Source organism: Lygodium microphyllum, chromosome 13 (genome assembly GCF_053477565.2).
Source record: "Lygodium microphyllum isolate KBCC chromosome 13, Lygodium_microphyllum_v1.1.10, whole genome shotgun sequence".
NCBI lineage: Eukaryota > Viridiplantae > Streptophyta > Polypodiopsida > Schizaeales > Lygodiaceae > Lygodium > Lygodium microphyllum.
In genome coordinates, this window is record NC_141147.1 from 110,158,092 (window position 1) to 110,230,180 (window position 72,089).

Below are 72,089 nucleotides of genomic sequence, written 5' to 3' on the forward strand. Positions count from 1 at the left end.
CTATTTTGTGCTAAAGCAAACTCAAAAGCCAAAAGCTTGCTATTTTGTAATTTGGGCTATTATTTGAGCTTGAAGATGATTAATGCATAAAATACATGCTTTGTGCAGCGCTCACACAAGGCATGGGGGGAGATTGCACCCAATTGGTCTCTTGTTCATGTCGTGTATGCTTTTTACCTTGAGTTTTGTGCAAAAAGTAGAGTTCTTTTGTTCTTGGGGACCTTCCGGCATTCACTACATGAGCGTACAACATCCGATCTGCGCACCAGTGGTATCAGAGCGAAGCTGAGACCAAGAGCTTCCAATCACTACCCATCTTGTGCGAAGGCAAAGCTCCTGGAACGATCGAGCTCTATGGACAATCTTATTGTGAATGGTCGATACAGGTGGATTCCTGGTAGTCAAGAACCTCTATTTCCATCCTCAAATCGCGAAGGACCGGCCTGCAACAACGGAGGACCACTCCTACATCCTCTCATACAAGTCGTGGAGTTACAGAGATAAGTCTTCAAAATTTCATAATCTTCAAAGCTTAATACAAAGCTTATAAAGCTTAAAGAAGCTTTAAAGCTTCACAATTTCAAATCGGCGCATTAGAGGAGGTCCGCGAGATTTTCGGCGGCTGAAAAAACACCCCCCCCCTAAAATTCACCGTTTTGATCCAAATAAGCTACAAGTTAAATCACCCAAGCTTTCAATCACACAAGCCTCATAAGTTTTGCAAGTCCTCCAAGTTTAAATTCAAGTGCTGGTACTCTACAAACCCTGCAAGTCAAACAAGTCACTTGAAGTCAAAACTGACTTGTGCTCAAAACTCCTAGAAGGACTGTTCCTGTAAAAAACTCTGAACTGCAAAGTTGTTCATTGGAAGGTACTGTTCGCATAAGCAGGTTTGCTGAACCAGTTTCAGCACACGCAGAAGGATAAAACACAGATTTTTCAAATATTACAAATCCCGCAATATCCAAATACGAAGATTGTGAAAGCCACACACAAAAATATATAAGCCTTGTATACCCGATCTTGACCTACGCTCATCCCGCTAATTGGATTTTGAGAGTGTGAGGTCTTTTGAAGTTTTGTAGAATGACGGAACCACATATGGATGATTTAATGGCTGAAGGCGATCTACCTGAACCTACGATGGAGCAAAAATTGGATTTAATTATGATGCAGTTGGATAAAGAACGAAGAGCCCGGCAAGCCTTGTAAGTTCAGTTGCCCAATTTACAACGATCAACTATCGACAAAGATGGATCACAACCCGAAGATCTTATCCGACGAACCATTGATGCAACTCTCGAAGCTCAATCCATCCGCAAAGAAACAAAGATAAGTAAAAGAAATTTCAAATTCTGTACTTTCAATGGAACTCGAGATGGAAAGACTGTTCTTGCATTCATCAGTCAATTTGATGATTACTTTCATGAAGAAACATATGCAAAAAAAGATAAAATCAAGTGTGTCACTAATCATTTAGTGGATAGAGCATCTCGTTGGTGGACCATAGTTCGTAAGAGTATAGATTGTCCCACTACCCGGGAGAATTTCAAGAAGAAGTTTATGCAGAATTTCATTCCTCCACAATTTCATGAAAAAGCCATAAAGCAATGGGACCTTCTTCAGCAAAGAGATCGTGAACCTATTTCTCAATACACCGAACGCTTTTGGAATGCATTACTCCAGTTACGCATGCTTGAAGACATACCTGAAACGACACACAAGCGTAAGTATATGTCTGGATTACTTGGGCATTACTACGCTGAAGTTAATATGTTTAAGCCTGCAACTCTTGAAGATGCAATTTCTTTAGCTCATGATATTGAAGACAAACTCCGAGGAAGAGACAAGCGTCCACAGCAATTTCAAACCAATGGTAACTATGGATCTAAGCAATTCAACTCAAATTTTAGAAGATTTAATCAAGGATGTTTTCCTTCATCATCTTTCCATAAGTCTTGGGCAAAACCACCTGCTTTACCATCCAATACCAATCACAATCCTAAGCCAATTTCATAGCCATATCCTAATACTCCTAGACTTCCTACCATTGCAAACAATGTATCTAAAGTCAAACCTATAGTGAGTTACAAATGCCATCAACCTGGACATCTAGCAACCAATTGCCAATCGAAGAAGCCACATGTCTATATCAACTATCTTGGAGCAATGGAAGATGAAGAACATGAAGAAATGCCTGACTTTACGGAAGATGAGGATGACATTGTTACTCCTTCGGATACTTTACTAGGTATGTCAACTGCACATTCTTTATTGACAAGAAATGTTTAGTGCATGGAAAAGAAAATATTATTTTGCATGATGATGGTAGTACTAATGATTTTATTTTTGCAAAGTTAGTGAAAGAATTGAAGTTACAAACTATTCCTACCCATTATCGCATTAAAGCAGCATTCTTAGATACAAGGTATAATGAAACACAAGAGGTGCATGATTTAGAAATTCAAATTGGCGAATACACTGAAAGAAGGAATTTTCTAGTTGTACCATTACAGTCCAGTGATATTATTTTAGGTATGCCTTGGCATCATCAGCATAACCCTAATATAGATTATTCCACACATTCAATTAATATTCAATTTCAAAGAAAACATATTACATTGTATGGTATGCATGCATCTAATGCTTTTCCACTGCTTTCGCATACTCAAGCTAAACGTGCATTACGCAAAAGTAGTAAATTTTATCTCATTTGGGTGAATGAACTGCAAGTTAAAGAAAAACATATGCATCCTAGGTATAAAGAATTTTCTTGCACATTTTAAAGACTGTTTTGCAAAAGATCTACCTCTTGGTTTACCTCCTTCACATCCAGAAGACTACAAAATAGATTTGATTTCTGGTACACAACCACCTTGTAAAGCACCTTATAGGCATAACCAGATAGAGCAAAAAGAAATTCAAAATCAAGTTCAAGAATTACTAAATAGAGGATTGATTAGACCTAGTAGTTCTCCATTTGGTGCACTTGTTCTGTTGGTAAAGAATAATAATAATACTTATCATATGTGCATTGACTATCATGCTTTAAATAAGATCACTGTAAAGAATAGATATCCAATTCCTAGAGTCGATGACCTTATGGATAAACTGCAAGGTTCTGCCATATTTAGTAAAATAGACCTTAAATCTGGTTATCATCAGGTAAGATTAGATAGGTCTGACATATTCAAGACTGCATTTAGAACACAATTTGGTCATTATGAATTTTTAGTGATGTCTTTTGGATTGACTAATGCACCTGCTACATTTAGTAGAATGATGAATCGTATATTTTTGAAATATTAGCATTGTGTTATAGTATTCTTTGATGATATCTTGGTATTCAGTAAAAATGAGAAAGAATATTATAAACATATGTCCTTGGTTTTCAAGTTATTGAAAGATAATCAATTGTATGCTAATCCAGAAAAGAGTGAGTTCTTTTAAACAAAAATTGAATATCTAGGTCATATTGTGTCATCACAAGGTATTAAGGTTGACCCTAAGAAAATAAAAGCAATATTAAACTGGCCTATACCTAAAAATGTGCATGAGTTATGATCTTTCCTAGGTCTTGCTAGTTTCTATAGGAAGTTTGTGCGTAATTTTTCATTACTTGCTTTGCCTTTGACTAAACTTTTGAAAAAAGGTATTGTTTATCATTGGTCTGATAATCAACAAAAATCTTTTGACTTACTAAAACATGCATTAACCCATGCTCCTGTTTTACAACTACCTGATTTTAATAGACCATTCTTTTTACTAGTCACTGGTGCTAGGAGATTTGGAATAGGAGCCGTACTTATGCAAGACAATCATCCCATAGCCTATTCTAGTTGTAAACTGAAACCCTCCGAACTTAAATATTCCACATATGATAAAGAATTATTAGCTGTAGTACAAGCTTTAAGACAATGAAAATACTATTTAATGGGTTCTGAATTTATGATTAAGGCTGATCAACAAAGTATTAGACATTTACTTAGCCAACCCCAAATATCTGACCGATATATCAAATGGGTAGCCTATATTCAGAGTTTTCATCCCATCATTCAATATCAACCAGGTAAAGAAAATGTAGTGGCCGATGCACTAAGTAGAAGACCTTCCATTCATAATATTTCTGTTATATCATTTGATTCTTTAACTCTTATGAAAGATATTTATCATCAGGACATTACTTTTTATGCTGATTGGAATAAATTAGTTAGAAATAACTGGATTCCTATTGATTCACTATCTTATAATGATGAATTCAGGTTTTATGAAAAGAGATTATGTGTTACAGTTTCATTCAGATCTTTTGTTTTAAATGAGATTCATTGTCCTCCATATCAAGGTCATAGAGGTATCATATCTACTTTACGTACATTAACTGAAGATTTTTATTGGCCACATATGGACACTGATGTATCTAACTTTGTTTCTGAATGTTTGATTTGTCAATGATTTAAGAGACATCATGGTAAACAATATGGATTACTTATGCCTTTATCTATTCCATCGAGACCATGGGAACAAATTTCTATGGATTTATTACTGGGTTACCTAATACTAAAGCTAACCATGATATGATTTGGACTGTAGTAGAAAGGTTTAGTAAACAAGCATATTTCATTCCATGTAAGAAAACTTTAACAGCATCTCAGACAGCACAAATATTTTTGAAAACTGTTTTCACTAATCATGGATTACCAAAAGTTATTATTTCTGACCATGATTCTAGATTTTGTAATAACTTTTGGATTACTTTGTTTGCTAACCTAGGACAAAGATTGATTTCTCATCTGTATTTCATCCAGAAACTAATGGACAAACAGAAGCCACTAACAATACTATTTTAGATCTTTTATGTGCTTACACTATTTCTAAACCACAGACATGGAACACACATTTGCATTTATTACAGTTTGCATATAACAATACACCACACACAGGTACAAAGGAAGCACCATTTGAAGTGATTTATGGTTATAGATTGTCTATACCTATTGCATCTTTATCAAATAGAATTCAGAGTGCTGATGATATTACTAACATGCACGCTACTATTTTTGATGAGGTTAAAGACATGATTGCCAAAGCCCAGCAATCATATACAAAACAAGCCAATAAGAAAAGACAGACCATGAATTTCAAAGTTGACGACTATGTTTGGTTAAGAATAGAAAAACGTAGATTACAAAGTGTAGATAAACACCCAGTTGTGAAACTAGCACCTAGATTCTATGGACCATTTAAGATCATTCACAAAATCAATGACAATGCATTCAAGTTAGAACTACCACCACACTGGAAAATTCACAACACCTTTCACATTAGTTTATTACGACCCTTTAGAGGACAATTACCTGTACACCCTGTTTATGAAAACCCACATTTGTTAGATGAAGAGACTGAAATCCTTGAGCCTGAAGCTATCATAGATACTGACTTTATGACCACTAGAACTGGCCGTAGATATTCTAGATATTTGGTCAAGTTTAAAAACCATCCTGTTGAAGAGGCCCAATGGATGTATGCTAAAGACTTAAATGCTTTCCCCAATCTGTTAGCTCCACATTGAGCTAATAGCAATTGAGGACAATTGCTATCCCACCCCGGGGGTATGATGCCAGGAGGCATATTTCACGGTGGATTCCGTGCCATAGTGGATTCCGTGAGGTTTTACGGTGGATTCCATAAACTCTGTTGACCGGGGCTCATACACAAAGTGGATTCTCTGTGCGAGAAGTTGATGGGGACGCCTATTCTTTTCGGGCGTTTTATTAATTTAGTGTGTACATGGGTAATTCCATAGCAGGTGATTCCGCAAAATACATATTAAATTAATAAATGTTTATGAGTTTAGAGTGCGCACTCGTGATAAATTAAGGTTAGGATTGATTTCTAACCAGTTGATTTATTTATGTAGCTGAAGACTGCTAGGTATTCACTTTTGTTGGTTTAATTGTATTATTTTACTAACGATTGTGAATGCTTCAATTGATGTGTAGAGATAGCAGTAGTGTCGGAGGAAAGCATTGGAGGATAGCGTGTATTCGAGTTATCACTTATATTTTGATGGGCGCATACCTTAGGCATGGCGCCTATATTTTGTCGCGCCTATTTATTAAGGCGTTGGATATTTATTTATTATTTTGTATGCGCATGGACGCACGATTATGTTATTTGTACTTGGACATTGCATTGGGTACGCCTGACTCTTTGGGCACCACCCATTAGCTTTATTTCTATTTTGTGCTAAAGCAAACTCAAAAGCCAAAAGCTTGCTATTTTGTAATTGGGGCTATTATTTGAGCTTGAAGTTGATTAATACATAAAATATATGCTTTGTGGAGCGCTCACACAAGGCATGGGGGGAGATTGCACCCAATTGGTCTCTTGTTCATGTCGTGCATGCTTTTTACCTTGAGTTTTGTGCAAAAAGTAGAGTTCTTTTGCTCTTGGGGACCTTCCGGCATTCACTACGTGAGTGTACAGCATCCGATCTGTGCACCAACCACCATGTTTCTAGGATTAATAGAACTAGATAATGGCACTCCATGTTTTTTGTATGATACATGCATTGATTTTATGTTGAAATGTAGGCTATATATTTCAAAAATGGTTTGTTTTGGCTATGATGGTGCCTTTGCAATGATAGATTATCATACCAAATTATCTACTAGGTTGAAATGGTTAATACATTCATGACAAATATTCATTGCATTGCCCATAGGACAAGATTAATATAGTAAAATTTTTTGAAATTGCACAAAGCATTGATTTATGCATGGATTCAATTGCTTCTATTTTCTTAAAAAGTGCTTGTAGAACTAAAGCATTAGAGAATTTATAAGAAGAGTTCAATTGCACAATTTTACATTCAAGTCGTATTCACAAGGTAAGATGGCTTAATCAACAAATTGTTGTAAAAAAAGTGTGTAATTTGTATGAGGCAATATTAGCATATACTCAATCACAAGGAGCTTTTGAAGATTTCCTATGTAGGAAAACCCATGAAATGTAAGAAATTCTCTAGTATTTCCTAGGTACATCTAAATGCATTCCCTACATATAACTAGGGAATCACATTTCCCACATCTCATAATAGGAAATCTTATGCGTGCTTACATAAATTCCCTATATACAACTAGGGAATTCCATTTCCCACATCTTATACTAGGAAATTATAGTTTATATAGATAAGGAATTCTATTTCCCACATATCATGGTAGGGAATTATACACCACACAACTAGGGAACTCTATTTCCCACATCTTATACTAGAGAACTATAGATGACCATATCAAGATAGTACATTTTTATTACTTTTTTTTCTAGCACTATCCATGGGGAATGGTTACCATATAAATTAGGCTTTAAAGCAAGTAGTCGCTTAGTTTTATGCTAATTACATGAACCTCTTTAGTTCATTTCATAGGCACTTAGTATACATTACATCTCCAACCTTTTTACGACCTTTTGCAAAAATTTTATTCGTAAATTCTATTGATCAATGATTTAACATTTACCATCATTTGACCTAGCTTGATACCTATATACAATAGAAACCAATTTGAATTCACTTTTGCACAATGTATAATGTTATAAAAGATGTATACACTTACTAAGTTTATCTTAATGGGATACTTCAACACAACTAGCCTCCAAAGAAAAATGTTAAATGTACTAAAACGTGCGGCATTCCATGTTGCAAAAATCAAACTTTTACATTCATCACTCACATGATCCATAAGTTCTTATTTCTTACCTCAGAACACATATTCCTTGAGAAACTAGCCTATCTGCCTTAGGTCTCTGATTTTTCTCACATTTTCTAAAGGGATACCTTGATATCCCAAAAGACTTAGCCTGAATCAAACTTGATCGTAGGTGAAGTGAGCAATATGTCCTTAGAAATTGACATGATTTGGGTTAATCAATCCATTTCCTATGACATCAAGGAGTACAAGCATTTAATTAGATGTAAAGGTACCCTATTAGTTCCTTGTGTTTCCGTGGGCTCTTCTAACATTTGATTCCCTTTCAAGGGATATGTTATGATAGTTTAGGGTTTTTGTTTACAAAAATGCATCCTCCTTAAAGGGGGCCAAATCATTGAGCCAAATAAACAATCAATGTCAGAAATCAGTCCTTGCCCCAATGTTTAGTATTTCAAGATATGGTTATTGATATTCATGTTTTCCATGGGTGGAATACCCTTTAAGGAGGATCTTTCACAAATGGTGAAATACACTTTTTTTTGCAAGGGATTTGTTCATGATTGGTTGGGTTTAGAGGGGACTAGTCTACTATCTTCATGGGTTAGCACGCTTCTCCCCTAAAGCAAGAGGGAGCATGCCCTCACACTGTCATAAGGCTATGCACTTAGTAAGAAGGCTATGCAAAGCATAAACAAGCTTAATGACAAAAAATAAAAACTAATTAAAAAATGATGGAGATCACATAAGAAATACCCAAAACAAGCTACCAAGAACACTTGCAAGGAGCTAGAGCCAAGAAGCACTACAAGAGAAAGGCCCTATAGATGCGCACTATACATGCGAAAAAGCGGGCGCGTGTATCAATGCGTCTATTTACGCTAGTATATAGAACGCGTCTATATATCCGCATTTATAAACACACCCATAGATGCGAAATTAAACGCACATATTTTTCATTTCTCATAAAGTCCCTAAATATGACCAAACCTCTTAACAGCTAGTATTTGTTTGAATACATTACCAACTTTACTTCTTTCTGAGTATTACAAATATACATCCAATCATTCAAAGCTAACTATATATGTGTGATTTTATGCCCTATATATAAATCCAATCATGCCCTATACAAATGTGATTGGATAGGGCATGATTCGATGTATATACGACATAATTACACCTGGATCATAAGGACATGATATACATGTATAGGCATACATGTATAGGACATGATATACATTACCAACTTTACTTCTTTCTGAGTATTACAAATATGCATTCAATCATTCAAAGCTAATTATATATATGTGATTTCATGCCCTATATACATCCAATCATGCCCTATACAAATGTGATTGGATAGGGCATGATGATTGGATGTATATATGACATAATTATTAGAGAAGTGATTGATACATGCACATGTTGCATCTATTGTGCACTTAACCTAGCCATGGCTAAAACTTATAGATCAAAGGTTGACTTGTGCATGTGTAATATATATATATATATATATATATATATAGAGAGAGAGAGAAAGAGAGAGAGAACTGATCAATACACTCACATGTCTCATTTGTTGTGCACTTAACCCAAGCATGCGTAAACTTATAGATCAAAGCTTAATCACTGATTCAAGGGAGTACCCTCACTTTTTAGGGTAGTCCCTTGATTCTCATTATTCTCGAGGAATATACATCACAATCAATACAATCAAAGAAAAAGAAAGACATGCATGCCAATTCATAGCATGAGTAGATTGATGTAAATCAGTTGGCTTGTGCATGTGCAAGCTATTCCAATCATGTCAAGGTGCACTTATAGCTCACATAGAGTTTTAGATAAGGTGGACCACATGTACTCAATGTGCACATGTCCTGTTTTCATCATCTTTAGCCAGTGTGTCCACTTGTTGGTGACTAAAATAGATCACTGTAAGGATGCTTTGCAATACCAACAAGCCAACTACAAATCTCTTATCTATGAAATATATAAGTAAATTAACTTGGTTAATTTGAGGTCAAGTTTTCCTTCCATGGACACTGTGGTTGGCTATCTACTTCAAGGTTATGGGAACTTGCAGAAGTCAATGGAGCATCCTAAAAATGACGATACTCTAATTACTATATCAAGTCACTTTATATACATATCTTTGATTGATTTATGGATAATATGCATTTCTCTATCTCTTTCATATACACCTTCATTGCATTATCTCTCTCTAGCTAAAAACCATTCGTGCTTTATCTACCTATTGATACTTGCATGCAATTGCAAGTGGGATGGTCTAGTAAGTCACCACATATGTGCCAATTGACTTGCCAATGTGTTATCTCTTATCCTCAAGCTTTGTTATATATGTCACCACATAGGTCAATTGATTTGCTAGTGTACCATCTCTTATCTCAAGATTTTCTATATATTTCACCAGTATTCTCAATCAAAAACATCATATCAAGCATATCTTGCATTAATCAAGCAGATTGGCCAACCCAACATAAATGAAATTGTATGAATAGCAATGTAGATCAAGATCTTAGCTTAAATCAATGACACATTTTTGCACAATATATACTATTAGAGTTTAACTACAATATATAATGCATGCAAATAAGAAAGAGGCTTGATTTGTTGGACCACTATGCACATACAATCTATATATGTCATATTCCCTAAATGCATGTATTGATACTTACAATATGGAGGCAAAAATTTGATATTGAAAGACAAGGAAAGTCATGTCATGTTGATCCAAAAACAACCAAAAGCTACCATCTAATCAGTTTAATTGTTACTGCGCATATGTCAGCGCGTGTAAATATAGGTATTATCTGCGCATATACACGCGCAATTACACACACTTACAGACGCGCTATGTAGAAATTTTTTAAAAAAAGTTGTGGCTTTCTTTTCAAACCTGTGCTTTCCTGCATTTTTTGCGTGTTTTCTGCAGTTCGAGCTCGACATCACTACTCATGTCTATCTATCACTTCATGAAGACAATGAGGGAAGGAAATAAGAGTAAAAAGAGGAGAGGAGGAAAGAAGAGCCAAAGAGTAAAGAATAAGAGCCAAACAACAAGGAAAAGAAGAAGATTCAAGCAACTTACCAAGGGAAGGGAGAAGGAGGACAAGGAGATTGCAACCTAGCCACCACCCATCGGAACAAGCAAAGAAGGTGAGTTCTTCTTCTCTCTCTCAATCTTGTTTGCTTTCTCTATCTGTTTGTCTCTCTCTCTCTCTTTACATGCTATAAACTGTCATCTATGGAGATTTTTTTGCACGTTTTTAAACCAAGTTTGAAAAAAATGGTCCGACTATGCGCGTCTCTCAGCGCGTCCAGATGACAGTGTAGATGCAAGTATAGACGCACAGAGAGATGCAGATATAGACGTAGCATGTAATATGTTTTATTAGCACAGGGTAATATGATTTTTCTTGTGTAGATATGGAATCCTGGATCTTCCAGCACTGATCCTGAGTTGGAACGCATGAACAACACCTTAGCAGAGTTTTCTAGAGGTGTTAATAGCTTTTTTGGAGGTTTTCCAAACAAGGAGCAATTCATAGGGGAGATGACAAATTAACTTGGTCGCCCTCCCACTGCAGAGGAGGTTTTCAGTGTGATGTTTGGGATACCAATCACATCTTTGCCTAGCACTGCTGCACAAATACCAAACCTTGGCACACCTCTGATAACAGGTACTCCACGCACTATGCATACACACAGATCAACTGATGCACAAGGATCAGCTAAAGTACATGGATCGGCCGAAGCACGTGCATCTGTAGAAGCACGTGCATCGAGTGAGGTAGAGGGTAGTGCCCGTCGAGGGAGGAGGGAGAGTCGTGCGGGAGGACAAGGAGGTTGAGGGCTTTGTGGGGGTTTCCTAGGAGGTGGCTCTCGATCACCCTCACCGGGAAATGAGAGAGGTGAGCCTCCACAAATGTACTACTCTATCACTGATGTTGGTGGTATCTTGCATGACTTTGAGGGGAGGGAAGTGATAGCCTACTTGAGGAGTGTCATGCATGCCATATACAAAGATTGCATGATTCCCTTCAAGCACCAAAAAAATGGTTTGTGGCAAGAGGTGCTGTGGGAGTACATAGAAGGTACCCTAATCCTGAGAATTCACAATTCCCAGATGATTGGGGATGGTCAAAGGTGAGTTTCAGTACAAAAATCTTCGAAATAATCTGTCTCTGTTTTTCCTAAGCATACAATTTGATGTTGATGGGAAAAAAAAAACAGAGAGCATGTGGCTTTGCAGCGTCTATTAGTGCGTCTAAATTGCAAGATAAATGCACGTCTATTCTCGTCAAAAACTTGCAGAGTAAACGCTTTTTTAGATGCATAGATACACGTGTGTATAGAGACACAATATGAATATATCCACTTTTTATAAATATGATTATATATGTATGTAGCGTGTCAATACGCGTGTCTATATGCGCGTCTATATGGGCGTGTAATTCTGACTATAAGCGCGCTTTTAGACACGAAATTGTAGACGCGGTAATAAACGCACCCGATATTTTTTATCATAGTTCAAATATTACGTCTACAAGCGCGTCTATGAAGCCTTTTTTTTGTAGTGAAGTGAAGCACCAACCAAGAGTGAGTAAATATCAAGTGCACATAATATGTGTGGTGCTAAAAAGGGTTGCCCTTATATATAGGCTACAACTAGGATGAGTCTTGAGAGGACAAGTCCTAAGAGAAATCCTACAAGAGAGACCCTAATAAAAATTTATAAAGCAATATACAAACTTTTAATATCTCCTCTTGATGCTCAATAAATGTTATGAGTGAACAAATGTTAAAATGATTAAAAGACTTCAACAAAATGATAGATTCATGGTTGTCCCAGTCCTGTGCATAGACTAGATGTGCATGAGGGATAGCCCAAAAAAGACTCCTCAAGTCAAAGCATGGGATGAAGAAACAACTCCCCACATATATGGTTGCTTACTAATGTCTAGGATAGTCCAAGTAAGAGTTTCGCAAAGTCCATGAAGGCCATCCTATTCTCATCACTCATACATAACATTTGAAAGAGCACTCAATGTAGAAGAAAAAGCCAATCCTAGCTACTAATCACATTGAGGACTAGACTTAGAAATCACCTCCCAAAATGTAGCAATGGATTCATTGAAGAAAGTGAAACAAAAGTACACCCAATAAGTACCATAGTCCTCAAGGTGAATGGTCTAATATTTCCTAAGAAGGCACTAGTTCCTCCTCTTGAAATACCACTTCATGAATCCTCCCATTGATCAGATAAAGTAGGAAGTTGCCACCATGAGGTTAGAGAAGAAGCTCTTAGGTGGGGGTGGCCACATTGGGCCACCTCACCTTGGATCCAAGGCTTTGTCTTAGTAGCTATAGGCGACCATTCTACATGTTGAGTTTTCTTCTAAGAACAATCTTTAGTGAGATTCCTTCTTGCCATGAACCCAATAGTGGTTCTTATTCTTCTTTCCTTGCTGCACTCAGAAGGCATTAGTGGTTGGTATCCCCTATAGCTTCCCTTGCACTTGCATTGATGAAGTTTTAAAGCACCAACTTTTGGAAATGATAATCAATCTTTACTACCTAGATCACTTTTACCAAGGCACTAACGCTAATGAGGTTTGGGCCATTTCATCACTTGTGTACATGAGGAGGTTGTAAAGTTGAGTTTGAAGAGTAAAAGCACAAAAAGATGAGCGAGCTGCCATGCATGAGATCTCTCTGAGCTCGACAAGCTTGCCCTGGCTCTTCATGATGCAGAGGTAGTCAAATTCGAGAGCTTCAACCTCAGCAGTGGCATCACCTCCCCCATATACATAGACCTCCGTGTCATTGTCTCCTTCCTTGCCCTGCTCACGTAGGTCGCACAGGCCAACTGGCCCACCATCTCATCCCTCTGCTTTGACGTCATCTACGGCGTCCCCCACACCGTGCTCCCCATTGCCACCGCCATGTCCCTTGCCTGGGCCGTTCCCATGGTCATGCGCCACAAGGAGGTCAAGGACTATGGCACACGCAAGGCCATCGAGGACATCTTCCACCCTGGCCAGGCAGTCCTTTTTCATCCTTGAGAACCTCGTCGCTACACCAGTATCTTTATCCTCAAGACTATCGCTCTGCTCACTGACGGATTGACAATAGGGGGACCATGCAAACCTACATGAGAATGGCGTGAAGCTTCATGCTGCGCTGGAGCTGACTCATATGGTGGAGGTACTCATGTAGCATGGGAAGATAATGGAAGATGTGGCTGCCTATGTGCGACAGTTTTTAGCAAAGAATCAGACGTCCTTGCCAAGCCTAGCAGAAGGGCAGGTTCCCCATCCTCCTAAGAGCAAGATGTCTTACAGCCAACGTACTCTTCTTGCATAGAATGAAATAGCAAAGAGACTTTTTGAGCTCATGGAGAAGAAGAAGAGCAACTTGTCATTGTAGATGTGAACACAGCAGAAGAGCTGTTGGCTACTGCTGAAAGGGTTTGTATAAGCTTTTTGTTTCAGTTAGAAAAACAGTGAGATCTGATGGTATAACTTAACCAATAACACAAGCAATCGATCAGTGTGAGCTTTTCTATACTTTACATTGATTTCAAGTTACATCATTGGAAAGCACAACAGATCAAGGAAAAACAAAATGTATTCCTTTTAATTGTTCCTTGAAACTTAAATACACAAACACTTCAAGTCCAGAGACCTTCTTGATGTAGTAATTTGCTCCACATGAGTACAATCATCTAGCCAAGGAGGAGTATTTCTTCAAGGAGCTATCTGATTGGACCTGAGAGTGTGATATAATTGAAGCCATCTTTACATGTCTCCGTTATATATATATATCTACCTACTGGATGCTTTCATGTACACGTTATGTGAGTTTATTATTGTTAAGGCCTTGGTTAGGAACAACACCACAATATTTGATCAAGGCGATTGCAGTACGAGTTATGAGAGACTCAGGTATTCACCATCACTTGCCAAATATGTAATCAGTAGGCCCACCTCTTAACTATGGGCACCAAACGACCACAGCTAGGCTGTGTGCAGTTAGTTGACAGTGCATCTATGTCTAGTAGGTGCATTTTTTGCATTTAGAAAAGATGACGTTGTTTGATAGGTTCGTCACTTTTCTAGATGCAAAAAATGCACCTACTATAGTGGTTGTACTTTTTGCATCTATGTCTAGTAGGCTACTCATTGGAGTGGTTGCCAACGTAGCTATTGGACAAACTCTAGAGTTAAAATCTTATTTCAAAGGGATATTGAAGAATGTGAAATTCTTCATAGTATAGTGTTGTTTGGTATTATAGAACACCAAGAAAGCATAGGTTCAAAGGCATGTTGAAGGGGGAGTCTCAAAGTATTGTGATCATCCATCATTCTTATGTGGATTACTAAACTTGTTTTCCTCTTTATGGTGTCCTAGGCTTGAGGTGTAAACATTGCTTGGCCTATTTCAGCTTGTGCAAGGATAGGATTTTGGTGCAATCTAGACAAACTTGTACTTAGAACTATTATATCCTTAACTTGGATCACAACTCAATTGTTATGTTTTGGATCTTTTAGATGCTAAATATTTTACATGCAAAGTCTATTTGGATTCTTGAGCAGAAAGTTCAAAATAATATCAATCTTGTTGTGAGAACATTCGGAGGATCGTAGGACATTCCACCAAGCTTGTTTGTATTAACTCCTATTTAATGACCTGTGCCTTGCAGGATAGAGAGTCCACCTCTGTGAAGGAGGTTTTGTAGTCAGCATTGGAAGAAGGCTATGGAGTAGGAGTTGGATGTTATTGAGTGGAATGGCACTTGGGACCTTGTGTCTAGGCATGTTCATGGGAAGGTGATTGGTGTTAAATGGGACTTTAAGACCAAATACCACAATGGTGGCACTTTGGATAAGCAAAAAGCACGGCTCATTGCAAAGGGCTTTGCATAGCGGCTAGGAGTGGATTTTTATAACATCTTTGCACCTATAGCTAGGATGGATACCATTAGGGTGGTTCATGCCTTAGCTAGTGATGGCCAATTTATCAACTTGATGTGAAGTCTACCCTTCTTAATGGTGATTTGAAGGAGGATGTCTATGTTGATCAATCTTTAGGCTTTTCCATCATAAGATGTATAGGTGTATAGGGCGAAGGCCCTTTACGGCCTCAAATGCAATCACAATTTATGAATAGCCATTCAATGATCCTTCAGTAGCTCCTACTATTGGCAAAGTTGTACTAGTAGGGTGTGACATATTTACAAAGAATTCATGGTATTGAATTGGCATGGCAGGATTGCTGGGTTTCATTCTCGGGGGGGTCACTCATGAATATATGTATATATAACGTGAGTTCAAAATAAGGGGTTTTTAAAATACCATTTTTATACATTTTTAACATACAAAAGGGTGTCATATAAAGGGGTTACTTACAGATTGAATAGAAAAGGGTTGTGTTTTATTAAACAAAAATTCACAGATTAGGATATTTATAAATAGGCCATAAACGCACATTATATAGAGAATATATATATAGTAAACCCCCCGAGGTTTCATTGTATTGGTGTTTTACTTTTCTTCTAAACTAGTATGACATAGGCATAAAGAGTGAGTACATATGGAGATTAAAAATTTGAAAAGGTTAATTATCTTGTGTGTAGGGTACATACCTTATTACATCTATGTTTGCATATGTTAGGTGTGTTTGTAGGCTGATGTGCAGTGCGTTTTACGGACTATGTGCAAACACAAGGAGCATTTGTAGTTACTAGCTTTTGTTTTATGCATGTGCATAAACATGCATTAGTTTATTCATTCTGTATCCTTATGTTCATGTTGATGGATTATGAAGAAGGTTTTATTTACATATTTGTTTGTTGTGTGGAAATTGTTAGGTACAATATTAATGAAAATGAACCAACAATTTTTTTAAATGTAACTTTGTTTGGATTTTTTTGTATTGTTTGGTTTTTTTATTATGGGGCCTTTTTGTGGTGAGAGAACTGAGGTCACTCTCATGGTCAACTAGGATCTACCAGTAAAAAAAAATGAATATCCCCGTGAGCTAGACTATGAACTGTACCTGCACAAAATTGGAAGGAGTGCTCAGTTTGGTAGAAAAGGTATTGCAACACATGTAGAGCTTGTAAGCAGCATGATTGCAGTTTCGCTTTTTACCAGCATGCAGTAGAAGGGCATTTATCTAGAGAGGTTTAGATTTTTTCCCATTCTAAGAGCATGGAGTGCTATTGGAGCTGTAATGTATGGCAAATCAATACATGATATGGTTCTCAAATGTGGACTTGAATCAGATGTTGAGGTTATGAATATTGTCATTGACATGTACACAAAGTGTGCAAGTCTGGTGGAGGCATGCAAAGTCTTCGACATGTTGTCATGTAGAGATGTAGTGTCATGGAATGCATTGATTGCAGGATATACTACAATTGTGGATAGCTCTTGTGCTCTCAAGCTTGACATGTTTAGCTTCTTGTCCATTCTAAGGGCATGAAATTTTGTTGGAGCTATGATGCATGGTAGATCAATACATGATATGGTGCTCAAATTTGGGCTTAAATTAGATGTTGAGTTTATGAATACTGTCATTGACATGTACACAAAGTGTGCAAGTCTGGTGGATGCATGCAAAGTCTTTGAAAAGTTGTCATGTAGAGATGTAGTGTCATGGAATGTATTGATTTCAAGATATGCTATAGTTGGGGATAGCTCTTGTGCTCTCAATCTTGTCAATGAAATGCAAAAAGAGGACAAAAAACCTCATATATTCTTTTTTGCAAGCATTCATAAAGCATGCACAAGCCTAGGAGCTTTGGAAACAAGTAGGTGGATACATGACCAAATTCAAACGAATGCATCAGAGGGATATTGAAAAAGACAAAGCTCTTTTTGTTTCACTTATAAAAGCATGTGAATATAATCAATATACTTGTCCATATTGAATCACTTCTTGGTTTGTCATTATTCATGGCCAAGTGAACTTTGAAATTTTACTTGTTGCATATTGTCATAGTTCTAGCTTTCTAAACAAAATGTGTAGAAGATATATTGTGATAAGGGTGGTTTCATTTGTATTCTTATTTTTTGTTGATGTCTTCTATGGTAGATAGGTTGTGCAACTACAAGAGAGAGGGTTTTTTGAATGGTAGCTTGTTTGAATTTGACTAGTCAATGATTAGTGTTGTCCTAGATGGCCAAGATTTGGCTCTATCAATGCATAATCTAGAGCTCCAAACTTCAAGCATGGCTACAAGAGTAGATGGCCTTGGAAGTGAACATACACACTTGACTCAAATTCATCAAGTCCTAATTGGTCTAGGTCTTCTGCTTCAAGAAGAGGGGCCCTCGTCTAGTATTTGTGCATTGAGATGTCGGTTCGTCTCAACATGCATATCCTATGTAACAAGTTGGATCCTTCACTCAACAACATTTAACTTTGTTGATGCCATGTATATATGAAACTTTGGAGAACAAAAATTGGGCAACAAGGAAGGCAGCATACTGAAACACTTACTCGCATTGGTTTCAATCTTGGCCTTGCATTAGTGTCTTTCATGTCAATCACCTTGAGTATCCTTGAATCTTGTCGATTTGACAAGGGTTGTTCTTTAACATTGTATTATTTGCTTTCGATGCTTTTTGTTGCATTCTTGAAAGACATGCTTTATCTATGAATATATATAATTTCAAATTATTTCCTTGCTTAGGTGAAACAAGTAAGAGACAGTGTGCATGATGCAATGCAACTATGGAAAAATCTTTCAAGGGGGGCAGATTGTGAATCTCCTTAATCACCAAAGAAAGCTGGATTTTTTTTTTTGAAATATATCTAGTTGTCTAGTTGTGCAACCTATTTGGAGGAGGTTGGGACTACAATAAAAAGGCATATCTAGTTGTCTAGTTGTGCTTCTCATGCTTTAAGTGGTGAGAAATTATCATTTCTTTTAGTGAATGAAGCTTCAAATTTGTCTTATTGGTCAAAAAGTGTAGGTTTAGAGGTGTTTAGAGTATTATAGTATGCCTGTTATAATAGCTATAGATAGATTTCTCTCTTGATCCATGGCATTCCCTATAATAGCTATAGATAGATTGCTCCAGCTCCTGTTGCCAATGCCATCCCTTATATCACAAGAAACTTTCAATCATTCCCTACTTAGGAAGAAAAAAGGGAATTCCCTATTAATTTCCTACTTAAGAACATACATAATTAGGGAATGTAAATGATCATAGGAAAAATGGAACATTTCCTAGTTAGAGAAAATTCCTACATAGAGAAAATTCCCTATATAGTTCCCTACATAGGAAAATTTGCCTACTTATGTGTATGTGAAGTGTTCTAGCCTACAATAGACACATGAAGAGTTTGATAAGTTGCCAAGTCAAAGCATTGTATCATAGGGCATAATGATCATTGGATATGCCTTGCATGGCCCCTTCAATATGGTCCTCAAACTCTATAATGAAATACTAAAGAAGGGTATTGATCTAGATAGGGTAATTCTTGTAGGTGTGATGAAAGTGTGTGCAATTACAAAAACAATAGGCCAAGGAAGGTTGGTACATGATCAAGCCTATCTTGGATCTCAAAAGCTCCAATTTTATGCGAACTTCAAAGCACACACAAAAAGGTATTTATGCTTCGCAACAAGTCTACCTCATAATGAAATTACAGCCCAGATCTGCTACCAAGTAGGTCTTGTGAAATGACACGAAAATCTGATGGATGATGTTCAAGAAGATAACTTTGCTATAGTGTTTGTGGCCATGGGAGTAAACATGGAAACTATTCATTTTTTGAAACATGACTTTGAAAAAAATGGCTTGATGGAGACATTCACTTTATTCTTGAATTTGGCAAATGATCCTACCATTGAGTGTATTATTACTCCTAGGATTTCCCTCACAACAGTTGAGTATCTAAGATATAATCTTGGCAAGAATGTACTTGTTATTCTCACAAACATGAGTTCTTATGTTGATGCTCTACGAGAGGTCTCTACAGCACGAGAGGAAGTTACTGGGTCGTCATGGATAACCTAGTTACATGTACATTGACTTGGTCACAATTTATGAGTGTATAGGAAGATTCCAAGCGAGAAAGAGATCCATTACAAAAATTCCCATTTTGATCCTGCCAAACAACGATATTACTTATCCAATTCCTAATTTTACTGGGTATATTAATGAGGGTCAAATTTACATTGATTGACAGCTTCATAATCGACAGATTTATCCTCCAATCAATGTTCCTCCATGTCTTTCATGATTGATGAAGAGTGCTATTGGGGAGGGGATGCAAAGAAAAGATCATGCGGATGTTTCAAATCAACTCTATGCCAGCTATGCAATTGGCACTATAAGGATATAGGGGCATAGCAATAGGTGTTTGTGACACAGATTAGCAGCATCACTTTTTGCATCACAAATAGCAATGCAAATAGCGATAGTACTATGAGAAAAAAAAAAACAAGCAAAACCCAAGCGCGACATTTTTTCATAAAGAGTTTGAGAGAGTGTGAAAGAGATCATGGCTTTGAGAGGGAGAGGAAGAGGAAGAGAGAAAGAGAGAGAATGAGAGCTTCTAACCGCCGCCAATGCTACCATCGCCATTCATGAAGAAGAGGAGAAAGTGCAGGAAGGAAGAAGAGGGGCCGTCGCGAAGAGGAGATGAAGAATCCATCCTTAGGCCTTTGCGGTGAGTACATTTCCTTCTCTTGGTTTGTGCTTGTTCTTTCTTCTTTTCTTTTGTTTGTGTTTTTTTTTAGAATGAGGTGCATTGAGGGAGAAAGAGAGAATAAACATGAAAGATAACAAAGAGAGAGAGAGAGAGGGAGGGAGGGAGAGAGGAGAATGAGTGGAAAAACACGAGGGGGTGGAGAGAAACAAAGAGAGGGAAAACAAAGAGAGAGAGAGAGAGAGAGAGAGAAACAGAAGGGGGAGAGAACATAAAACGAAGAGCACAAAGAGAGGTGGATAAATTTTGTTAGATTAGTTAGAAAACTAATGCTACTCTTCGAGGGAAGGGAGTCTTTAAATTGCCCAGGATTTTTATACAACAAAGTGGTCTTGGTTAGCCAAGAGAATTCCATTAAAAATCTAAAATGCTAAATTAGGTCAAGTTAGGAAAGAATGATCGAATTTCAACTATCCTAGTGTGTCATCCTAGATCCAAATCAATGTTATTTTAGGGGGCCTGAGTTGACACAATATCTTATTAATAAAGTGGTTGATGCATATTACTCCCCTCATTTTTCACTATCTTTAAACCAATGCAATATTCTACTTAAGTTTGAGAGATGATAGCAAAGTAGTTATTCTAAGCTAATATTAGATAACCATGGTAAGACACTATAGTCACAATTAAGACTTGCTTTAGGTTGATCCTTGTGGGATTGAGGTAAAACTTTTCCTATGTGATAGACTTAATTTGGATAAAAAGGAATCAATTTGTGCACACCTTAGATTGACTTTATGATCTTTCTACATTATAAAACATGTTGGATATGGAATGGTATGTATTGCTTTATAAATACTGATTATCTTCCCTATATTAGAACCAACACTAAGTAGATATAGTGGATAGAAAATCTAAAAATTATTTAATGTTTATTTTAAAGGAATCTATAGTTAACCATACTATTAATGTTTCTAATTTCCATGTATCTAAAGTTACGTATTGTAAACCAAGATGTTTCAGTTGACATTAATTTTATGGAGTTACAAGAGAAGAAATCCCTTCTCAAACAAATTAAAAAAGAAATAGAGACTGAGAACAAAAAGCAATTGTTTGTCGTAAGGTAGAGAAAATGGAAAACGATGATGGTTGTGATGTTCAAGATTGCGAGCATATCTTAATTAGCATGTCTCGTGTCCTTGCTCTCAATGCAAGCTAGCAATCAGACGAAAGCGTCACTTGTCTATAGAACATGTACGATGTTTTGGCAAGTTCTAATCGAAGATTATTGATCAAGTGATCTCAAACTTTGAGCAAACGGTAAGAAAAATGTGTATCAATTATGCCTTATATTTGCAAACTAATTGAATAACATATACAAAAACATGAAAATGTGGCCGTAAATTTATACAGGGAGGTGATGTCTCATCCCAAGGAGGATTGCACCTATTGTGGCTAGTTAGAAGAGTTCATGGACATAGAATGGATGGAGTGTCTGAGCCAATCCACCACTTGGAAAGCACGACCCAATCTATACCATGAATACCAGAGGAGATAGACAGCCTTTATGACTTTCCTACACAAACTTGGAGCTTGAGATGGAGGCAATGATTGATGCATTGATACCCGTGGATGCCGAGACATCTAATCTGCTAAGAGAGGAAGCATCCATACTATTATATGATGGATGCCGAGTATCTCGCCTGAAGAAATTGCTTGTACTCCTAAGTATGCAAGTAAAATAAGGGGGGAGCGATATGAGTGTGGCCGAGTTGTTCAAGTACCTTCAACATACGCTTCATTGATTTCTTTTCGGCACCATTATGAAAAATAGTTATGCTTTTACAAGGTGTTAGATGATTTCTTTTTAGTTTGCTAAAGTATCATATATTAACACTTGAAAATATCATGCATGAGTCTTGTAATGATTATTGCATCCATGCATGTGTCAATTATTGCTTGTTGTTTCGAGGAGAATATAAGACTATGGAGACATGTCCAAAGTGTGGTGCTCATAGTTATCGACAAGACTAGAAAGGGCAAACCATCCCTCAGAAAGTTCTTAGATATTTTTCACTTATCCCTTGTATATGCCACATGTTTCATATGTCAAGCATGGCATGGCAAGATTGACAATGTGGCATGCGTAGAATAAATCCTCAGATGAAGTCCAACGAATATCAATGGATTCACCCGCATGGAACATTGACTCTACTTTTCCAAGCTTTCTATGACGAGAGTCAAGGAATCTTTGGCTCGTGTCTTGCTCTAGATGGTGTGAACCCATTCGGTCTCCGCTCAACTTCTTATAGTGTGTGACATGTAGTCCTTGTTAACTACATCCCGCCATGGATTTCTATGAAGAAATGACACATGATCCTTAGATTGCTCGTTCCTGGCCACTACAAAGTCAGGAATATGGACATCTATCTTTGTCCATTCGTCATGAATGAGATGAAGATTTTGAGGGAGAAAGGGGTTGTCGTGGAAGATATGAGTAAGTGCAATGGTCGAAGGTCTACCAATATATGATCCATTCTCATGTAGACCATGTATGACTTTTCACGATTTGGGGAGTGCTCACATAAGTAGGCTTCCATTCTCATTGGTCATATCTATCATATCTCTTTCAAGTTTGTATTCAATAAATAGAGGTATTGGAACAAGTCTAGTTACCTTAGGTTATCATGCATGTCTATTGTGTGGGCCATAGTTAGACTCCCGAATGTCATGAACCATGAATAAGATGGCATATCAAAGACACACCTCTTTCATGCTGGAGAGTCATGAACTAAGGGAAGGTTTTCTTGAATGACCTTCAATATGAATAAATGCCCAAAGCTAGTACGAGTGGAAAATGATCCACATAGAGTCACATCCAAACGGAATGTGACAGTTCTCGGCTTTCTATGAGTTGTCGTATTGGACCCGCTTATAGATGAACCACTTGTTGGATCCAATGCATATTTTGAAGAATGTGGGTAGCTTAATATAGGACCACATTATAGGAAAGAGAGACATTGCAAAGGCATGAATGGATTTGAAGGAGGTTGGGAAGATGAAGGTGCTTTGGCCATAGTTGAGTGTGTTGATGGTCTCTTGTAACTATCTCGCACTCCTTGGGTTTTTTCCACTAAACAAGAGTGCATTGTGAACAAAATTATCAGGTCTATTCGAACTCCACCAGGTATCATGCATTCTCTCAAATATGCTTTTTCTAAAGGCGACCAACTATCAAGGCTAAAATCCCATGATTGGCATAAGATATGACAGGTTTGTACTTGCCTCCGATTGTAAGTGGTCTATATATTTTTCTATTTGGAGTCTAATCGGTGGTTGTAATGCTTTTTCATTTGTGATAATTTATACTATCGATTGTGATCGCAAGATGCCTCACTCCAGAAATACACGGGACAACTTATAGGTTGTCAAATTTAGTACTATGGATCTCATAGAAGGAGATCAAGATACCCTCTATTGAATCCGCAAGGTGGGGAGCAGTGGAGATGGTTTGTGTATTTGAGAAATACCTTCCCACAAGCATGTTCACAATATAAACCCACCTCTTGGTGCATCTTGTAGATGAAGTGGAGATTGCGGGACCTATCTATATGGAATGGATGTTCTTCTTACAGCACTTCATGAAAACCTTGAAAGGCTTTATGTGACAGTGAACTCGCCTAAAATGTAGCATAGCTGAAGATTGGTTAATGTTAGAGGTATTAGTACATATTTCACACTGGCTACCAACAGTGGATTCAGATACAACAATATGCTATGGTCACTCGTTGAAGGACAATGATAGATTAACCAGAGATGTGGTGGTTGGAAATGGGGTAGAAAAAAGGATGGATGCTACAATGGAGAAGAATGTGAATCATTTTTGTATGTTACACCATGCATTCATGGAGACATGGCTTGCTAGATATGAGCAAGCCAAGAAAGATCGAGAAAAAGTGTGATTGGAATTTTCACACAATACATGCCATTGAATGATTTGATATCTTGAGGGCATGGAGGAGATGTTGTGGTTTATGTCTATAGGATGGGCACATGGAGCTTTGATCGCACCCTCTTGCGAAGGGATGGAGGTCTTTACCGAGGAGTGGGAATACTCGAGGGGATGTGGTCCAAAGGTGACCACATATTCTATAAGATGTCATATCTAGATTTTATATATGACAACTAATCTAAGTGTTTCAATGTATACTACAAAATATAGAGTGCAATGCAGTCATGTGGGTAACATTTTCGTGTTGAGAGCATCGACAAATTGCACTCCACAACGGATTATGGTGCCGTGGCAAAGTTTGAGTAAGAGAGTCGATGGTAAGCCACAGATCCAAACACCATTATAGATGATGGAGAATTTTAAGAACTTGCAAAGTGTTATCTCAGTGGATTACCATAGCTTCTCCATGATTATATTCGATTTGCAATGGTTCAAAGTGGTACTAAAAGGAGCCAGGGCAATCATTTGACGAGGTCCACTTGGATTTCTCAAAATAGATTTAAAAAAAGATAGACTGATTTGCATGACATATTTGTCTTTCCAATCCATTGTGAACACATGCATGAACTATGTTTTAAAATTTTATTACGACACAGATATGTCACAAATGTTGAATCTCTCTTGTATGTGATTCTAATGAACATGTAATTTTCTATCCCAACCCTCAATAACCTTGATGGTGGTATATTGTGCCTTCAGCTCCCTGAAGTGTCACAGTGTCTGATGAAAGAAATGTTCCCAGCGTAGATAAGGATAGTATGTAGATGGAGGGGTTGATACTGCAAGGGGTGGATGTCGGCTTGGAGTGTGATGAAGAAAAGACAAGAGGCCAAGAATTCTTTGAGAACGAGGTGAACTCATCCTTTTGTGGTGACCTGTCTATCAACCTTCTAGTGTATTAAAAACCAGGATGCCTCCTTCTTCATCTCCTACTTTGGAGTGTTGTTCACAGCCTAAAAACAGCGATCGCGCATCACGCGATTTCGTCAATCTCTCTTTTTACATAGAATCCTCTCAAATTGGCTAAAAGCTACATGCTTTCTTTTGCATGCATCGTAATCTAGAATTTGTCTATAGTTTTATGGATTTTCACAAGAGATAATATCTAGAATATCGAAAATTGGCTAAAAACTTATCCAAAAAAATCTAATATTTTGAACCATGGATACTAACACTAATGTCTAAAGTGGCATTGGTAATCTAAAAGGAAGCCACACTCTAGATTTTTTTACATGATGTGCGTGTAGCAGCATGACATCCACCCTCTCCTAACCTGCACATCCTAACCTGCCATGTCAATGTCTTCATCTTCTGCCTCTTCCGCTTCCTCTATGTCTTCATGCTCTTGAATTATTTTCATGTCTTCTAGCTCATATGTTGAACTTTCTCTTCGTATAAAGAGCTTGATTCTTTTTTGATCTATGGGTATCTTCATGCTTGTTCCATCCAATTCAATCGATGAATATGTGGCATTGTCATGAACAACCTTTACCACATATGGACCAAATCAACGCTTTACCATCTTCCTAGAATCAGTGTATTGATTGTCTAGGCTGCTGTCATAGATAAGCACCCAATCATTTTCTTGAATTGCTCTTGGCCAAAGTCAATGTCGCTTATCAAATCTTCTTTTGTTATTTAGTCTTGCTGTCTTTAGCTTCTTAATAGTTGCTTGAACATCTTCGGGCCTTCTTTCTAGTTGACATATGCAAAAAGTCAGTAACTCTTCTCTACTAATGCCTTCCTCCCAAGATAGATGACTCCATGTGAGAATAGATTCTTCAATTGGCATAATTGGTTGTTGTCCATGCATAAGTTCAGCTGGCATATAGCCACTCACTATATTGTGAATAGTCCAGTCAGTCCATAATGCAAAAGGTAGCATTTTATGCCATTCTTTGATATTTTCTCTACAAGACTTTGCTAGAGCTTTGAGAATAGGTTGGTGCCCTCTCTTACTTTTCCCATTGCCTTCAGGGTTGTAGGGTGATGTTAAAGCCAACTTAATACCTAATTGAGCAAAGAAATTACGTGCCTCATTAGCATCCAACTCTCCTGTATGTGCAGTTACTTTACCCACACAAACATATCTACAAAACACTTCTTCAAGCAAAAAACGACAAACAACTTGAGTGGATTTGGTTGTTAAGTCTTTGCCCTAAACTTGATTGGTTAGATCCTCTGTTGCAAGCACTAAATATCTCATATCCCGTATTCTTATAGGCATGGTGACAAGATTAATAACCCATATATAATGTGTAGACAAGGGATAAGTCGGTTGTAACCCATCTCGATGCTTGACCATAGAATACATCTGATACACATAACATGTTTCAACAAAATGTGTTATGTCCCGATACATGTTTTGCCACCAATATTTTTCTTTGACTTTAATAAAGGTTCCCCATATGCCTCTATGTCATGTCCACAAGCTTTCATGAAATTCCTTCATTATCTGTTGTTGTAACCTTTTGTTATCTACAACTCGGACATGTGCTCCTTTCTTCTTCTTTGCACACTTCCATAGATGTCATTCTTTAAGAAAAAAACCATAAGCTTTCCTCTTGATATGATTGAACTTCTCATCACTCCAAGTCTCCTTCTTTATCATTGTGCTCAAATATTGGCCAATATTCAGCCAATCTTCCTCATAATCTTCTTCAAGAAAATGAACTAAAACTTGAGCAATGCAATGAGCATGCTGGCTTCTACTTGACCATTCTGTTGTCTTCAGCTTTGGACCAGTATATGTAGTAACTAAAAAAAATGTATTTTTAGCATAGCCATGGAATGAAATTCAGCAAGTATAGATTCTTCACCTTCATCCTCTTCCATCAGCTCTTATTCATTGTCATATCTTGCACGTGATCGCATGTGAACAAATGGATTCACGTTCCTAAAATATGATTTAATTTGGGGTTGAGAGACTTAATATATGCAATCCATCTTAGCATAGCAATGTCGGGTGTAGAGTGGTTGGCAATCATGCCCAAGAGTGGAAGACAATCAGTTTCTACCACTATGGAAGTACCTATAAAGTATTCATGATCACACTTTAATGCTGTTAAAACTCCCCACAATTCCCTTTTTACTTGTGCATACCTTTTTTGACGTTCATTGAGAACTTTTGCTCCAAAATGAATTGCATACCTATTTCCTTCAAGATCCTCTTGGCCAACAGCCCATCCTATCCCAATGGGACCTGTATCCATAGTAAGGATGATGGGTTGACCATTTGAATAATCAGCCCATTTGAGAGTGGGGGCTAAAATTAATAGCTTCTTTAATTTACACATAGTGGTTGTATGCTCATTACCCCAAGAGAATCTTTGGTCTTTTCTTAATAATTGATAAAGATTTTTGGCTACATGAGAAAAATTGGTATCCATATGAGATAGAATATGCATGCGCCAAGAAATCTTCTTACTTCTGAAGCATTAGTGCATTTTTCTTGCATTCTGCTGATGGCATCTATCTTGATTGGCGAAGGTTTGCGTCCATAGGGACCACATAGATGACCAACCACTAGGACTTCTTCTACTCCAAAAATTCCCTTAGCTCTAGAAAGGGTAAGATGTACCTCTTCTAGCCTTGTCAAAATCCTATAACAATCATGAATATGGTTAACTAAAAATGTCGTGGAACCATCTTTGTCAAGCTCCTCATTCTTTTCATTGACTTCACATCCCTTGATAGGTACATGATCAAGAAATAGAAGAGTAAGTTGTGGAATAAAGTCCCTTAAGACTTTGTGCATGGCATTCATTATATGGGCTACAGAGTTTGCTGCACCTTGTGGTAGAGTGCACATGCGGACAAATCCAAGAGGTGTCTTCATTGTGGTAATGTCTTGGCTTTCTAATGAAAGCTGAAATTGGTCATATCCTGAATATAGATTGCCCATAGAATTAATTTTTCTACTTGCAAAAGCTTCAGCAAATTTGTCAACAATTGGACCCGAACCAACATTTCAGATTGTGACATGATTAATAGGTTGTAGATCTTGAATTAATCATAAAGATCCATTTTTCTTGGCCACATTAAACCATCGGTTTGAGTAAGGTGCTGAAGAAGGTTCTAAAATCTTCATTTTGATCTTCTCATTTAGAAGTTCCAATAATTTGGGCAAATGCCCCCTTGGAATAGGAATGGGCTTGAGGTTCTAAGGCATATGTGGGACTGTAAAAATGACCATAGGAGCCACAATATTTGGATCCACACAGTCTATTTTACTTAGTTGAAATGCAAAAGCTTTTTTATGTTTCATTAGCGTTTACATAAAAGAGTGTTTTTCAACCGGCGAAAGGAAATAATTTTCACCTATTTTGAGCTTTTTTATACTTTCAGATGTGAACTTCTGACCAATGCTGAAAGGATCACGAAGACTTGGCTGATTTGATGCCCTATCAGCGAGCCCTTCACTTTCAAGAGGCAATGGGACTACCACAAGTTTAACTTTCTTATCCACCGTCTTGTATTTTGTCTCCATTTGCGTTTCAACCTTGTTGAGTAAACCCATGTCTTCCTGCTCAACAATTTCTTGAATTGTTTGATAAAAATCCAATATACAGGACTGATTTTCAGCTTGATTTTCAGCATGAGCAGCTGCATATATTTAAGCCAACGTGTCAGTACTAATCAATCTAAAAAAAAAGCCTGAAATATCTTCATTTTCAGCCATCATATAATAAGTTTTCAACTCCCTTTTTACATGACATAAATATTTTCTTTCAGCTTTAGTCATGGCTAGAAGAGACTTATAATAGCCCATACTATTGGCTATACATACATACAGATTTGCTTGAGACAGTTTCTGTAGCATAAGGAGGTTCAATATTTTTACATGACGCACTGCCATAGCCTCCTTTTACAGCAGTGTAGCCCAAAAACCCTTAAATTCTCAGGCATTAGGAGGCATAGGATAATCACGCAGTCGATCTCTGTTTCGATGATGGTTAACACACACAATAAGAAATTGGACAGCTCATTCATTATCCTTGCTTCGGATTCGAGCATAGGAAGAACCATCGTCAAGAGCTTTTGTTTCCAAGCAGGCTTTAGAAATGTAAGGTTGCCCAAGAATGATAGGGTAACTACAAGAGTCTTGAATAAAAAAGTGAAAATTGTCTTTTATGTCTCCAATAGTTAGCTGCATATTAGGACATGTAGCATATAACTCTGTAGAAGAGTTTTTTGCAGCTCTCATTCGCCAACCTGGATCAATATCAATGGGCCATCTATCACTTTCATAGAGACTCCTTGCCATGACGTTTATCTCCGAACCATGGTCTGAGAGTGCAATACATGGTGTTTCTTTTTCTTCAATTTTGACGACTGTTACTGTTGTTACTCTTGCCCAATGCGTGCAAGAGTAGTGAGTACTTGGAATGAATCGAGCATCTTCCTCCTCATGCATGTGCTATAGATGGCCTTCGTTTTGAGAGATGGGCTCGGCCCAACTAGTTTGGACCAGCCAACCATTACGCTTTCAGTTTTTGCTTCTTTAATTTTTGCATTCATGCTTTCTTTATCTTCAACTTCAATTGCTGTAATTAATTCTTTAACTGCTTCAAGATGAATTCCTTGTGAAGTCAGCTTCTCTTCATCCTGCAGAAAAACTCCAAGAACTTGCAAAAAAGCATGCACTATTTTTTCAGCTTCATCACCAACATATTGTCTTTTCCTTTTGATTACATTAATAATTACATCATGGAATTTTCATTTTGCTTCCCAGAATTTGTTCTCCTAGGACTCGTTTGAGATCGGTTGTAGATTCTATGTCAGACTGCAATTTGTAGCCTAGCTGCTTGCCTTTCTTCTTTCCTTCGGTCTTTTTTGTTTGTGGCGCATCTTCCATCTCTTGATTTGGGGTTATATTTTTAGCAAGCTTTGGTTGTTTAGGCGTTCTTCTAGTACCCGTTTTGGAGGGCCAGAAGAGGAAGGCCCTGGTTCATCTTCTCTTATTCTCTTTTCTTCAATCAAGTCTTCTTTATGATTGATGTCAGCTAAATGTGCAAAGGCGAAGAAAGAATCTACCTATTCTTTCCAACCAGTTATTCCTCGAATGCACTGACTCGTGTTAGCCAAATCTTCTTTGGTTGCTTTACCACGTTCCTTTTGATCTAGTGCCTGCATTCATACTTTAGATTGCACATTAGCTTTACATGCTTTCAAACTTGATTTAGTTGGCTCAATTTTCAGTCCATAGGTAGCTACATCAATTTCTACGTAGGCATTCATTATAGCTAAATATTCTAATCTTTTTGTCATTCCACCATTGTCAAAATTTGGCTCCAAGACTAGTTTGAGCTCCATGAATTTTTACGTCTTTCCAAAAGATGAGCTTCTATGCTTCAGCCTCACCAAAGGCTGAGGACTCCCTCTTCTCATGTTGTTGGTTGTCACACTAAATACAATGCCTCTTAAAGCCTTCTCTCATGGGTCTTTGAGATTATGATTGTCCCCGTTCTTCAACTTTGACATCTAGCTTCTTCACCTTGGAACTCATTTCTATAAGATTCAGATGAATGTCACCCATGCTTTTAATAAGTTCATCCATCACATCATTTTTAGACGAAACAGAAGAAGAAAGAGTTGGTTGATTAGTTTAAAGAAATAGGGGATTTTGAAGGTGGAACAAGCTCCATCAATGGAGTTATTGATGTTGAAGTAGAGCCCAATCTTAGTCACATCCACTCTCTTCGAGCAATCATGTTAACTGCATAAGTAACATTTGTCCATGCAGTCTTGACTCTTGATTCGGAGGTAGCATCTTCTAGGCGATCAGCAAGATTTTCTTGCAGAATGGGATCTATAGCCTTAAGGAATAATTCAATCTTCTGACCTTCCATACTTTGTTGGTCTTCAGCATCATCAAATTCTCCAAATTTACTTTCAAATTCATGGTATAAAGCTGTTGCAACTAAACCTTTGTTGGGTTTCTCAACCCAATTAGCGAAACTTTTCTTCGTCATTAGACTAGAGTCTTTTAAGAAGAATTCTTAGTGTAGGGCTTGTTTGAATGTAGCCCAATCTGCATCTTGCTGAAGAAGACCATGGATTCTCTCTTGAAAACCATGCTTGGCTAGTCTGGCAAAATAGTGACTCCATGCATATTATGGTACACCAAAGAAGAGCAAATTTTCAACATACAAGCGAATAAAAACATAGAAATTTTGACCATTAAATTGTTTAATTTCTGCCCAACTTTCTCTAGGGCCTTGATAGCTGTGGAATCAATCTTCTCTTCATCTTGCCTTTGTTGTTGTTGTTGTTGTAACAATTGGATTTTTTATTGCTGAGTTTGTTGCAGTATGCATACCAATTGTTGTAGAGCATCTCCTAAAGAATTCCCCATCTTGGAGTTCTCTTACACCAACCTTGGGTTCACCAATGTTGCAGCGCGTAGGGTTGAAGGTTTCAAGCCAAGTTTTTGAAGATAAGAGACAACAAGGTGAAGGTAGATTTAGGAAGAGGAATAGATGGAAGAGAAGGGATTCGAAGAGATTAAAGATGTAGAAGAATACTCCGAAAAAGAATTAGAATATATAGAAGAATACTAACACAGATGAAGCCTATCAGTTTCTTTCAGTATTATGAGAAAATATAATTCTAATAGACAAAAACGTGTACAAAATAATACCTTTCTCTATGCTACTCACATCACTTATCTGATCCCTCCATTGGCTCTGAAAGGGGGGGTTATATAGCAGGAGGCTTGGCCAAACTCTGCCAAATCACTCCTTCATCTTCCACTTTGGAGTGATGTTTACTGCTTGAAAATAGCAATCACTCGTCGCGCGATTTCGTCAATCTCTCTTTTTATATAAAATCCTCTCAAATTGGCTGAAAGATATATGCTTTCTTTTACATGTCATCCTAATCTAAAAGTTATCTATAGTTTTCTGGATTTTTACAAGAGATAATATCTAGAATATAAAAAATTGGCTAAAAACTTGTTAAAAAAATCTAATATTTTGAACCATGGACACTAACACTAATGCCTAAAGTGGCATTGGCTCTCTAAATCTAAAAGGAAGCCACACTCTAGATTTTTTTACACAGTGTGCGCGTAGCGGCATGACAACATAGATGATTGGCGGAGACTTAGGGAGGAGGCTACAAACTCTCTAGGATGTTGGAGACAGTAGCACGAGGCAGCCAGGGCAGGATTGGAAGCAGGGGTGGTCCATCATCTTGGGAGTGGTTGCGATAGGAGTACTTATCTAGAGAACTTTGTAAGTTTTTCTTTTATTCTTATCGCTTTCTTTTTCCCAATATTTCTTGTACTGACAATCATGTTTCTAACTATTTTATTTTGTTTTCATTGCAACACTCCATTACAAACCACGATCCCACCAGTCTAGAGACTCGATATACAAAGAGACATGGTCTCACTACATTGATCAATAGACTATGCACGCAACGGCCCAGTAAGTTACTCATATTTCTTGTCAGTAGTTACTATTTTTATTAAAATGCATTATGTATGGTGGATTAATATGCATCTTCTTTTTTGCAGACTCGGTTCAATGCTCCTTTGTGTCAGGATGAGCTTTTGGATGGTGAGAATCTATAACTCTTGCTTAGATTCCTATAGCACATATCCTCTTCCTTTTTGGTCCTTGATTTATGTAGACATCTTCTATGTACTATGTTATTATCATTATTTGTATCTTCCCATTATCTCATGAGTTTTCATCAATGATGTTGTATTTATTTTATGTATCAGTCTTGTGGGTTCAAGTACATTTTGTGCTCATTTTGACGACCATTGCATACTTAGCATGTATACCATTTGTAGAATATAAATAGAACACATAGTGCTAGCTACCATGCCACAAATTTCTTTTCTCTCTAACCATCGCTATTAGCATTGCAAATTTACTGCATGCATTGCTATTGGAGTCATAATATGTGTCGTAAAAAACTGTCACTAGTGGCATCGGTATGGGCAGCGGTATTGCGTCGCAAAACCGACGCCAATTGTGATGGTTTCGTTTAGATGCTAATACACATGTTTAACGAAGATGGGGGAATTTTTTTTAATGAACATTTTCGTCACTTTGAACATTGGTAGGAGGCCTGTATCTTGTAATGTGGGAAGGATGTGCATACAATGAAGGCTATGGTTGGAGAGGAGACCTTGTCATCAGAAGACTTGCTATACTTGGAGTTTTTGGAGAAATTTGAGCATATATTTGTGGCTCAAGGAGCATATGACACTTGGGATATCATCTAGTCTCTCAATCTCACCTAGATTTTGCTAAGAAATTTTCCAACAGAGCTGCTTCGGCAAATCCTTGGGTCTTTGTCATGACTACATAAAGATGTTTAAGCTGGATGAAGCTGATGAAATGCTTTCACAAGGTTTCAAGGATCAGATGTATGACATTTTCTAGCTTCTTCCTCAGAAGCTGCAAAGGTGGGTATATTATCTACCACTATGCCCCCTAAAAGCTGAGTAGATCGATGATCCAAGCAAGGAGACGGCAGTATATTCAAGGCATAGTCGATGGCATGTTTTTGGAATGTACATAGAAGTTTCAACGTCAATTTTTGCAAGATGGGCATGATTGCAAACAAAAAAAATGTTTAAAGCTTAAGTTAGCTTTTGGAAATCTTTAAGCTATTAACTCTATTGCTTTTTTTCTCTAAATGCGTTGAGCTTTAAAATCTTAGCTTTAAACAATCTAAAGTAGAAATCCCACAAAGTTAAACTCAACGTGTGGAAGAAAAAATGATATAAGGAGGGTAGAAGAGGTGCAAAGAGTCCTCCTTGATCTCTCCATCAAGACCATGCATGAGAGGCTCTTGAGTTGAGCTTTAAGTTCCTTGCCTCTTTGAAGCTTTGCCATAAAATTTGAAGAGAGAGGCTTGAGGTTGAGCATTGAGCCCCTCGTCTACTTAGAAGTTTTCAACATCAAGTTGTATATGAGGGTGGATTGAGTTCGAGCTTTAAGCTCCTGTCCTCTTTGAAGCATTCTTCATCAAAATTCTATGAGAGTGGTTTAGTTTGAGCATTGAGCTCCTCGCCGAGACTATAGAGCGCGCTTCTTGAAGTCTTGCGTAAACTACCCACTAGACATGTAGACATGGTTTAACATTCAATGAAAAACCAAAATCTATAATAACCAGAATATATTGAGATAAAATGATAATGACTTCTAGAGCTCAAAGCTCTCATTTCCAATGAAAAACCACTTCACACTCTTTCTTATTCTATGTCTTTGTCATAGATAGAAGACCCTTTGCTTGTTCAAGGATGCCCCCTTAGGTACAAGCCTTATGTTTGGGGTTTAAAGTGAGCCCCTTAAGCACACATCTTAAGCAATACCCTTGGAAATGGATGCTGAAAAACTTTAATACATAGAACTTGTGGAACCCCTCCAATGGCTACCCTTCCTCTTCTTCTTGATAATGGAAGCCATCCAAATAGGGATTTAAATTGATAATGGGCACAATGAAGAGTTATAACTTGGTTGATGATGACCTAGAATGAGTTTTTCACCTACCAATCGTCAATCTTCACTCCAAAAGATTCTTGGATAGCAGCACCCCCAATGCTTGAACTCCCAAATTTTGAATGGCAACTATGAAAGCTCCTACAATCTCACAACCTCTAGGAAAGGGGCTTTGATACCATGCTAGAAAACATAGTATAAGCAAGAAGATGAGAATCAACCTCACAACCTCTAGGAAAGAGGTTTTGATACCATGTTACAAAACATGGTTTGAGTAAGGAGATGAGAATGAACTATGGGGAAAAGAAGAAGAACAAGAAGGAGACCATGATAGTATGAAAAGACTTGATTGATTTGATAGTTGAGCCTAGTACATTTTTTAGTAGCTTTTCAACTAGCATACACTTTCCCTCTTTGCTTAAGGACTTTATGTCACTACACTTTCTACAATTTATGTCATGTATTGAATTTTAGAGAAATTGAGCTATAAGTTAATCCTTAACTCAACTTGAGACTAGGATATTGTAACGTGTCCACCTGTAATCTTCAGGACACGTCTTGGAAGTCCATAAGAAAGGATGTCTAAAAAGCTCCGCCCGATACTCCCATGGAATGTTACGGGGTTTGTGATCTAGGACTTTCCGTGTCTGCCACGTAGCGGAAGTATTCTAGCCGTTCCCACTTAGGACCGACCTTAATTAGGATTTTCCCTATTGGTCATTTCCTAACGGCAACTAACATCGAACCCGAGTGAACTACTTTACGCAGAAATGCCAGGTCCGAAGCGGATTCATGCTGCACTTGGTTCAAGGAGAATGGGAAACAAGAGGGATGCGAAGCTCAACCTCTCTGCCATAAGGCATAGTCCCATTCCATTCCCCTAAAACAGCGTAAGTCGGGATCATTTATAACTTAGGCTCTAGGTCAACGCTCTTGCTGTTCGTGTTCTTTGAACGATCTTCTTGCTATCCATCATGATTGAGAAAAGTTACTGGCCAACTGGGACCACCCATCCATAGGACAGACCCATGGCCACATCCTCCGTACTTTCCTCAGGTTGTTTAGTTATTTAATTACCTAACACATTTAGTTGGACATGTATCAATCAGCTTTCTTAATTAGCCCGTTAGGCACTGGTTCCTTCATGTAATCATAGCACTTGACATAGAAAAACAATGTCAAACAAGTTCCTTTTCAACAGGTTATCATATTTATCTTTGAAATACATAAAGTCCAGCCTGTAGGCTTATCCATAATCCACCCGAAGGCTATCCAACAATCCACAAGGATTACTAATTCGAGATTCTGCCCGTAGACTAGTATACGAGCCTCAAGATCCAATACCGAGTCACATTGGCCTCTTAATCAGGGCCCGGAAGGCGAGGGATTTATGACCAGAGCCCCCTTGGCACCCAAGTGTCCTCTTGCTCCAAGTAGCGCTCAACGGAGAGACCTCTCGCGGCGGGTTCGGTCCACCTTTCCGGTGCGGTTAACAACCCCCTTGATTAAGGTTAGGCAGGCAATCGAGGGTAACTGAAACTGCCTCTCCCTTCAGGCCTTCAACCTGAAGCATTAGATATCTTTTCATCCTTTAATTCTTTGAGTAAACAAAGCAAAACAATGCTCTTAAAACTATCACAAGCACAATCATTTCCATTGGTCGTTATTTGGCCAACTGCTAAGGAGTGAATCCTTCTTTCTGAATGCATCTAGCACTCGATCCGGGGTCAATTGCGACTTGACAAGATCCCCAAGGATTTATTTGTTAACCCTATATCCTGGGTTAGGGCCGTGCCCTATTAACCTGACTTAGTCAATACCTTAAGTTCATATATTATTCCAATTTATTGATTGGTCTTTTGCTTCCAAGCAAATATCTAATCCTCGTATCTTGGTCACTTTACCCAAGAAAGGTACTATATCAGGACAATTATTCATACTCTTGCACAACCTTCCGTTGATTTGATTTTTTTAGGCCATTTGCCTAGAGTTAAATCTTCTTCATGCAGCCCTAGCAATTTCCTACGGTTGCTAGCAACTTTCATTAAGAATCATTTCAAAAAAGATGTTCAATAATGCAATATGCGGTTTATTCCTTCAATGCTTAATCAAAGTGTACTATCATAATTCCATTTTGTAAAGATGGACATTAATTAATCTAATTAATGCATAAAGCCACTTGCTAGAAATGCATAGAAATCTTATGCTCACTTTATTTTGTTTGTTTTATTGAAAGATACTAATGACCGAATCCTTCCATCATGAGCTATTTCTTTTAAATTAGTCAAAGTATTTAAATCGAAAGATGCATCCTATCTCCAAAAATGATCCAGGCATGATTGAATTATAACGATGTAAATCAAAATTAGGAAGAAAAACCTTGACTTATGGTGAAATGTCCACATGGATGTTAGGAGACGATCCTCCTACGGTTGTGCCTTGTGCTTTCTTAGGAACCATCGCGAATGCAGCCTTTTCGTCTCAGATGCAGATTTATAATGTTGGCCGTCTCTTTGCACGCGAAACTCCCTTTGTGAGACTGATTTCACCATCTTTTAGAGTCAACTTTAGAAGGCCTTATAGGTTTTTCCTCCTTAAATTTGGCTAAAGGGGAACTTGTGGGGAACCTAAGGGGAAAAAGGGTGTTTGTGAAGGCCAATAGCAAGGGGGTTCTAAGGGACCCCGAGGTTAAGATGAACCCTTGTGTAAGAACGTGAGGGGGGAAAAAAGAAAAAACATAATGGGCTTATAAAAGCTTGGATGGGATAACACGGAAAAGGGGCTTTGAAGGAGGCCACAAGAAAGGATTAAGGGGCCTTTGAATTCCGCGGGTGGAGAGAACCCACGGGGAGGGTTTTAAATCCCGGGGAGGGGAAAAGTGATTATAGGAACTTTTCGAGAGTAAGGTTTAATAAAGCCATGGGAAGGGGGCTTAATGGCCTTTTACAAGATCGGCTAGGACCCCACGAGAAAAAGGGGGAAATCAAGGAGTGAAAAAGACATTCTAAAGAAAGGATTTAAGGAGTCCACATGAAGGGGGGCTTCCTAGGAGGCTTTAGAAACCTCCTAAGAAGCTTCTAAAGCTTATGGGAGTTGCCGTGGGGCCCCCACATGGAGGATGGAAAAGACAGCAGATGGCGTACTCCCTTGTGATGGCGGTGCTGCTCCGACAGCTGCGACTCTCTTCTCCCCTTCAATGGCAGCAACCATGCTGAATCCTCACGACCTCTCCCTCCTCACAGTAGCCACACAGCCCTCCTTCACGGCAGCAAGCGTGGCCTTCAACATTTTCTCTCTCACAGCCTTCTCCTCCTCTATGGTAGCATCGACAGTCCGACGGCCTCCTCTATCCTCTCCCCAACTACTAGAGGCCTTGGTTTTATAGGCGTGAGGGAGAGGTACCTCCCTCCATGTGGCCATTGGCATGGCCTCCACCCGCTTGCGAGCTCCAGCAAGGAGCTTGATGGCCCTTGTTATTCCCTTCTCCTCCAGCACGACAGTCGGCTGGAGGAGAGAGGGATAATTAATTAATTTTTTTTTCCATTATTCAATTAATTATCCTCATGACCTCCTATTAAGAGGAGGTTCATGTGAAGAATGCATTTATTTAGGAATCGGAGTTATTACAGATATACACATAAGTTTAATGTCTACATTGGACTCAATGCGTTCTCCACTGAATCTATATTCACCATATACCTCTCGTAGATTCAATATTCATGATCTCAAAGACTAGATGTAGGGTACACTAGGTTCATGACTTAGTTTTATACTCAATGGTTAGACATTGGTTCCACCACTTATTTGGTGTTTAACACTGATTTTAAGAGTACATTGTACACTCAATAACTAAATGAAGGCAAATAAGTTTAGGACTTAGGACTAAGTTAGCATTTATGTTGAATGGATGCACTTAAGTCACTAAAACTTTAATAATGTTATCGCTTTGATCTATGGATGTATTATTTTTATCATCTAAGTTTATCAAATTTGCACTTATTCTAAGACTTGTTGATATTGGTGAAGATGGAGCTTTGAGAGAGTGTGTAGTAGTGTGTGTGTGTGTGTGTGTGGTCACTACTCGACACTTGATTGATTGACAAGTGAGACACTAAGTACAAAGTACAACCCTTAGACTTTGTAGTTGTGTAAATGGCTTAAAGTATATTTACACACAAATGTGTATAATATGTGGCAAGTGACCAAAGTATGTGACATAAATACATAGATGAAAAAAAAAGTGACTATGGAAGAAAACCTCTCGTACTAAGAGTAAAAAGTGCCCCACTATCCTACATGCAAATCATTGACACTCTTATGTGAGCATAAGCATGAGTAAAATCCAATAAACCCCCTTGGAGTGATAAGTGATCATCATACAAGGATCATCCACCAAAGGACATAAAATTTAAAGCATTGTGAAATACTTTAAATTTTTCATGATGTTGAGCTTTGGTGAAGATGTCTACTACATTGCTGTTGGCATGACAATAGACAAGGTTGATATCCCTACATGTAGCCTCTTATGAGGTATCCACCAATCTCAATCCAAGGTGCACCTTCTAGGAGATTTGACTATTTTCTTCACAATGCGATCTTCTTTAGTTGACAAAACCCAAGGAGCGTGAGGTATCTGCAAGCGACCATCAGCACTCAACTGCGGCCAAAGCACCTTCATCTTGCCTACCTCGTTCAAATCCATTCGTGCCCCTATGATGTCTCTCTTTCCTATGATGTGGTCCCATAGCAAACTACCCACGTTCTTGAAAATATGCATAGGATCCAACAAGTGGTTGATTTGTAAGTGGGTCCAATATGGCAACTCGTAGAAAACTCAAAACTGTTGCATTCCATTTGGATGTGACTCCGTGTGGACCATTTTCAGCTCGTACCAGCTTTGGGATTCATACATGCTAGAGGTCATCCAAGAAAACCTTCCATGAGTTCATGACCCTCTGGCAAGAAAGCAGCTTGTCCTTGATATACCATGTTCTTCATGGTTCATGACCTTCAAGAGTCTGATTGTGGCCCACACAATGGACATCCATGATAACCTAAGGTAACCAAACCTATCCCAACACCTCTATCTAGTGAATACAAACTTGAACGAGCTATGATAGATATTACCAATGAGAACGGAAGCCTACTTACCTGATCACTCTTCGAATCACAAAAAGTCATGTATGATCCACAAAGAATGGCTCAAATATTGGTGGATTGTCGACCATCGCGCTTTCTCATATTTTGCACGATGACCCCCTCCTCCCACAAAATCTTAAGCTCATCAACTAATGGAAAAAGATACACATCCATATTTTTGACTTTGTAGCAGCCAAAAATGAAAAAGCTAAGGATGAGATGTCATTTCTTCGTAGATATCCATGGAGGGATATTGTAGTTGACAAGGACTATAGGCCACACACTGTAAGAAATTGAGTATAGACCGAATGGGTTCATGCCATCCATAGCAAGACTGAGCCAAAGATTCCTTGGCTCTCGGGCAAAGCCTGGGAAGGTAGAGTCAATGTGGCTCCATGCGCTGTCGTGTTGCTGCGCATCCGAGCCGTAAACGCCTCCATTTTTGTTGTGCATTTGTGTTATCTTTTCGCGTGTGATTTATTGTGTGTGATTGATGCATTAAGATAATCCGTCCTTTCAGTATCCGCACCCAATGTACATACTCCACTTGTGTGTTTGTGTTTGTGTGTGTTTCAGTTTGTATGCATGTTGTATGTGTGATAGAAAAATATGAAAAGCTGATGCCAAAGGACATTATCAAGCTGATAATTTCAATGATGATCTCCAAGAAAAGTGCAGGAAATCGTGGAATCAAATGAGGCGGATGGGGGAGATGAACCAGAGAGCTTTGTGACATCGAAGGTCATTGAAGCATTGAGTCAGATCATGTTATCGTGCTAATTTTCTGATGCTTGTGGTTCATGTCATCCATGGCTGAACTTATGGACCTTGCTTCGATTGGATCACAATAGAAATCCTTTGCTACATCTGATTTCAAAGGTTGGTTATAAATTGGTGCATTTGATACCATGGATTCATGGTAGAAATCATTGAAGTAGTAAAAGAGAAGGCTTTATGTTTTGAAAGTTGGAGGGAAAGATAGAAAGCTTTGTACTTTCAGAATAGCCTTACGAATGCTATGTTGAGATTGGAGAGGGAAAAAGATAGGAAAAAGGGGAATATTTTTGAAAGACTATGAATGGCGAGCTGCGCCTGGATTAGAGACAGACAGAGAATACTCAGTGAAAAAACTCAGAATGATTAATGGCTGGTTAATGCGCGCTCGAGAGAGAGAGAGAGAGAGATGAGCATCGTGCCGAAGGTGACCATCCAGGTGATAGCACAGACCATTGGCATGAACAACCTGCCCGACGATGTCGCTGCTGCCCTTGCCCTGATGTTGAATATCGCATTCGCAAGCTTATGAGGAAGCAGGTGTTCGTGGCCAGCTGAAGAACTGCCTAGGAACATGGGATTTAAAAAGCAAACATTAGCAAGGAGGTTGTAGCCCTGAAGGTCAGTACCGGGTTCATATGTTTGCACTAGCTGTAACACAGGAGCTGGATGAGTGGCCTGAACAGCTCGACAGTGAAGATGGTTTACTGCTGTGGAGGCTCTCAAGAATTGTTAGTATGAATGGATGCAGAAATACCACATGCCATGAGGATCGATGATGTGCACAACAGGGGGTATGAGTTGCTGCCAATTCAGGGTTTGCAAATACACCACATGCTGTGAATGTAGAAGATGCGTGTGCTAGTTTCCGTTTCGAGGATGATGATGATCATCCTTTGTTGCAGCATAGTTTTTATTTTTTTCCATCGCCCAGCTGAATGATGAGTAAAGTGCTGCAAGACATTTATTGATTCCTGAGGAAGAACTTAGTCCGTCTTATATGTTTCAAAGGCAGGCTGTGATCACATGGAATGCAATAGTCATGCAGCTCTTTGGTTGAGGAAAATTGCCGAGTAAAAGTTCTGAAGTCCTGCGAGAGGTTCACTGATTCCTGAGGAGGAACTTAGTCCATTTCAAAGGCATCTTTTGATCACATGGAATGCAATAGGGATGAAGCGGGTCGATCGAGGGAAATTGCAGAGCAGAAGTTCTTGCAGCATGATTTCGCTGGTGCTAAGAAGTTTGCACTCAAAGCTCAACATTTGTTTCCAGATCTTGAAGGACTCCCTCAGTTCATGGCTGTAATGGTTTGCTTCTGGACAAGGAAGAGACAGACATTGCTGACAGCTTGAAGAATTGTAGGGGGGGGGAGAAATCCAACTTGAAGAACTGTACAAACTCCAGAACATTGTGACAGGTTCGCTTAGTACATTGGAATGCTATCAAAAGTGGCTTTGAATCGGACCTTCTTGTTGGTAATGTTCTTATTGATAGGTATGCTAAGTGTGGAAGCTTGGAAGATTCACGCAGTGTTTTCGATCAGCTTCTGAACTGTGATGCAGTGTCATGAGGTGTAATCATTCCAGCATATTCCAGATATGATCAACACTTTACTGCAGGGTGCCCATGTTGTCATCATCATCCTCACTGAATTTCTGTTGATATAGCTGTAAAGGCTTTACAAATTGCAGAGAATGCTCTATCTTGGAAGATCGTCAAACGTTGGCTTACTTTGGATGGTTTTGAGGAGCTCTCAAACACGGCAGTGACTTTGCATTTACAGTTCATAAAGCATGTGTCATCCCATGAGCATGTGGTAATAATAGAATTGTTGCTAAGGATTATAGGTATCACTTTCAGCATTTCAAGGTCACGCAAAAGATATCAGAGTTGGCTAATTCTTCCCTTAGAAGATCTAGTTGGAATTATAAACTTTGCTGAAATTTGAATGCTGAGAATAGCCTTGAACTGGTGTTGAATGTTGGGCAGATTTATGGGTTGATTGCTCAATGATTAAATCGAGAAAAGGCTCAGAATTGCGGCCCAGCAGAACTCTTTCCAGCAGAACTCTTCAAGTCTCTTCAAATCTATGTGCCAAAGGCATAACTGTCTTCAAACACCTGAATGCAAAACAGTTTATGAGATACTACAGATTTTTCTAAACATGGACCTCATGTAATTTACTTGACAAACAATATAGAGTACTTTGGCATAAAAAATTTGAGTTCTTCTTGTTAGCCTCTTTCCTTGCTATTTCTTGAACCCCGTGTTCTGCAGCTCTTGCATGAACTCTACGACATTTCTTGTGAACCCGACGTGAAAGTGATGCGTCAACTTTCAGCAAGATGGGAGACTCGCAAGAAGAGATGACAGATGACAATGTCATGAAGAACCTGTTTCAGTCATTTACAACCTATATGCAGTAGCAAGCTCACGCGAAACGTGATAGTGATGCCATGGATACCTTGAAAGCTGTCCAACAGGAGATGAAGCAGTTCAATGGCCAATAAGTGTCAACTTACCTGCATTTATATGAAGAAAAGATGAAGTTTTTTGGGGTTTCTCAAGATGTTTGGAGCCGCTACTTCTTGCGGATCGTGGTACGTGCTCTTGAAGTCCGAATTTCAAAAATTCAAGGAACACATGCGTTTAAGAAGGCATTAAAAGATGAATATTTCTTGGAGGATACAGGTCTTATGAACTGCAGGAATTTCTTAGCATGGGTTTCTATACCTAATAAGGGACTTTCAATTACCGCCCTTCTGCGAGAGTTTGAGAGCCGCTATGATCAGTTGGATGGAACTGAGCAGTAAGCTTTGGAGATGCAAAAAGTGGAATTATTTTTACAAGCCGCTGATGCTGATTTACAGGAAAAGTTGGATGATCTTTTGGAAAATCAAGCTACAGATTCAGGTTTAAAGACTAAGTGGAGACATGTCATTGATGCTGTGAATGCTCTTGTTAAGAAGCAGCGTAGGAGAGTATGATTGCATCGTAATACAGGATCTGTTTCTGAAAAATCCTTGGAGACCTCTTCTTCTACCCCTGTTGCAAGTTCTATGCCTAAGCCTACTCCTCCTGTTGTAAATCCACCAGTTCTTGCTGCTCCAGTGCCCTTATTCGTAGATGATGTTATTAAAGGCTTGGCAGATTTGACAATTGAAGCAGTCAAAGCTGAAGTTGGAAAGTTAAAAGAGCAACTTATGTCAGTACCTGTTGTAGCACCTACTCCAGCGACTGCTTTTCCAGCTGGCCAAAGAAAAGGGAGACGATGTATTTGGTGCGATAGTACAGAGCACCAACACTGCAGAGATTGTGATGCTTTTCAGGAAGCGCGTAAGAAGAATGTAGTGTTCTGGGGACAAGATGGGAAGATATGGTTGACAGAGACTGGAGCTCCTCTTGACACGAACTTTGGTAAGGGAGGCATGAAGAAGCTCGTTGATGATATGGCTGCGCGATCAGCTTATGTGAGTGTTAGAGAAGATGCTTCAGCTTATGGGGTCCAGCTTGAGCAGAAATCAGATGGAGACTTTGCTTTATGGTCCTCTTCCTTGGAGATAGCGAGAAGAGGGAAAGTTCAGGCATCCACTATGACTTGTGTGGGCTCCAGCATTCCAGGAGAAATGGGATGGGATTCTCCTGTTGACAGGTATTCTATTTTTGCTTATATGGCGAAAACACAGGGTTTAGATGCCATGGTTGAGGAAAAGAGAAGAAGAGATGAGGAGGGCCTCAGCACCTCCAAAAAGACTAGAGGGGGTGACTTTGTTTCACCACCTATGACAAGTTCTCCAACTCAATCAGGTCCTGAACAACCTATGGGAGACAAGCAGATGAAAGAGAAGAGACAACCAAGAAAGGAGCCAGGATTCAAGCTCTTGTCAGACCTTGATATGCAGACGGATATGAATAAGATTTTTCATGAAAGAATTTTGAATAGTGAAGTCACTTTTACTATTGGAGAAGCTCTTGGGATTGCTAGAAGAGAAATACAGGATCAGATGCAGGATCTTTTGCGGAGGAAACGACATGCGATGGAAGGACCTGCTTTACAGGGATTATGGCATGGAGCTCTTGGGGAAGAGCATGATGATGCAGTGATGGTTGAGAATGCTTTTGTCAATCCGCAATTGGCGAAAATAGTTCAGCCTATGCAGTATGAAGATGATACCCCTATCCTCATACCTCGCAACCATTTTTCACGTAGTCATTGGGCTAGAGCAACCTTCTAGACGGTGGTAAGGATTGGAGAGAAACAGATTCCTTTGGTCGCTTTAGTCGATCATGGTTCCGAGATTAATCTTATTGCTCGAGGTGTTTATGAGAGTGGCAAGTGGCATATGGATGCAGAGCATGGCTGGCGCATGAGAGCCGCCAATAATACTTCTCGTGATATGTATGCTGCTTGTCCAAGCATTAGAATTTCTATTGGTAATGTTGAAGAGGATTATCATTGCTTTGTTCAGGATTCTTGCTCTTATCCGATTATTCTTGGATAGCTTTTCATTACAGAAGCAAGAATGGAAACAAAAGTGATGGATGACGGCTCAGCCTATGCACGGATACGCAGTAAGGATGGTATGCGAGCTATTCAGTTTATGACTGTTGGGGTAAATCATCCAAGAAATAGGGACTTCTTGCGTGAGGCACCACTACTTGCGAAGGAGTTGGATTTTCATTAGGTACCGCTGTCTTACGAGACGCCAGTGGTACGGAGCGGAGAAAAGAGGAGATCTCGCCTCCTAGCAGCCAGTATTTCTCCACTAATTTTGTTGGTTTTTCTTTAGATAGTTGAGTGAGTTATCAGAAAATTTCAGATTTGTCTAGAGCTGCCAGGTAGTACATTGGTCGTAAGGAGAAAGAGTTGAAGATTGCAGGTATTTTGCAAGCAGAAGAGCATGTAGATGGGCTGTATGAAGGGATGTCTTATGCGGATACATTGTCTGAGATGGGAATAATGCTGAAAACTGATGTATGTAAGGGTTCAAAGATCATACCTGTGCAAACCTTGGATATGTTTCACGAAATTTCTGGTTTTATGCTGAAAACAGAGTTGGAGGCTGAGAAAATTCGGCAAACTGAATCTATGGCTGATCTTGATCAGCTTACAGAGTTGCAGAGGGCAGAAACCTTTCAGCCAGCAGAGTTAAATGCTAGAAAAATTCAGTATATGGAGTATGAGGCTGCACCCATGCAGTCCATAACGCCGAGGGCTGAATCCATTCAGCCAACAGAGTTTAATCCTGAAAATTTTCAGCATACAGAGTTTCAGGCTGCACCCATGCAGTCCATAGAGCAAAGGGCCGAAATTTTTCAGCCAACAGAGTTGAGAGTTGCTGAAAATTTGTAGAAATTGCAGGAAAGAAAAGAGTGCTTGACTGATGCCAAGGTTGACACGAAGTATAAAACAGTTGATAAGAAGGTTAAGCCAGTTGCAGGGCCACTTTCTCCTGATAGTGATGAGCAGATAGAAAAAGCTATGAAACAGCCTATGTTGAGAGATCCTACAAATATTGGACATAAATTTACAGTTGAAACTCGTGCAGAATTGAAGATTGGAAATGATAATTTCTTGCTTCCAGTGGAAAAAGAATGCTTTAGAGGGATGCTTGGACATCATGGTAAGGCATTTGCTTTCTTTCCTCATGAAATTGGCTGCATTAGTCCCAAATTGGTTGCGCCTATGGTCATCTTCACTGTCCCTCATGTGCCATGGAATATACATCCTATACCTGTGCCTAAAGCACACTTGCCAAAGCTGATAGAGTTGCTGAATAAGAAGATTAAGATGGGGATTTTGGAACCTTCTTCTGCGCCCTATTCTAGCAGGTGGTTTACTGTACCAAAGAAGAATGGTACCTTGAGATTTATTCAAGATATGCAGCCCGTGAACAAAGTGACAATCAAGAATGTGGGAACAGGTCCAGTTGTGGATGAACTTGCTGAGGCTTTTGCAGGACGAGCCATCTATTCTGTAGGTGACTTGTATTCTGGTTATGATCAGTTTCAGCTTGCCTTGGAAAGCAGGGATATTACTACTATGCGGACACCTATTGGTCTTGTGAGGATGTGTACCTTGCCTCAAGGTGCCACCAACTCAGTTGCCCATATGATGAATGCTATGCATAGAGTTCTACGAGACTATATTCCACAGTATACCATGCCTTTCCTAGATGATGTGCCTATTAAGGGTTGTGTAGAAGAAGAAAAGAATGAGAGTCTTGATTTGCGAGGATGTAGACAATTTGTGGCTGAACATTTGGTTGCTTGTGAGCAAATATTGACACGATTAGAGGAGGTGAACTTGACTCTTTCAGGGCTGAAATCTGTCTTTGGTGTTAATGAAGTCATCATAGTTGGGCATATGGTTGGTTATTATGGCAGGAAGCCTTCACCTGCAAAGGTGGATGCCATAAGCAGGATTGCAGAGTATTGCTCGACTACTTCAGAGGTGCGGAGATTTGTGGGAGCTTGTGTATTTTACATGATTTGGATTCCGCATTTTGCTCACATAGCAGATTTTCTCTATCAGCTGCTTCGAAAGGGGCAGAAATTTCATTGGGATGAGAAGCATTCGAAAGTCATGCGTAAACTCAAGAAGCTATTGCAGTCAGCTCCTACTCTTCGCAAGGCGGATTATCAATGTGGACGGCCAATCATGTTGATAGTTGATACTAGCCCTATTGGCATAGGTTGGGCAGTGGGACAGGATGATGCTGATGGAAATAGATATGCAATCCGCTTTGGAGCTAAAGTTCTTAATGAGCGACAAAGGATATATCCGCAGATTAAAAGAGAGTTGTGGGGAGTAGTCACTGCATTGAAGTGTGATAAAGGGTATTTTATTGGCGCTTCAGTTGTTGTGGAAACAGATTGTTTGCCTTTGCTTGGCATGATTACTAGTTGTTCGACTCCAGATATAGTGATGCTTCGTTGGATTGCCTATATCAAATCATTGAATCCAGAATTTCAACATATAGCAGGAAAAGATAATCCAGTTGCTGACATGCTGTCTAGAGCGAGATATGAGGATGAGGAGTCAATGCTTGCAGAAGATGATGAGATAGAGTTTGGAGCTTCTGTCCTTGTTCATGATTGTCATGTATCTACTGTTGAAGCCTTTATTGAAGAACTCTATGTTGATGAGTGGCTGCAAATTGGACAGTATCTAAGTTCATTGACTCGAAGAGCTGATTGGATAGATGATGAATTCAAGAAAATCAGAAGAAAGGCTTATGGGTGTTTCTTAAAAGATGGTTTTCTTTGGAAGCATCCAAAGAAGAGAGGTGGCTTACCCTTGAGAGTAGTTTGTGAGGTAGCGATGCAGATACAGATTATGCGAGAGTTTCATGAGAGCTCATGGGCTAGTCATAGAGGTGTGTGGGCTACCTATGAGAAAATCAAAGAAAGATACTGGTGGAAAGGGATGTATAAAGATATTTCCCACTTTGTGGAGACTTGCAAGGACTGTTAGCTTTACTCTTTAGTGCGGCATCGTGATGAGTTGCATCCGACCTATCCACTATGTATGCATTATAAGTGGGTGGTAGACTTGGTTACTTTGCCAGTGGGACTTTGGCAGATGAGATATCTTGTCTTGGCTAGGGAGGATCTTACAAACTATGTTCAACGTAGATCTTTGCGGACAAAGACCACCACTACAGTATGTAAATTCTTGTTGGAAGAAATATTTTGCAGGTATGGATGTATAGGCAAAATTACAGCTGATCGTGGAGAACTAGATGCAGATGAAGCTAGAGAATTTTTCTCACGGCTTGGGATTAAGTTGGCTCTTACTTCTGCCTATAATCCAGAGGGAAATGGCAAGAGTGAAAGAGGACATCTGTCGATAGTTAAGGCATTGGCAAAAGCTTATAGAGGTCGGATTGGAGATTGGCCGAGATTACTACCTTTTGCATTGTGGGTAGACCGCTCTACACATAGCGTGACTACTGGATATATGCCTGCAGAGTTGATGTATGGGCAAAAACCTGTCATGCCTACAAAAATTTGTGCTCTCACGTGGAGTGCTCTTCCATGGCATGAGAATTTATCAAGGGAGGAGCTTCTAGCTCTTCGGATTCATCAACTAGAGAGAAGGACAGAAGATGTGTAGCTAGCAGTTGATCGTTTGAAGGCAGCCCGACTCAGAAACAAGGAAATGTTTGATTTGAGGCATCGCTTGAGGCCTAGAGCCATAAAAGAAGGAGATTGGGTTCTAGTCTACGACAGTAGTCTAGAGAATCAACATAGTAGCATGAGAAAAATGGTTCAAAGATGGTTTGGACCGTATGAGGTGAAATAGGTTTTTGATAATGCTACCTATGAGTTGGATGAATTAGATGGAGCAATATTGAGGGTGCCCATTGCTAGAAAACGAGTCAAGATTTTCAAGAGAATAGAAGATGAAGAGTATTCACTTGAAGCATTGGCAGAAGAAGAGCAGGTGAAAGAAAGTCTAGCAGAAGAAGCAGAGAATATGGATGATGAAGCTGATGGAGAAACAGGTCTACAAGAAACTGATGAAGGACTGGACTTGTTTGTGGACTTGGATGATCCTAGATAGTTGCCTCATCCGGAGGGTGCGCAGGTTTAGAGGGGGTGGATGTCGTGCTGCTGCGCATCCGAGCCGTAAACACCTCCATTTTTGTTGTGCATTTGTGTTATCTTTTCGCGTGTGATTTATTGTGTGTGATTAATGCATTAAGATAACTCGTCCTTTCAGTATCCGCACCCAATGTACATACTCCACTTGTGTATTTGTGTTTGTGTGTGTTTCAGTTTGTATGCATGTTGTATGTGTGATAGAAAAATATAAAAAACTGATGCCAAAGGACATTATCAAGCTGATAATTTCAATGATGATCTCCAAGAAAAGTACAGGAAAGTGTGGAATCAAATGAGGCGGATGGGGGAGATGAACCAGAGAGCTTTGTGACATCGAAGGTCATTGAAGCATTGAGTCAGATCATGTTATCGTGCTAATTTTCTGATGCTTGTGGTTCATGTCATCCATGGCTGAACTTATGGACCTTGCTTCGATTGGATCACAATAGAAATCCTTTGCTACATCTGATTTCAAAGGTTGGTTATAAATTGGTGCATTTGATACCATGGATTCATGGGAGAAATCATTGAAGTAGTAAAAGAGAAGGCTTTCTATTTTGAAAGTTGGAGGGAAAGATAGAAAGCTTTGTACTTTCAGAATAGCCTTACGAATGCTATGTTGAGATTGGAGAGGGAAAAAGCTAGGAAAAAGGGGAATATTTTTGAAAGACTATGAATGGCGGGCTGCGCCTGGATTAGAGACAGATAGAGAATACTCAGTGAAAAAACTCAGAATGATTAATGGCTGGTTAATGCGCGCTCGAGAGAGAGAGAGAGATGAGCATCGGGCCAAAGGTGACCATCCACGTGATAGCACAGACCATTGGCATCAACAACCTGCCCGACGATGTCGCTGTTGCCCTTGCCCTGATGTTGAATATCGGATTCGCAAGCTTATAAGGAAGCAGGTGTTCATGGCCAGTTGAAGAACTGCCTAGGAACATGGGATTTAAAAAGCAAACGTCAGCAAGGAGGCTGTAGCCCTGAAGGTCAGTACCGGGTCCATATGTTTGCACTAGTTGTAACAGAGGAGCTGGATGAGTGGCCTGAACAGCTCGACAGTGAAGATGGTTTACTGTTGTGGAGGCTCTCGAGAATTTTCGGTATAAATGGATGCAAAAATATCACATGCCACGAGGATCGATGATGTGCGCACCAGGGGGTATGAGCTGCTGCCAATTCAAGGTTTGCAAATACACCAGATGCTGTGAATGTAGAAGATGCGTGTCCTAGTTTTCGTTTCGAGGATGATGATGATCATCCTTTGTTGCAGCAGAGTTCTTATTTTTTTCCATCGCCCAGCTGAATGATGAGTAAAGTGCTGCAAGACGTTTATTGATTCCTGAGGAAGAACTTAGTCCGTCTTATATGTTTCAAAGGCAGGCTGTGATCACATGGAATGCAATAGTCATGCAGCTCTTCGGTTGAGGGAAATTGCCGAGTAAAAGTTCTAAAGTCTTGCGAGAGGTCCACTGATTCCTGAGTAGGAACTTAGTCCATTTCAAAGGCAGCTTTTGATCACATGGAATGCAATAGGGATAAAGCGGGTCGGTCGAGGGAAATTATATCTAGCTTTTGCAATCACAAGCTTATTTTCTTCTCGGGCCTAAGCAAGTGATGAAAAAGCTCCTTGCAAAATACCTTTTCGAATTAATTATATCTAGCTTTTGCAATCAAAGGATTCAGTTTTTTTTTGAAAATCTGATACACAATTTTTAGACATTAGGTGTAGGTGACATTGGCAAATGAATTATGCAAGAATATTTAGTCCATATAGCTAGAAGGTGGCAGGGCTGCATGCCCTGTCACCTAAATTTTTTCCCCTCTGTAATCGTCTCTATTTGCATCAGAAATTTACTCTGCAACCGTCACTATTTGTGTCGCTATTTGCTTCGCTATTCGTGTTGCTAACCCAATTAGTGATGCTAATAGTGATACTAATAGCAACGAATTGATCGTGTCGCTAATAGAGACGCTAATATCAACGAATCGATTGCGTCGCTAATAGCGATGACGAGGGTAAATTTTTCCATGAATAATTCCGTCGCTTTCAACATCGGTATTGGGTCTATATGTTGTAGTGATGGAGGTTCCATCCGCTGTCACGCAATCATTCAATGTGTCTCGAGTTTCGTAGAAACATGGTATAACTATTTTTTATAAAGAAAATGAAAGTTTTTTCAATATTTTATGATGAAAATGATGTTCTTATGTAATGAAATTTTGTTTGAGTGCTGGTTGCATTTAATTACTATTTATCAGAAAATTTTGATTTTATAATGATTTATGTGTGCTATTTAAATCCCATAAAATCCGAAATGCGAGTTTTAAGGGTAAAATGATGGTTTTGTCGTTTCAAGAGGGTGAAATGTGTTCCTATGGAAAAAATGGAAAATAAAATTGATTTTTAATATGGTAAAATGATTGGTATAAAAAAATCAAAAATTAATGGTGATTATTGATAAATAAATGCATAAAATAAGTAAAAATAAGAGAAAAATTAAAAATATACTTTTAGAAAAATAAAAAAGAATATAATGACTATTTGTGAATGTATGGTAGTGGCGGAGCATGATTTTTAGTCTTAGTTTTCCCTATCTCTTTGTCAAAGTTTTTGATTTATCACTTTTCATATATCAAAACATGACAAAATGAACCCCTACACCTATGCAACAGAAGCACTACCTAAAAGTATGGGGTGGGTTGTTTGAATGATGCGATTGGGTGTTGTTTATTATTGCTTTTTCTAATGCATATCATGATATATGGTTTGTTGTATTTTAATTAAGAGGATAGTAGCATGAGTGTTGTCTCGGTGCTATCCTTACATTACTGCAACGAGTTAGTAAATGTGCATTAGAAAGGTTGGTTGTACACGATACGTTTCTGATTGAAAATTATGTTTGAACATATTAGGATCATCTACTTTTTCATGTGCATATCAACCATGGTATCAAAATATCAAGAACTGGATGCATAGCACCTGTTTTTCGTTATGATGACCTATGCTTAAGTATGGGAGATGACCTAAGCTGTAGGTTAGTCGATTGTTTTCTTGGGGAATTGTTTGGTAAGGACACATGGTATCTCTTGGAATATGTTCAAAATGAAAGAGTGGAGCTTGTATCATGTGTACTTTATGTTGGAGCGACCCATCTTGGAGCCAATCCTCCCTAAGATGTAGCAGAGTCGCAGTGGAGCCGCAGTAGTCAGCCAAGAGGTGCTTCCCTATATTTATGCCATGAGGTGTTATGCCTATTTGTTATGGGATCTCCCTCTGAGGAGAAGGGATGGTAAACATTGGACTATGACCTAATACAAATGCAAAATCGACATTAGTATTTAGTGTAGAGTGAGCCTTAGACTCTCCTAGGTTGTCAGGCTGTGTGGTGGGGTTTTCTGTTGTGTGCATGAGGCCGGGCTAGTGCCATAGCCAGTGTGGGCCCATTTTAGGTCTCGTCAGTAGTGTGTTTGTTGGGAGCCGCCAATAAGTGGTAGTTCCAAATCTAGGATTTTCTAGGGACCAAATTGTCAGTTTATGTCCTCTAACAAGAACCGTCAAGCCAAAATACAAAAAGAGGAATGTGGTGAGAGGCCTAGATGGCGGTTGGAGATTCTAAGGCATTATTCTCCTAAAAGGAGCAGCCTGCTACGCATAAGTGGTAGTGGTTCTAAAAACCTAAGTATCACAAGTAGCCCTTTGAGTGCAAGAGGAAGTCTTAATACTTTCCCTCTTCGAGTCAATCAACCCAGTTCTAGTGGGGGTGTAGTTTTACCTACACAAACTCCTGTTGTCAATCCGATTGTAGCCATGGCACAACCCATCGCAATTCTAGCAGGGACACCGGATTTACTGGCATTAGGAGCACCTTTTTCCATCTTCCATGGGTTGGGAGAAAAAGATTGAGAACTCCATATTAAGGAGTCTCAAACACTCATGTTCGACTATCAAATCCAAGATGGAGGACACTTAATGATGTTTTTCAATATGCCATTAAAAGGAAGGGCAGCAGTATGGTATCACGGTCTAGAAGCTGGAACCATAACTAGCATTGACCAATTTCTCATGGCCTTTCGTAGAGAGTTTTCCTCCTGAGAGGGGTGGACAATATTGGTTGTGTGTCTTGAACGTAACACGCCAAGAGCCAAATGAGAATGTCTAGGCCTATACTAATAAACTAAAGTAGGTTCTTCGTAAACTTAATACTCATATCCCCATCCCACCAGTTGCACAGTTCTAATATTTCCTTTGTGGATTAGATTTCAGCATCCATGTGCAGCTCAGTAGTGTTGCTTTGGCCGACATTGACACTGCTATTACCCAAGAAAAAGGAGTAGAGTCACGGTTGCAAGTGGCTTATGCAACAAGGATAAATTGGAATGGTAATAATTTGGCCCTAACCAATGGGAGTCAAGGGAACCCCATGTCAAATGTGAATGGAAGAGGGAGTATCATGCCGAATTTGCCTATGTTACCAACTCCTCCCAATATGACTATGCCTATGGCTAGTCAGACTGGCCCATGGAATGGTGGAGGCCACACAATAAACCCGAATGTTGTCCCAGTAGGTCAACGAGCGATTCCCAATCAAGTGGTTAGGCCGATGGGAGATAGATAGACGATCGTGGCTATGAGTCAAGTGCCTCAAATGTCCTTAGTAAAGTCAAGGATATGATGAAGCACTACATTGACATGATCAGCCAACAGTATAGACAAATACCTATGGATGTCAATTTTCTTAAGAGGCAATAGAATTAGATAGGGAGTTGATGCCCTAAAGAGGGTTCCCTCTCAAGATTTAGCTATAAGTGTTGTGGTGGCCAACATTTCCCTAGGAATATTCCGAATGTCAAATGCGATATTTGTGGAAATTCTGGCTACTTAGCTGCTATCTATTGGAGTAAGATTAGTTCTCCCCAAAAGGGAGTAAGTTGCCAGGTCCACTTAACCATTGTGCACAAGGAAATAATCTCCAGCAAGATGATAGACCAAGACAAATACTGCAAAGAGGAAAGGCTAATGTAGAGGAGTTGCCTCATGGTAGAGAAGTCAATATTCTTGAGGCCGTACGTGTCAATGACGCTGAAACTTCTAATCTATGAGCCATAACAAGAGGTCAAAAGACTAGAGACCATGACAAAGGAACTGTAAAACCTATTAACGAAAACCCTAAGCAAGATGATAGGGGAAAGCAAGTTTTGAATCCTGATATGGAAGGTGGACCTCAAAGGCCTATTGATAGTAAAGTTGATCCTGAGAAGGATAAAGGATTGACAAGAAAGAAGGAAAAAGTTAAAAAAGAGGCACCAAAGTCGGCAGTCCAAAGATCAAAGGAGAGAATGGTTTGGCAAGAGAAGAGAACTTTGGCTAACTACCACAACTTTGATTTAGCGAGTTCTCTTTGTGAAGCAAAACTAGACATGGATCTCTTGCAATTGATTAAACTATCTCCAGGAGTGCACAAGGAATTCAAGAAAATTCTTTGTATTGGGTATATTGTAGAACCTTTGGGCATAGCACGAGTGGGAGAAGATTAGTTTGATCATGTTGAAAAGCATTGTCATAGGGTTCTAGTATATGTGAATGGAATATTAGTGGAGCATGCTATCATGGACACTAGATCCTCCATCAATATCATGAGTTTAGATTTGATGGAGAGGCTAGGTCTAGAAATCCAAAAAGATGGCTCCGCACTTCTTAGGATGGCTGATGATAGTCTAAGGCAATTAGAAGGTTGCATCACTAAAGTCCACATTACCATTGCAAGTGTGGAATGCTATCTAGACTTTAAAGTGATAAGGTTTATCGGGCATCCTAGCTATTGAGTTTTGCTAGGTAGGCTATGGATTTTACGAATAGACTGCGAAGTTGATATACACGCTGATCGAGTGATTCTTGGTAGAGGTGCCAATCGTGTAATAGTGGATGCTTACCCTGATTCTTCTTAGAGTGAGAGAGCTCCTTTATCCTCTACTGAACTAGAAACAGTAGATGATCCACCTCGGTATGCCAAAAGATTCGCAGCCAATCAAATTAGATTCCACTCTTAGTTCAGAAGAGAGAGAGGACTATGTGTCCTTAATTCAAGAGTTCTGCGACATCTTTGCTTGGAGCTATGACAAACTTAGAGGCATTCCCCTCAGTCTGGCTGTGCATATCATTCCTCTAAAGGAAGGAATTCACCTCGTACATCTGAAAGTAAGGCGCATTCCTTTTGAACTAAGGGATGTTGAGAAGCTACAGAAGTTGCGGAAAGCGAGTTTGATCTGTCTTGTTTAGCATACCGAATGGTGTTCACAAGTTGTGATAAGAAAAAAGAAGAATAATCAAATCTAGCTTTATGTAGACTTTAGAGAGCTAAATAAGCAGACTGTTAAAGACTACTACCCGTTGCCATTTATTGACCAAATTTTGGATCAATTAGAGGATAGGGAAATATATTTGTTCATGGATTGCTTTGTGGGGTATAACCAAATGGTGATTGCTGAGGAAGACAAGTTAAAATTGTTATTTATTACTATCTTCGATGCCTTTGTCTACCATGTGATGGCATTTGGTTTATATAATGCACCTAGTTTGTGGCAAAGAATAGCCGACAAGACCTTTGGTGACATCTCCCCAAAGGAATTGAAAGTATTCATTGACGATCTGGGAGCAGCCACCACCACAAGAGAAAGACTGTTGATTATTTTGCAGAAGTGTTTTGAGTGTTGCAGACAATTTTGCATAGCTCTTAACCCACAAAAGTGTGTCTTTGGGAAACCTTATGGGATATTGTTAGGTCATGTGGTCAGTTTAGTAGGGATCGCTTACTGACCCTGAAAAGATCAAAGTCATATAAATTGCTATGAGTTGGCCACACACTCCAAAGGAATTGCATAGCTTTCTTTTATCGGTAGGGTATTATCAGAGGTTTATCAATGCCTTAGCAGAAAGAACGTTGCTAGTGATGAACCTATTGTCCTTTAACTGTCAGAAAGAAAAGCATGTTAATTAAGGAGAAGTGGTGGTGGTCTTGGTTGGTTTTTTGAACATAAGCTAAAAAGGAAATAAATTTTAAGTGAGGAATAAGATATTAACAAGGAATAGAAATGGGGAGGAAAGATCTAATAGATCTTTCAATCACTAAAAAACCACACTCTCTTCAAAAGTTCAACATCCCGAAAGGGGCACATAATAAAATGCCATAAGTATGGAAGGACCAACATATAAGGATTCTTCCCATAGAGATGGGGAGAAGCTATAGAGCCTGGGATTAGAATCTTATGCCTATTTGACCTTACTGTGGGATTCAACTTGTGATTGTGAGACCTACCTAACAAATTTTCGATCCAACTTAACAAGATTTTGATATACCAATACAATAAATCTTTCTTGAAAATTTTATTTCTTGAATTTCAAAGAATATACAATGCATTATTGTCAATAAGGCACGAGACACTGATTTGGTGGATGGGGGTAAGCATTTTGGATTTCAACTATGGATTGATGTTGAGCAATTGTACACTTGGAATTGGATGTTCCAAGATGAGGCAAAGGGGAATATCCTATTAGCATCACATTTTAAGCTAGTTGATGAAATTCAACCGAATACGATTAGCATGCAACATCACTATGATTGTTTCTCAAGAGAAGGGCACAAATTTTTTAGAAGAATAGATTGGACCCAAGTGTCTTAGTGGGTAGAGTTAACTAAGGGTGTCAAAGTGACATTTGATACTAGGGACACAAGAGATGTGGTTGAGATTTTGGGGATAGTAGAAAATCCTAGTGAAGATAAACCTTATGGCATGGAAGATAAGGAGCTACCATAAATCCTTTGTAAGTTAAGCCTACATAAACAAGGGATTTTGTAATAGAGATTGATAAAAGGATGTGTTTGATAGGAAAAACCATCACATGCCAGAGTGAATGAGTGAAAGTTAAAAGCCAGCACAAGAAAGAGAGCAAGAAGAAGATTGGAAAAGAAGCCTGAGTGAATAGTGGAGCAATTAGAACAATTGAATGCTGAACTGCAAAATACCTTGCAAGGTGGGCTTGATTTGTCATTAGAAACTAGGAAAGTCACTAGAGAGACATCTTCTGTAGTAACTATGTTAGATTACAATCGGGGGAGGCAAGCAGGAAGCTTCGAGCGAACAAGTGGTATCAACAAGGGTAGCTCAAAGAAGGGGTCAACTACTAATGAGAAGAAAGAAGAAGATAAAAAAGAAAAGGGTTAAAACATTGATGATTTTGTGGGTTCCGATAACACTTCCACGGTAATGGTAGGACATAGAACAAATGACACTCCTGTTGATCATACGATAGAAGATAATAATATAGAAAATTTTGTTAGATATTGGGGTCTTACTAGATTATTTGCTTACCCAAAAGAGTGGGTTCCAATCTTTGAAGATTTAGAGGAAGTCTTAAGAATATTCTATATGGCTCTGAGAGCACAATACTCTATATGGCTATGGACTTACAGATTTCATGCAATACTTTGGTCGTTGGGATGATGATCCTGACATGCATAACTAGTGGTTTGAGGTTACATGCATAGCAAGTGAGATCATTGATGATGATCAAAAACTTCACATATTCCTAGCAATTTTGAAGGATGAAGCAGCCTTGTGGTATGGGAACTTGCATACTGCCATAAGGACAACTTATATAGTCTTAAGAGAGGAATTTTTAACTAAGTTTAGGTGGCAAGGGTTTCAAGACCATTTAGGATTTGAATTTGACTATTTAACAAAGAACCCAAGAGAAATCATGGTGGGAAAAAATGCTCCCTCAGAGGATATTTAAAAACAAAAATTTATTGAAGGATTGCAGGAAATAGTGAGGGAACATGTGAGCTTGAAATGACCAACTAATTTAGCAGATGCAAAGAGAGAAGCACGATGGTGGGAGGAAGTACAATTAGGATAGTTGAGGAGGAAGGGGCTATATAGTAACCCTAGATTAGTTTCCTCAATTATGTCACCATCCATGGTGGCTAGTACTCCTTAAGTACGAGCCTCGGTAGCTCCTCGGGCTACTTACATGACAAATGTAGATGTACCATCATCATGAATGCCATACTCAGGATTAAATCTATATCTAATACCACCTATATATCCACCATCATTGATAGTAACTACATCTACAGTACAACGTTTAGATGAGTTTATGGTAGCTGAGCTGATAGCCAAATCCCTGGGAGATATGAAGAAAGAGATTTTGGCTGAAGTAAACCCCAATGTGAATGGTGTTTATAATGTTATCGAGCTTGCTAGTATAACAAGACCAACTGCAGTATTTGGTCAAAGGAATCCCACACCATCAAGGTCTAATACTTGGTGCAGAAAATTCCATGGTTTCGCAACAGAATGCCCCACACCAAGTAGACTAGTTCCTAATCAATCGAGAAATTTGTTTTGCAAGTATTGTCTGAGAAACAATCATATGGAGGATCAATGATGGGTTAAGAAAACTTATCTATGACAACAAGCAGCTCAAATGCAAACAAATTATAATTATATGGATAGTCAAAATGTGACTTATCTGTTAGGACTGCCTAACATGCCATTTATGCCAAGAGGCATGGCAACTCAAGGGACACCTCCTATGCCAACGAATCGAGGATAGGGAAGATATGTAGGGAATGAGAGGAGGCCCTCACCATATAGAAATGCTAATTTTAGAAGGAATAATAATACAAGAACAAGTGTAGTTTGTTGGAGATGTGAGCAACCTGGACACGTGACTAGATTTTGCCTAAATGAACAGAAGAGGAAGGACTATGTCCCTTTGTGTGCCATGTGTGGCTGTGAGGGTCATTATGAAAAGGATTGTCTAGGAGGAAGTACATATTCACAAAACTAGGAAAAGGGTAAAGGCATTACTGACTCAATAGCGAACTTAGTACAAATCATAGAGTATTTGGAGGTGAGATGAATTAAGAAAACACATGTCACTTTTAACTCAGATGTAATGATTGGGGCAATCACATGTTCACAATCAAATCCAATGATTATTTTGGAGAATGAACAGGGTTTGGGGGCTGAATGAAACTATTAGTGCTAAGGCTAAGGCTTCAAAACAAGGAACATCTTTACCAAAACATTCAAAAGAACATGATGTAGAAATGTGACAATTTCCCACCCAATTTGGAAGATCAACCTGTTTTTCCCATTCCTTTAAGTTATCCAAAGATAAAGGAAGGAGTGGCTCCATTTCCTTGGAGATTGAGAGGAATGAAAGTGACTAAAGACAATGACAAGGATAGAGGAAAATCTTTTGATGTATGGGATGAACTCGAAAGTTTACATTTGTCTATTAATTTGAGACAATTACTTGAAATTGATCTTACTTATAGAAGAGAGATATATCATAGATTAGTACAATGAAGGACTAAAAATAGAAATCCCACAATTGTCTTGCCTAATGCAAGAAGTGATACTAAAAATACAGGTGTTTGATTTGTAAGAATCATTGATTTATTTTTGAATCTCAGATCTCCAATGGTAGACATGGAGGTGATGAAGCACATGATATTTGGGTCTCAGTTGGATGGTGGAGAGCAATGAGTTAATGACAAATACAAGTATTATTCTACGATTAGTTGATCAACAAAAAGTGAACCTGTTAGGTCTCTTACATCATATTCCAACTGTGATTGTAGGATTGGACTTTAGCATTAATTTTCTATTAGTGTGACCTATCCAAGGATCTACTTCATATCCATTTCTTTTGGGTAGACCTTGGTTGTTGCAATCAGGGTGCGACTCGGCACACAGGCATTATCACAATAGGACCCAAGCATGATATGATACATTTGAGAATTGTGGCTAGGGACTTTTTGCATGAACCTATGGAGGAAAGCACAGATACAAATTGGCCTGAAGGCATTGGAATAGAGGATAAATTTAATGAGAGCTCAGAGATTGAGAAAAACTATGCTTAATTATATAGAGATTTACGTCATTGTGCCTTGTTAGACAGGGATAAGATAATAGTCAATACGGTGCATCAAAAGAATTTGGCAAAACTCTTGGGTATGGGAAAATATTTTGTGTGCTATTCTTCAGAAGATGATAGTGACTTGGGGAGGGGGGTCACTCATGAATATATGTATATATAACATGAGTTCAAAATAAGGGATTTTTAAAACACCATTTTTATACATTTTTTACATACAAAAAGGTGTCATATAAAGGGGTTACTTACAGATTCAATAGAAAAGGGTTGTGTTTTATTCAAGAAAAGTTCATAGATTAGGATATTTATAAATAGGCCATGAACGCAAGTTATATAGAGAATATATATATAGTGAACTCCCCGAGGATAGTGATAGTGATATAGCTAATTGGTTGACCACCTTTGATAGTGGTTTATCTGATCTATTGGCAGTTTCTGTGGATGAGGAAAATGCTAGCGATGAATGGGGAATTTCTAGTTTAGATGCTAGAAGCTTAGTGAGGGAGAGACCAAGGTTGAATGTCACTGGAATACAAGAGCACCATCATTTCAGGTTTTCTTCTTTGATTTTAATTCCGTAGTCAATACGCACAAAGAAGAATCCGAGGATGGAATAGAGGAGATGCGTGATGAACCAAACATTGAAGAATTTACACTAGTATTGGAGGTTAATGAAAGGGAAATAGAGAACCTACCTATTACATTTTCATCTCTTGGGATGGATAAGATTCCATTTGGGTTTGACCAATTACCTTTGTCTATTCAATAGTTTTACTTCCATTATTGGAGAAAAAGAATACGAGAATCTCATGGTAATGGGAGTTGTAAGTCTTTCCAATCTCTATCTTGTAAAGAAGATGACGATGATTCTCCCGATGGTGGAGTTGTCTCCTATTATGTTACCATGATAGATTGGGAAGAGAAGTGCGGGGATGAGATCAATTATCACAACAAATATATGGAGATGCCTCAAGGGAATGTGTTTTACTCACTGGATGCATTGGAGGAAATTGTATGTAGTAAAGATGAGGTAGTAGATGATAGTGATCTCTTTCAACCATTGTTGAATAAAATCACTCAACTACAAATAGATAAAGCTAGTGCGTAGCACAAAGCATTAAAGAATATGAAATTGGCTTAATATTTACAATTATAATATAGTGAGAGATAAATCATCTAGAGGAGATTGTAAGTCAAACTGAGAATTTTTTCGAGCAGATGTTACAAGAGAATCGACATATCGAGCAAGTATCATTTCAAATGATGGAACAAAGAACCATGAGGGATGCAACCATCAGTGTTTTGCAAGTTGAGGCGAAGTCAACAACTCATAACAACTTGTCTTCAGTGAGAAAAAGTGAAAGCATCCTAGTGTCTCCTAGGGGCCAGGGGGCTACAAATATCCCTTGGATCTATCATCAACTATGTCGAATAGATCATCCTATGCCTTTGAGAGATCTAGGATGGAAAATTTATTTTCATGTGTAAGTGATGAGTGTGTAAGTGATGGGATTGAACCACACCTCTCATGGCATAAACTAGTGGCTCTAACAAATTTTACAGAGCTAAAGAGAATTATTCACTATTTAGATTGTCACATACAAGGAGAAGAAAATGAAAATCTTCACTTGTTGCTACTTAAGATGAAATGTAAGAGATGGAAGTGAACTTTTCAGGATCAAGGATATCTTGAGTTTTATAATCAGATTTTGCGATGTTATCACCAAGATTTAAATTATCAAAGTAAGAATAAAAACAAATGTACAGGGTATTATTCAAAGGACTTGCAAGCGTTAATGGGGAAGAAAGATGTGATGAATCATTATATGGTTGAGATCAAAGTTTTCTCCACCAACCAGAGGAACCTTCCAATGCATTAGTTGTGTATCAAACATCTTACAAATCACCATCTCACAATCCACAATCCGAAGTTAATGATGGGCAAAATTTGGGAGTGGGTAATTGGCTATCTCATGTACCCATGATGAAATCCATTGATGTACCAATTATTAAACCTAATAGGGTTCAAATAGCTTATGTGCACAATTCTGAAATTGAAAAACCTAATAATTTTTTATTATTGGGTAGTTAGTTGCAAGGTATTGCTTTGGACAAGTTACATAAATTTCTAAATAAATATTCTCATGTGTTTGCTTGGAGCTATGCGGATTTGAAAGGCATGAAACCTGAACTGTGCCAACATTATATTTATATTGATCCACATGTTAGATCTATATTCTAGCATCAACGGTGTACAAATCCTAACTATGCAGATGCTAAAAGTACTAAATTATTAGATATGGGTTTTATCTATCTTGTTGCGTAAACTAATTGGGTTTCATCTATAGTCATTGTCCTAAAAAGAATTCCAATAAAGTTTGCATATGTGTGGATTATCGCACCATGCACACTTGTAAGGATCATTTTTCTTTGCATTTCTCTAATCAATTATTAGATAATTGTGTGGTAGAACATCAACTATATTATTTTATGGATGGTTTTAGCGCCAATAATCAAATTCTGATTAACCTTGAAGATGAGGCTAAAACTAGTTTCACTACAAAGTGGGGGACCTTTGCTTATAAAGTAAGTCTTCTTAGATGAATTTTGTGTGCATGGTGATGAGGATAATATGGCTAATCGATTGGAAGAGGTCTTTCAATGTTGTGAGAGGATAGGTGCTTTTTTAAAACCTTGAGAAGTGTGTTTTTGGAGTACCACATGGAATATTATTAGGCCATGTAGTTTCAGATGATGATATTGCAATGGATATGGCAAAAGTATAGAAAATTATTGATTTTTCTTCACCACAAAATTTGAAGAAATTACGAGGGCTTCTTGGCCATCTAAATTTTTATCGAGGCTTTATTGAGTCATTTGAAGTGGTAGCTTTGCCTATAACTTCTTTACTTAAGAAGAATCAACCTTATGATTGGGATTCAGTATACCAAGCTGCATTTGAGACATTGAAAGCTAAGTTGGTTGAAGGTCCAATTTTAGTTTCACTTGATTGGACTAAAGAGTTTTATATTCATGGTGATTATTTTATGGATATAGGAGGAGTTGTTTTGTGTTAGGCAGACAATAAGAATATAGATCATCAAATTTATTATGCTAGTCATAATTTAAGTGATGCGGAGGAAAATTATACGACTGAGAAGGAGTGTTTATTTATGGTGTTTGCTATTACTAAGTTTAGACATTATTTGTTAAGCAAAAAGTTTATTTTTTATGTGGATCATGAAGCATTAAAATATTTGTTAAATAAACCCAAACTTTGTGGCTGAGTTACCAAACGGATGTTACTTTTTCAAGGATTTGATTTTAAAGTAATTACTCGTGCAGACTGATCACATGTTCTTGTGGACCATATGTCTCGATTAATTACTGATGATGCATAGAAATGTGTAGATGATGAACTACTTGATGATCAATTGTTTGAATTTTCTATCACAATACCATGGTATGCTAATATTACTGATTTTCTTAGCACTGCTAAATATCCACCAACTACACCAAAGCATTAACATCATCGTATTTTTTTGTAGTCATGGTTCTATGTTTTGATGTCAAGATATTTATATAAGTATTTTCCTCATGAGGAAATTTATCAAAGGTGTGTTCAAGAAGATGAGGTACCATGGATCATAATTGCATTACTTGATGACCTTGTGGTGGTCATTTTGTAGGAGATTTGATAGCGAAGAAAGGATCATTTGCTAGTAATTAGTGGCCTACTTTATTAAGTATTGTTTGCTAGTTAATGGTGGCCTACTTTATACAAGCATGAGAAATGGGGTATAGATTTTGTTGGTCTGATTGATCCACCCACATGGTATCATCTAATAAATATATTTTAGTGTGTATTTATTCTATAAATAAATGGGTAGAGGCTAAAGCGCTTAAAACTAATCGAGGCAAGGATGTCACTCTATTCCTTTATGAGAATATTATTACTCACTTTGGCTATCCCCTAGAGCTGGTTATAGCAACCGTGGATCTCATTTCTTGAATAGTTTAATTTTAAAATTGATGGATCTTTACAACATTAAGCATCGAAAGTCTACTTATTATCCATGAGCCAACGATGCTAGAGAAGTTACTAATCATGTTGTGACGAAAGTTCTAACCAAGCAGTAGCTGAGAATAGATGTTACTAGGATCGAAGGCACTCTAGACGTATTGGATTGCCTACAAGGTGACAACTAATAATACACCTTTTAGTTTGGTTTATGGGAATGAGGCTATATTTCCTATTGAGTTGGAAGTCCCTAATTTGTGTGTTGCATTGTCTAATCGCCTTTGAGAGTGGGAATATCTTATCAATCACTTATGTAACTTAGTTAAGCTTGATGAAAATTGCATGTTTGCTTTACAACGTATTGAAGCATACTATAATCCACGCAAAGCTTGGCATGATAAACGCTTGAAGCTTAAGGATTTCCAAAAGAATGATTCAATTTTGTTGTATGATAGCCGTTATTATAAAATTCAAAGGAAACTTCCAATTCGATGGTTGGGCTCATTTCAAGTTAAAGAGTTTTATGATAATGGTTCTGTGGAAATTCAAGACTTAGAGGCAATGCATGAATCTTTTTGAGTCAATGGTCTTTGCTTGAAATATTTTGTGAATTAATTGAGAAGTTTGATTGGATGATGTGGATATACTAGTTAGAATGTTTCTTTTTCTTTGTTTATTTTGGTATTTTATTTTGTTTTGTTGGGGAAATTATTTTCATGGAATATACGTATGGAGATTCTCCGGATGGATACTCTTACCCATCATCTTGATTCTGATAGTCCTAATTCTACTCATGCTGGACCTTATAGTATTCTAGGATTTCAGACGCATGAGAGATTTTTATATGCTCCGCAGGGTGAGGCATGTTGTGGTACATCTTTTGTGGTTCTCTTTTTTTTGCAATACCATCCTCAGTTTAGTTGTCATCCTTGTCACATCAGCATCTTTATGTGCATGCCCATGTACTGTGTTGGCAGTGCTGAGCTTATTTTCGATGTTATGGTAATAGTTCCATGCAACAAGCTATTGGGTACACTTATCATCGCCACAATTATGCTAGTGTATTTTCTCTTAAGTGTGGTGTTGCCTAGTGTAGGGTGGATAGAGAGCAGCAAGAGTTTGCTTGTTATCAGGCTTGTGTTTATCGTTTTACTTTCTCTTATCTTGATCTTGGGCTAAACTATAGTTGTCCATACTGGGATTATATTTGTGCTCACATGGATTTGGTTGAGGGTAGTACCTTAGGAAATTTTACTGTGGTACCTATGCCACCTTACAATTTGGTAGCTGATGCTCCTCTCCATGAGAGGATGGAAAATTCTAATGATGCTTCTAATATATCTAATGTGAGGGTACTAGGGATTCTTTAGGATCATCGTGCATGTTGTGATTTACTTGATAGATTTGATATTCATAGTTTAGATGATTTTAGGTCACGTTTATTGTTTGTTTTAGAGAATTTATGGGATTGTGATGATTTTCGTTTAGATTATTTGTTTCCTTTGTTTACCTAATTTGTGTAGAGAAGCTGCCTAGTGGTAGTGGGGTTAGTTTGATTGAGGCTGTGCGCGTTAATGATGATGAAACCTCTAATCTGCGAGCTGTCCTTATAAGAGGTCAAAAGGGTAGAGAGGCTGACAAGGATAAGCCTGTCGACGGAAACCCTAAACAAAGCGACAAAGAAACACAATTTTTGGATCCTGCCATGGAAGGGGAACCTTTGAAGCCCGTGGAGGGTAAAGCTGATGTTAAGAAGGATAAGGAACCACCAAAGAAGAAGGTGAAAGTTAAAAAAGAGGCAATAAAGCCAGTTCAGCGACCTAAAGAGCGGATGGTTTGGCATGAAAAGCGAAATCTATCAAACTATCATGAATTCGATTTGGCAAGCTCTCTTTGCGAAGTCAAGCCGGATGTGAATCTTTTGCAGCTTATTAAGCTTTCCCCAGGAGTATGCAAGGAATTTAGAAAGATCCTGTGTACCGGGTATATCATAGAACCTTTGGGTATTGCGCGAGTTGGTGATGACTGGTTTGAGCATGCTGAGAAGCATTGCCCAAGGGTTGCAGCCTATGTCGATGGGATATTAGTAGATTATGCCATTGTCGACACGGGATTATTTGTTAACATTATGAGTTCTGAGCTGATGGAAAGGTTGGGTCTTGCGATCCAGAAAGATACCTCCACAATTCTCAGAATGGCATATGATAGTTATAGACAGCCGGAAGGCTGCATTACTAAGGTCCATGTCACTATTGCAAATGTAGAATGCCTGTTGGACTTTAGGGTGATTCGTTTTGCAGGGCGTCCAAGTTACCAAGTATTACTTGGACGACCTTGGATCTTGCAAGCAGACTGCCAAGTGGATATACCCGCTGGTCGGCTAATATTCAGTAGAGGTGCCCAGCGTGTGGTGATTGATGCCTATCCTGAGTCCCCGCAAAGTGAGAGAGCTCCTCTATCTTCTACAAAATTGGAGACATTGGAGGATTTATCTACCAGTGAGACATCATCGAGTGATGAGTCCAAAGAGGGATCGACCACGGAAGACATCTATCAGATCACTTTGAACAAGTCGATAGAGGCCCAAGATCGCATAAGAGATGTAGATGTTATCGAGCTAGACCTTGGTATGCCTAACGAGTCACGACCAATCAAATTAGGGTCTATGCTCAGTACAGCAGAAAGGGAGGACTATGTGTCCTTGATTCAAGAATTCCCCAATATCTTTGCCTAGAGTTATGATGAGCTGAGAGGCATTCATCCTAGCCTTGCTGTTCATACAATTCCGTTGAAAGAGGGCAGTCGTCCTGTACGACAGAAAGTAAGGCGTATGCCTTTCGAACTGAGGGACGAGCTGTTTGAAGAGTTACAGAAGCTTCGAAAAGCGGGTTTGATTTTTCCTGTGCAACACACGGAATGGTGTTTGCCAGTTGTGATAAAAAAGAAGAATAATAATCAAATCCGATTATGTGTAGACTTTAGGGAGTTGAATAAGCAGACAGTTAAGGACTACTACCCGTTGCCATTTATTGACCAAATTTTGGATCAATTAGCGGGTAGGGAGATATATTCGTTTATGGATTGCTTTGCAGGATATAACCAGATGGCAATTGCAGAAGCGGACAAGTTGAAAACTTTTATTACTATCTTTGGTATACTTTTGCATACCATGTGATGGCCTTTGGTTTATTCAATGCATCTGGTTCGTGGCAACGAAGAACAGATAAGATATTAGATGACATATCCCCTGAAGAATTGAAGGTGTTTATTGATGACTTAGGGGCCGCCATCGTGAGAGAAAGGCAATTGATCATTTAAAAAAATTTCTTTGAGCGCTGTAGACAATTTTGTATTGCTCTAAACCCACGGAAGTGTGTTTTTGGAGTAACTTATGGACTATTGCTGGGCCATGTGGTCAATTTGGTAGGTATTGCGACAGATCCCGAGAAGGTCAAAGTCATAGTTGCCATGGGTCCACCACACACTCCGAAAGAAGTTCATAGCTTTCTGTCTTCGGTTGGTTATTACCGCAGATTCATAAACGCCTTGGCAGAAACAACATTGCCACTTACAAATCTATTATCCTTTAGCTGTTTGTTTGTATGGAGCGACCCTTGTAAGGTAGCATTCAAGGATGTGAAGCAGGAGCTAGTAAAAGCTCCCGTTTTAAAAGCACCTAAAAGAGGTGAGGTGTTCTATATATTTTCAGCAGCCGCCATGCATAGTATCAGCTGCTGTTGTTTAGCCCAAATTTGGGAAGAAAAGTGGTACCACCCGATTGCTTTTGCTAGCCGGAACCTGGGGGTATCCGAAATCAATTATACCTACATGGAGAAGTTGTGTCTGGCGATGGTCTTTGGGACTAAGAAATTTAGGCATTATATTCTCTATGAGAAAGTTGTGCTTTATACAAAGGCGGAGGGGCTTTGACTATTGATGAATAAGCTGCAGCTGCCTGATCGTCTAGCGAAGTGGTTAATCACTTTGCAGGAGTTTGATTATGAGATCAGGAGTAAGCCACCAAGGTTGCAAGGCATCGTGGAATATCTTGTGGACTTTGGGGAGCCGAAAGAATCGGTGGTGGCTGAAGATAGTGACATGGAGTTATTATTTAAAATAGATACGGTGTCTATTCCCTCCTGGTATATTGCAATAACGCATTATTTATCAACAGGAGAGGCTGGATCTGAATTATCTAAAGCTGAGAGAAGGAAAATTAAGTAGTAGGCATTAAAGTTTGCATTGATCGCAGGTATACTACATGAAATTTAAAAAAAAGGAACCAAACCAAACTACAATATATATAAAAAACATAATCCTAAAAAATAATTCACTTTTAATGTAAGGTTTCATTTGTTGTTTTTAGTTTTTCACACACTAGCTTAGTTAACTTTCAATTAGTTCAGTAGTTAGATGCACACACGGTTGGGTTTACCTTTCAATGCACATTTTCTTTTCAATTGATTGTGCGCACTACAAGGTTACAACACATTATTACCAGGTGTTTCCTTTTCTTGTTTTGTTTGGAATTTTTTGTTACTACATGTAGTTAGATGCACACATGCTTGGGTTAGCTTTGAGTGCACATTTTCTTTTCATAATTGGTTGTGGACACTACAAAGTTACAACACATTATTACCAAGTGTTTCCTTTTCTTGTTTTGTTTTGAATTTTTTGTTAGTGCATTTTCACTTTTTAGTCATTTTGTTTTGTTATGATAAGAGTACTATACTTATGAATGTTAAATTCTAAAGGGAAGGGGGGGATTCCTGACTTATGCATGATTGCATTTTTTTCCAATTTGAATTGGGTGATTGGAAACTCACTAGAGTATATCCCTTATGGCTTTGTTTCATTTCTTGTTTGGATTTGTTGAGTCACAAACCATCTCTCTGTGAAATTTTGACTAGTTTGTTTGTGATGAAGTTACTTCTGTTGAGTCTTGTGAGATTAGCCTAGTTGTGAGCTAATTGGTTAGTATAGCTTTCTTGATTAAGTTTCTCGAGGAGGGTTATTGAGCTAAAAATTTTGTAGGTTCAATGATGAATAGTGACCACATACATACTGTTTTTTTAAATAAAAAAACTCTTAAGTGTATTTAACCCCTAAATTAAGCCTTGGAAAAAAAAAATCCATGAAAAGAAACAAAAAAAAAACTCTCAAAAGAAGATATCCACCGCCTCTGAGGTCTTGGTAGGTTGTACGGATTTCCTTGACGGGTGCCCTGCATCTGATGCCTTACATCTCTTTGGGGTGGAACCTTTTTAGCATGGCTGAAAACAAGTCTTTGAAAAAAAAAAACAAAACCTCTTATAAAAGGAGATAGAGGTGTACTAATACTTATATTCTATATCGTAACCTATTAGTAGTTAGACATATTTTCTATTGTTTCCTGGAGGGTTAGCAGATTTACCCTAGAGACTCTATCTTGTGGAGTTCCCTATATCAGTTTTGCTGAGGTCTAGTCTTGGTCTTGCAAGAGTAAGAAAATTCTTTGTTATGGATATTTGGAAGGAGAGTAGCGTAGCATTTCTTTGCTTCGAAAGGTTTTTTGTTTCTTAGTAGCTCTTATGGTTTTCTTTTTGGTTGGATTCTTGCTTGGGAATTGCAATGTCGTGCATGTTAGTGGACTAAGTGGTTTGGGGATTGGTTTTATTGTCAAATTAAGTTCTTAATTCTAGAAGATAGAGATTATTATTTTTTGGACTATACTTGTTTCCTTTATGTTCCTTCCAGGATTGTTGCAGATATAGCTCTGCTCGCGAGGATGCTCGCGGTTTGGAGGGAGATAATAAATATTTTTTTTACATGACCTGTTGATACTTTTTTGGATGATGTTGTTGTTGAAGCTGTTTTTGAAGATTGGAATAGTTGTCCTTTTGTTAATTCATAGGAGATCACTCAAGTTAGTGAGGGAGGAATGATAATTGCTTCTTTTGTGCATTTTTACACTATTTTTTGGCAAATTTAAAGGGCTTTGGCTTTCTATTATGCATTATTTTCCATAAAATTTAGTTAAAAATAAGGTTGTAAAGTTGTATTTGAGCTGTGTTGAGGTGGAATTAGAAGTTGAGAGTCAATGTATTTTTAGATAAAGAATTTAGGAAGTGAAAAAATAATAAGTGATAGAAGGCGCATGCGAATTTTTTATTAGTAAAAAGTGTAGCTATTTTGGAGATCGGTAGAAATACGAGTATAATTTAGCATGCATACATGGAGTTTGGGTCAAGAAGCTATCGACAAGAACAAATTAGGTCTAGAGATGTGAAGAGATGTTAAAGAAACTAGTTTAGATGCGAAAATTGTCATTTTTTGAAAAGAGGTTATTCAAGAAGTTAAAAAGAGAGAAATAACACAAGAAAAAATGGCCACCATCATTGGGGAGTGTACTCCCAATTTTGCTACAAATGTTGTCTCAATTTTGGCATGGTTTGGTTGCATTTGATCCTCTCTTACACCTCCTTCAGCCTCATACCATTCTTGATCATGATTCTTGAGTGTAGAGAGAGAGATTTTTAGTAAGATTAAGGAGAGATTAGTGTGTATTAGTGGGATAAGAGAAAGATTAAGGATTTTAAAGGTTGCTAAAAGTGAAGAGAGAGGAGAAGCAAGCACTAGAAGTCTCAAATAGAGTGGATCATTCTTAATTACCATCTTAAACAAGTATGAATATTTTCATTGAAAAGTGAATAAGAAATGAATAGGATGTATAATCTATGGTTGTATGTATTTTTTAATGATCTATGAAGATAAAATGGAAGAGAAAATTTGAAGTTCTTGCATTAGTTGCATTGAATGGTGGAGAATAGACTGAAATTAGGGTAAAGATGTATTTTTAGACCATAACTAGAAAAACTTAAGACTTTTGTATAATGTTGATAATAAGTAAATTGAAAAAAGCTATAATGCATTGAAAGGAACCTAAAAATGAAGTTTTATATGCTAGAGATGAATCTACTAAAATATATATGTATTTTAGTATAAAAAGACATATTTTTACTATAATTAGTGATAATTAAGAGTATTAGTGAAAGATTAAGGATGAGGATTCAAAAAGAGTTAAATTAGATCACGATGGATTTATATATAAAATATTAGTTTAAATATAGTGTTAAAATTAAAGTTATTGAATTTTAATGGTAAAAATAACAGTTTTGGGTAGCAATTAGTAAATATTAAGAGCAAATGAAAAAGTTTATGGATGAAATTTGATCATTAAACTACATTGAATATAAATCATATTTGGTGAATAGGGTTTGATGGATTATGATCAAATGTAATTATATATATATATATATATATATAGGGAGTAATAATAATGAAAAATCAATAACTTTTGATAATGAGTGAGTTAGAAGAAATATTAGAAAGAGACTATAGTTTATTTTTAAAAAAAGAATATGCTCATAAATTTTTATTAAGAATGAACTTCATTTGTATGTACTTTCTTTGTTAAATATAGTTCAGGGCTGAAACAGTAATTAGTGTATATTAATGATAGTATTAAGATATTAGCGTAAATTAAGTATGGACTAAGATTTTTAAAGTAAATTGTTTCTCTAGTAGAAATCTTGAAGATAACATAATTTATATATTATAGGTTGTAGTTCAAAATGAAAATTAAATAGTAATGTTTAGTGAATTTTAAGTATGCAAAGAAGGTTATTAGTTAGACTACTAAGAAAGAGGATAATATAACTTTTATGTTAATAATTTAAAGATG

The 72,089-nt window shown here is 38.2% G+C and overlaps 2 pseudogenes; both read left to right on the plus strand.

The window, feature by feature from the left end:
• Positions 1 to 13,013: 13,013 nt before the first annotated feature.
• Positions 13,014 to 14,239, plus strand: LOC148027040 (uridine 5'-monophosphate synthase pseudogene; annotated as a pseudogene).
• Positions 14,240 to 19,381: 5,142 nt separating this feature from the next.
• Positions 19,382 to 33,730, plus strand: LOC148027041 (V-type proton ATPase subunit B 2 pseudogene; annotated as a pseudogene).
• Positions 33,731 to 72,089: the final 38,359 nt, after the last annotated feature.